Below are 72,089 nucleotides of genomic sequence, written 5' to 3'. Positions count from 1 at the left end.
GATCACCACATTTGTAGACAGGGGTTACTCTTGCTTTTTTTAGAATGTCAGGAAAGGTTTGGAGTTCAAGTGACTTGTTGAAGAGCAATGCAATAGCAGGGGCTAGAGATCTGGAGGCTTTTTTGTAAATTAAAGTTGGTATCTCCTCGAGGGCACTAGACTTAGTTTTAAGGGAAAGGATTATTTCATTGACATCAGTGGAACTAGTAGGCTTTAGGTACAGAGACTGTGGATAGTTACCTGTAAGATAGTCCTTAACATCAGTACAGGAAGATGGAATATCATTTGCAAGGGATGACCCAATGGAAGAGAAGAACCTATTGAACTCAATAGCAGAATCAGAGGCTGAAAGCTGACCAACGTTATTGGAAAGGAGTGTTGGTTTGTTATTTAAAATCTTCTTTGATCCCAATATTTGTGAAATTGTGCTCCAAGTTTTTTTAATGTTGCTCTTTATTTGGGTAAATTTATCTTCATAGTATTTAGTTTTGGCTCGTCTAATTATTTTAGATAGCAATAACGAGTAATTCTTTGAGAATTCTTTGGAGACTGTTCCTAGCCTATACTTCTTCTCAAGGTCGTGTTTTTTGTTAATGGATTTAAGTATTCCCTTTGTAAGCCAAGGATTGTTAAGTCTTTTGCTTGTGACTTGTTTTGTAAGCATAGGACAGTGGGTGTTATAAAGGCTAAGAGTTGTTTGTAGAAAAGATTTCACTGTTAGGTTGATGTCCCCTATGTTACCTAACTCGGACTCCCAGTTGACATTATCAGCAGCAGTTATAAAATTGTTTATAGCAGTTTCATTGTGCAGCCTAAAGCTTAACTCCCTTGTCTCTAGAGGTGGTTTGCTAATGTTAGTTAAGAGAAATGTGGGGTAATGGTCTGTAGTGCTATCGGTGATTATACCTGAAGTAAGCGGAGAGGTTATGTTGGTCCAGATGTGATCTAGAGTCGTAGCAGTACTATCAGTGATTCTAGTTGGTCTAGTGATTAAGGGTATGAGGAAGCAGGAATTCATACAGTTGAGGAAGCTAACAGCAGTAGGGTGTTCAGGCTCGCAGAGGTCAATATTAAAGTCCCCTGCGATAATTAGATGGTTTTTGTTCAATCTGTTATCTAGTATTAGATTTCTAAGGTTTGAGTTGAATTCAGACACATCAGTGTTAGGAATTCTATAGACTGCACCCACAGACAGGACAGACTCGGCACCCTTGACTCTGAAACTGGCGAAGATATACTCCCCACAGCAGTCTCTAGTTCTAATTATTTTTAAGCATGTTAGTTCTTGGTGGTAGTAAAGAGCAGTACCACCACCTCTCTGCATTTGACGACAGTTGTGAATTGCCGAGTAGTTAGGCATGTTAAAGAGTTGAGTATTATCCTCTTTCAACCATGTTTCAGTAAGTATAATAAAAGAGAATTTGTTGTCAATAGTTTCAATCAAGGCACTAACATCATCGAAGTGTTTACCTAGGGATCTAACGTTCAAGTTGATTACAGAGATATTGAGATTATCTGTTAATACATTGTTTACATCATGTGCTGTAAAATATCTGCAATTTTGATCATTGAAGTGATGATTGTCATAGATAGTGGATAAGAGGTTTAGTTCTGGGTCTATACTTGTCTGCATAGAAAGGTTGTTTGCAGGAAAACAAGGTAAGAATGGCAAATTACAAAATAGAAAACAAAGAAAAAAGTAGATTAAAAATTCTAAAGTAAAATAAACTTAATGGTAATTTTAAGTAAAAAGAAAAAAAACTTAATGGGAACTAGGAATGTAAAAAATTAACTAGAATAATTAATAACAATAGATGACCAAAAAAGTAAAAAAAACAATTATGAAATCTATAAGATAATAAGCTTGCTTACTATACTATTATAAGTACACTATAATTGAATACTAAAGTTACACTAAAACAAACTGAGGTAGTTTAAATAGAGATACACTCAGGAACATTGGATAATGAAGTTAATACTAGAGGACACAGGCAAAGCCAGTGTACTATGGAACATGGGAGTAAGAAGAAAAAAAGACAATAATAAAGATGACAATATTATTCTTTTTTTTTTTTTTTTTTTTTTAACTAAAGTTAAAACCTTTTGAAGGGAAAGGCAGAGCTAGAGTACACAAAGGTAGTTATATGAGATTATAATCTGAATTCAGGCTATACAGCAGCTATCCCACAGTCACTGAGGAAAGAATTAAGGTGAGCTTCTGTGGTTATTGAATAGGTTTTTCCAGTGTCAGTCCTCCTAGCTATAATTTTACCATCTCGCACAAAACAGTGTTTAATTGTAGGGGAATTTTTGCAGAAGCCACGCAGTTTAAAAAAGATATTTTGCCTGCACCTGGTCAGACATTCATTCACATAAACAGTGGATTTACTAGCAACTGCAGATGAGATAAGATCAGTCTTGCGGGAGCAGCTATCTAATTTTAAACGAATTCGCCTATTATTAGTACCAGATGATTTGGTACCCACTCTATAAGCTGCTTTGATGTCATTTTTTTGGATCGAATAATTTAACTTATCCTGCAATACTTTGATCACAATGGCAGCACAGTCTTCACCATCAGTTTCTTGGGGAAAATCACGTGAAGAGATAATTACAGACTCAAGTAGTTTATGTTGGTCTGTCTCGTCTTGGGTAACAGTGTGTTGTTGTTGTTGTAGGTTGTTCAGATGGTTCTCAAAATGTTGCAATATTTCTTCCTGTTTTTTAGTGGTTGCATCTGGATTAAAGTTTGTAACTGTGTTCTTGAGAATGCTTAATTCTTGTTCGAGGTTGACGACTTTGGTAGATAGATCTTGATTGTTCTTGTGTAAGTCTACAACTTCATTCTGCATAAGGAGTGTAAATTATGTAGTATGCCGTACGCCCACACCTTAGAACATTATGTATTAGAGTGTCACCTTATTGAAAAATATAGAAATAAGGAAATAAATAGTGTACCACATCAAATTGTTTGGATGTGTGATAATGGTATAATAGACAGTATACTTAGGAGCTACAAGAATTTTGCCCCAAGAATGTAACAATTATATGCTGTACTTGCTGTATGCAATGTTAAATGGGATTCTTGTACTGTTATATGTCTATTTGTACTCACTGAATTTGTGCGCCCCTTGAGGGACTTGAAGTAGAGGGGGGTAGAAATAGCCTAAGCTACTCTATCCCTTTGAGATGTATTTATTGCTTATCTCAATAAACATACTTGAACTTGAACTTGAATTATGAAAGATATTACAGAATTAGGAGGAATTATCAATCATGGTTAAGCACTTATGTTAAAATTAACGTCAATTGAGAACAGAGAATAAGTCTTGTATGTTACCTAAGAAGCATTTGACTTCAGTAAGATTTGAATATATGAAAAAGTATTTCGTCATTGGAAAATAAATACCCAGTCTAGTTTCCTAAATCATGTAATTAGTGAAATACAAGTGCTACTGAATATTGTAATTAATCTGGCTCTTGTATCTAGATAAATCCCAATTGTTTTGGAATAATAAAGTCACCTTCTGTGACAAATACTGGATTTTAGTTAATAATCATTTTCAAAGATTAATCTGGCAACGAGCCTGGGTCAGCCTGTGAGAGGTCAGTGTGGAGAGGTTAGTTAGTGTGTGTTGGAGGCTTCCTGGAGGTCAACATCTCTCAGAGAGTAAGGCTGAACAACTGGCCTGGGTCAGCCTGTGAGAGGTTAGTTAGTGTGTGTTGAAGGCTTCCTGGGGGTCAACATCTCTCAGAGAGTAAGGCTAAACAACTAGCCTGGGTCAGCCTGTGAGAGGTCAGTGTGGAGAGGTTAGTTAGTGTGTGTTGGAGGCTACCTGGGGGTCAACATCTCTCAGAGAGTAAGGCTGAACAACTGGCCTGTCTGTGGTGTTTAAGGTATCTGTCTCTGAAGTTTTAGTACAGTGTAGAGTCCACATCATTTTTGTATTCAGTATTTAGTTTAGGAAGTGTTCAGATAGAACGTTTGAAACTTACCATTATTTTCAGTGTTAATCTTTGCTGTAATAAATCTGTTATAGAATTTGTGGTGTTTTCACCGGTAGTTGTACACCAGACGTCACGTCCTTCACTCACCAGACCACTCCACAAGTGATCATTTGATATTTCATCATGGAATTCCAATTGACTTATAATCGATCCAGCAATGCTGCTCAGAGTAGGAAAAGACCATCGATAATGGATACCAGTTCCGAAAGTGACGGCGAGTGGCATCACGTGAATAAGGCTAACAGGACAAGCCACTCCATGACGACCCATCGCCCATTAATCTCTCCAGCTTCTCCAGCTCTCCCAGCGCCTCAGACTAGATCTACGTTTCCGGTCTTCAAAGTGCAGCACACGGAAGGTAAGTCTTCCTACGCTACTGTAGTGGACCTGGAAAAAGAGTACCCCCAGCTCCAGGTCAGGGCAAAACCTAATCTCAAAGGAGAATACATTCTGAGGCCAAAAGACGAGTCGGCCGCTACGATTCTAAAAAATTACGCAAAATGTGAGGAACTGAAACCAGAGGATAAAATAAGTAAAGTCATTGTCCTCCACTATCCCTTGCATATGGCCCTTGGCCATCTCGAAAAGCTGAACTATGTGGTGTCAGCAGAGAGATGCCAAGTACGAACAAAACAAGAAACTCGACAAGTCCTTCTCACAGTAAGAGGACGGATCCCGGAAAAACTTGACCTTGGAATCTGGGGGGTGTTCCAACACAGGCCTTACACCCCAGAACCCCTAAGATGCTTTAGATGTCAGAGATTTGGGCATCACAAAGATGGCTGCCAACGCCCAGTGAGGTGCGGAGTCTGCAGCCAGTCCCATGATACAAAAACATGTATTGATAAATTCAAGGCAAACCACCCTGTTCAGGCAAAATGCCCAAATTGTTCCAAGGCACATCATGCCTGGAACTTGAAATGCCCTGAAAGGCTCAAAAGGCTTCAAACGAACCCCACCACGCCAACAGCGGAGCCGAAACCCCCACCAAAACGAATACCAGCTCCCATGCCCACTAAAACCGCGTGGGGTCTACCCATTCAGGAAGAGGGGGCACACGGCCCTTCACCATCGGCCATGGTGAAGGGTGAGAAGACAGTACAGGACAAAAAGAAAGATGGAGGACACAAGACTCATGTTCAAAGCAGTCGGCCTCCCATTTCATCCAGCAAGCACACTGGGGCCAATAGGAGTAGCAATTCCAGTGCCAAAGTTACCACCGAGAAGGGTCTAAAAGCCACTAGGCCCTCAACCTGCACAACATTAAATAGTGCTCCCACTGAACTGAACGCTCTCTGGCCAATGCTCAAAACTTTGGTCACTGAGTTAATCGAAAGTCTGCTGTCTTCACATGGAATCAAGCAAATCACAGAGACTCGGAAGACAATTGAGCACAAGCTCAAAAAATTCGAAGATGTAATATCCATACCGTCAAGACAGCAGGGCAAGAGGCACCCCCATAAAAAGCAGATAGAGTCCAGGTCGTCGGAAAGCGACATTGATGAGGCAATTTCAGGACCACTAAGAACCTATACCCCAATTGCAACTTCCATGGCGTGTTCATCAGACTCCATGGATACCACGGAATTATCAGCACATTCCAAGAACCTAGAATTCTAAAGATCCTGCAATGGAATGCGCAAGGACTGCGCACTAAATTGCAACACTTGCAATGCATAGCAGCAACCAAAGGCATAGACATCCTGATACTACAGGAGAGCTTGCTTCGAGCCGGATTAGAACCTAAAATCTCAGGCTATCGAGGCTTCTTCCTTCCATGGATCAATGGGCAATCCAGGGGATGTGCAATCTATGTAAAAAGTGACCTGATCTCCAAATCCATAACCAGCCCACCCAATTGTGGAGCAGGGACAGAGGTAATGGGAGTCACCATTGAGCTAAGACACGACAAACTTGAAGTGTTCAATGTGTACAGGTCTCCACAAGCCGAAATGGATCTCTCTGTGTTATTTGGACACGCGACAACAACAAACACAATCATTTGTGGAGATTTTAATGCCCATCATCGATTGGCACTGGGCTCGAACAAAACAAATGAAGCATAAGAACATAAGAACATAAGAACAAAGGTAACTGCAGAAGGCCTATTGGCCCATACGAGGCAGCTCCTATTCTATAACCACCCAATCCCACTCATATACTTGTCCAACCCGTGCTTGAAACAATCGAGGGACCCCACCTCCACAATGTTACGCGGCAATTGGTTCCACAAATCAACAACCCTGTTACTGAACCAGTATTTACCCAAGTCTTTCCTAAATCTAAACTTATCCAATTTATATCCATTGTTTCGTGTTCTGTCCTGTGTTGATACTTTTAATACCCTATTAATATCCCCCCGGTTATGTCCATTCATCCACTTGTAAACCTCTATCATGTCACCCCTAACTCTTCGCCTTTCCAGTGAATGCAACTTAAGCTTTGTTAATCTTTCTTCATATGAAAGATTTCTAATTTGGGGAATTAACTTAGTCATCCTACGCTGGACACGTTCAAGTGAATTTATATCCATTCTATAATATGGCGACCAAAACTGAACTGCATAATCTAAATGGGGCCTAACTAGAGCAAGATATAGCTTGAGAACCACACCAGGTGTCTTGTTACTAACGCTGCGATTAATAAATCCAAGTGTCCGATTTGCCTTATTACGAACATTTATGCATTGATCCTTTTGTTTTAAATTCTTACTAATCATAACTCCCAGATCCCTTTCGCAATCCGACTTCGCAATCACAACACCATCTAGCTCGTATCTTGTAACTCTATCATCATTACCTAACCTCAGAACTTTACATTTATCAGCATTAAACTGCATCTGCCAATCCTTTGACCATTTCAAAACCCTATCTAGATCAACTTGAAGTGATAGTGAGTCCTCCTCCGAATTAATTTCCCTACCGATTTTCGTATCATCGGCAAATTTGCAAATGTTGCTACTCAAACCTGAATCTAAATCATTTATATATATTATAAACAACAGAGGTCCCAGGACAGAGCCTTGAGGCACTCCACTTACAACATTTTCCCACTCTGACTTGATTCCATTTATACTAACTCTCTGTTTCCTTTGGTATAGCCATGCCCTAATCCAACTTAATATAGCACCCCCAATACCATGAGACTCTATTTTTTTAATCAGTCTTTCATGTGGCACTGTATCAAAAGCTTTGCTAAAGTCAAGGTATACAACATCGCAATCCTTACCACTATCAACTGCCTCAACAATGCTAGAATAAAAAGATAACAAATTTGTTAAACATGAACGGCCATTTATAAAACCATGTTGCGACTCAATTATTAATTTATGTTTTTCAAGATGAAGACGAATTTTATTTGCTATTATAGATTCGAGTAACTTTCCCACAATAGACGTTAGGCTAATTGGTCGATAGTTAGACGCAAGTGATCTATCTCCTTTCTTAAAAACTGGTATCACATTAGCAACTTTCCAAAACTCTGGCACTCTGCCTGACTCTATTGATTTATTAAATATGGTTGACAGTGGGTCACAAAGCTCCTCTTTGCATTCTTTAAGCACCCTAGCAAACACTTCATCCGGCCCTGGGGATTTGTTTGGTTTGAGTTTTACTATTTGTTTAAGAACATCCTCCCTGGTAACTGCTAAACTCGTCAACCTGTCCTCGTCCCCACCCACATAGACTTGTTCGGCTGAAGGCATATTGTTAAGTTCCTCTTTAGTAAATACAGATACAAAATATTTATTAAAAATACTACTCATCACTTCATCACTATCTGTTATTTGACCTGTCTCAGTTTTTAATGGACCTATCCTTTCCCTAGTCTTAGTACGATATAACTGAAAAAACCCTTTAGGATTTGTCTTTGCTTGCCCTGCTATGCGAACTTCATAGTTTCTTTTTGCTTTCCTTATCTCTTTTTTAACATTTCTAACCAGTTGTACGAATTCCTGTTCTAAAGTGACCTCCCCATTTTTAATCCTTTTGTACCAAGCTCTCTTTTTACCTATAAGGTTCTTCAAATTCTTTGTTATCCACTTTGGGTCATTAGTATACGATCTATTCAATTTGTATGGTATACTACGTTCCTGTGCTTTGTTTAGAATATTCTTAAATAAGTTATATATTGAATCCACATCGAAATCCCCATTTAAGTCACCTATCGCTGGGTTCATGTCTCGCTCCAAGACCGGCCCACACCCCATACCCAAGCCTTTCCAATCAATTTGACCCAAAAAATTTCTTAGGCTATTAAAATCAGCTTTTCGAAAATCTGGCACTTTAACAGAATTTTCTCCTACTGGTCTATTCCATTCTATGCTAAATCTGATTTCTTTGTGATCACTGCTCCCTAGCTCACTCCCTATTTCGATGTCATTAATTTGCGTTTCCCTGTTAGTTAACACTAAATCTAAAATATTATTTTCCCGTGTTGGTTCCTTAATGTGTTGCGTAAGAAAGCAATCGTCAATTAATTCTAGAAAATCTTCTGCTTCACTATTCCCTGTTTTGTTCAACCAGTTTATTCCGCTAAAATTAAAGTCACCCATGACATAAATACTGTTAGATCTAGATGCTCTAGATATTTCATCCCATAGATGCTTAGCTTCCATTCTGTCTAAATTTGGTGGCCTATATATTACTCCTATTATAATATTATTAGCTTTTTCGTTTAATTCAATCCAAATAGTTTCTGTGTGTGGCTCTGTTTTGATTCCCTCTTTGAGACTACATTTCAAATTGTCCCTAACATATATGGCTACTCCACCTCCTCGTCTAAAATATCTATCTGAGTGAAATAGTTTAAATCCATATATTTGATATTCAGCTAATAGTTCTCTATTTTCTACATTCATCCACGTTTCGGTAAGTGCAATAATATCTATTTTTTCTGTGCAGACAAGAGCATTTAATTCGTTAATTTTATTTCTTAGACTTCTACTGTTAGTGTAATATACCCTAAGTGAATTGTTATTTTGCGGACCTTCTCTTTCCCTGATCGTTTTGCCAATTCCTTTCTCCCACAAACACATACTTTTATTACCTCCTTCCTCCAAATCAATTCCCATACCTCTATCTACTAACAGTTTAAACCCAAACAAACACCTCTAACCACTTCTTCTAGCGAGTTCGCAACAGCAACAACCCCAGCTCTCGATAGATGCACCCCATCACGAGCATACATTTCATTTCTTCCATAGAAGTGTTCCCAGTTGTCTATGAAAGATATTGCATTTGATTTGCAATATCTTTCCAGCCGGCAATTGACACCAAGTGCCCTCGATATCCATTCATTTCCCACTCCCTTTCTTGGAAGAATGCCACATATGATCGGGATTCCTCCCTTGCTCCTAACTAACTCTATGGCTGTTTTATACCTCTGAATCAGTTCCTCACTCCTGACTCGACCAACATCATTTCCTCCCACGCTAATGCAAATAATGGGATTGTTCCCATTACCAGCCATAATATCATTCATGTTATTTATAATATCACCAATGCCAGCTCCGGGCATACACATTACACATCTACTGGACCAGCTTCCAGAAATACAAATCCTAAACAAGAATGAACCTACCCACATCCAAGGAGGCAGATTAGACCTAACCTTCGTTTCAGCCTCCCTAAGAGATGCAGCAACATGGTCAGTTGAGCCCACACTCACAAGCGACCACTATGGGGTCCAAATTGATCTTCAGTTAGACCTACCCACCCCACCTCCGCCTCCATCTGAAGCCTGGAACTTTGCTTTAGCAAACTGGGACCGATTTCAAAACCTCATTTCAGAGTGGCAAAGAAACTATGATCTTCCCGAAGACATTAATCAGGCAGAACAAGAATTTGTCAAAGCGATTCAAAGTGCAGCCAACCACTCAATCCCACTGAAAAAACAGTCCACCGGACACCATAAAGATCATTGGTACTACTGCGAACGTGTCAAAGAACTCAACCATAGACTCAATAGAACAAGAACGCTCGAACGCTCATCCGCTCCTGACGACCCTGCTCCCCCTCCAACTTTATCAGCTGCTCCTTGAGCCCACAACATCCCTAACATGATGTAACAACCCCAGAAGGCAGCTAAGTACCCAGTGACCTAAATGTGACCGAAATATACAGGCATATGCGTACAGGCATATTGGAGACTGGGAGGACTAGTATCATCAACCCAAACTGAGCTGTTTGCCATACAACAGGCATTCGCATATGTGATTGCACAAAACACTCAAAATACAATCATACACACAGACTCAAAAGCTGCACTTCAAATACTAGGACAAAAACAGTGGAAAGATAATGTGGAAATAATTACCACCATTTTGTATCTTGGAGCAGTCGCTAAAGGCAAAGGACTCAACATAACTTTAAACTGGATCCCATCCCATATTGGAATCCCATTAAATGAAAAAGCTGATGAAATTGCTAAATTGGCAACTCGTCATCCAGTGATACATAAAACAATTCAACCCAGCCTAGAGAACATAAAAAACATCATCACCAAAAAACTCTCACATCTCAACAAAGCCGACCTACACCAGAGAATAGCTGAGGGTTCGTCATCTGCAACATGGTATCTTCAGGCAACCAAATTAGAAAGGTTAAATATCCCAAAAGGAATCCACAGGGAAATAGCAGTTAGGTTATATAGACTACGTCTAGGTTACAGATGCAACTGGGAGATTGGTGAACCCCGACAGAGAGAGTGCATCTTCTGCCAAACTGTCACAGAAAAGCCATTACTTCACTATCTTCTGGAATGTGAACATAAGAACATAAGAACAAAGGTAACTGCAGAAGGCCTATTGGCCCATACGAGGCAGCTCCTATTCTATAACCACCCAATCCCACTCATATACTTGTCCAACCCGTGCTTGAAACAATCGAGGGACCCCACCTCCACAATGTTACGCGGCAATTGGTTCCACAAATCAACAACCCTGTTACTGAACCAGTATTTACCCAAGTCTTTCCTAAATCTAAACTTATCCAATTTATATCCATTGTTTCGAGTTCTGTCCTGTGTTGATACTTTTAATACCCTATTAATATCCCCCCGGTTATGTCCATTCATCCACTTGTAAACCTCTATCATGTCACCCCTAACTCTTCGCCTTTCCAGTGAAGCAACCAATGACCTTAGAAGAGCTTTAAGAGTTCCTGAATCATGCAGTGGCCACCCTGAAGCCATCAACACAGCCACTCTCCTGGTCAACAAAGGTGTCCAGCAGCTGGACACCCTCATAAAGACTGTGAAGCAGTATCTTCCTCCGCGATAACAGCTTGATGGTTAAATGCAACCTCAGAATACTGAGAAAAAAAAAATACCACTTACGGGCTATTCATGCCCGTGCCACCTCTTGGGTGGCTTAATCTTTATCAATCAATCAACTTCACTCCTAACTCGACCAACATCATTTCCTCCCACAAGGAACGTGGTGGAGGTGGGATCCCTCGATTGTTTCAAGCGAGGGTTGGACATGTATATGAGTGGGATTTGGTGGTTATAAATAGGAGCTGCCTCGTATGGGCCAATAGGCCTTCTGCAGTTACCTTTGTTCTTATGTTCTTATGTATTGGGGGAGCTATATTAAGCTGGATTAGGGCATGGCTATACCAAAGGAAACAGAGAGTTAGTATAAATGGAGTCAAGTCAGAGTGGGAAAATGTTGTTAGTGGATCGAGTACCTCAGGGCTCTGTCCTGGGACCTCTGTTGTTTATAATATATATAAATAAGAAATAAATAAATAAATGTTTATTTAGGTAAGGTACATAAAAGAGATTTTACAAAGAATGATGGATTTATAGATAGGGCTAGTACATACAATGCCTAAAGCCACTATTACGCAAAGCGTTTCGTGCATGAAAAACTTAAATGACTAAAGCTTAATACTAATTGAGCATAAAGAATAAAATGAGTTGAGAACAAATAAAAAAAAAAGGGGGGGGGGGAACATGGCTGAAAAAGCAGCACAAATACAATTAGGTCGACAAACAACGTCGTTAAAAAAAAAAACAGACATGGGTTGACAATAGAGGGGGTAAGGTAGGTTACAGGGAAATTATTAGGTATAGCTTCGTTTTTATCTTAAACTGGTTGAGAGATGTACAGTCTTTAACATGGTTGGGAAGGTCATTCCACATTCTTGGTCCCTTGATTTGTAGAGCATTTCTAGTTTGATTAAATCGTACTCTTGGAATATCAAAACTGTATTTATTTCTGGTGTGATGCTCATGGGTTCTGTTACAACCTTCTATGAAGCTTTTGAGGTCAGGATTGGCATTACAGTTCAGCGTTTTATATATGTATAATACACATGAGAGAATGTGCAGTGACTTAATTTCTAACATATTCAGAGATTTGAGTAGGGGTACCGAGTGATGTCTGGGGCCAGAGTTGGATATTGTCCTAATAGCAGCTTTGTGTTGATTTAACATAAGAAGAACATAAGAACAAAGGTAACTGCAGAAGGCCTATTGGCCCATACGAGGCAGCTCCTATCTATAACCGCCCAATCCCACTCATATACTTGTCCAACCCGCACTTGAAACAATCGAGGGACCCAACCTCCACCACTTTACGCGGCAATTGGTTTCACAAATCAACAACCCTGTTACTGAACCAGTATTTACCCAAGTCTTTCCTAAATCTAAACTTATCCAATTTATACCCATTGTTTCGTGTTCTGTCTTGTGTTAAGTTGCATTCACTGGAAAGGCGAAGAGTTAGGGGTGACATGATAGAGGTTTACAAGTGGGTGAATGGACATAACAAAGGGGATATTAATAGGGTATTAAAAGTATCAACACAAGACAGAACACGAAACAATGGGTATAAATTGGATAAGTTTAGATTTAGGAAAGACTTGGGTAAATACTGGTTCAGTAACAGGGTTGTTGATTTGTGGAACCAATTGCCGCGTAACGTGGTGGAGGTGGTGTCCCTCGATTGTTTCAAGCGCGGGTTGGACATGTATATGAGTGGGATTGGGTGGTTATAAATAGGAGCTGCCTCGTATGGGCCAATAGGCCTTCTGCATTTGCCTTTGTTCTTATGTATAAGTGGTAATAGTAATGTTATAAGTGGTAATAGTATTGTTATAAGTGGTAATAGTATTGTTATAAGTGGTAATAGTAGTGTTATAAGTGGTAATAGTAGTGTTAAAAGTAGTAATAGTAGTGTTAAAAGTGGTAATTAAGTAATTAAACTATTAGCTGAATATCAAATATATGGATTTAAACTATTTCACACAGATAGATATATTAGACGAGGAGGTGGAGTAGCCATATATGTTAGGGACAATTTGAAATGTAGTCTCAAAGAGGGAATCAAAACAGAGCCACACACAGAAATTATTTGGATTGAATTAAACGAAAAAGCTAATAATATTATAATAGGAGTAATATATAGGCCACCAAATTTAGACAGAATGGAAGCAAAGCACCTATGGGATGAAATATCTAGAGCATCTAGATCTAACAGTATTTATGTCATGGGTGACTTTAATTTTAGCGGAATAAACTGGTTGAACAAAACAGGGAATAGTGAAGCAGAAGATTTTCTAGAATTAATTGACGATTGCTTTCTTACGCAACACATTAAGGAACCAACACGGGAAAATAATATTTTAGATTTAGTGTTAACTAACAGGGAAACGCAAATTAATGACATCGAAATAGGGAGTGAGCTAGGGAGCAGTGATCACAAAGAAATCAGATTTAGCATAGAATGGAATAGACCAGTAGGAGAAAATTCTGTTAAAGTGCAAGATCTTCGAAAAGCTGATTTTAATAGCCTAAGAAATTTTTTGGGTCAAATTGATTGGAAAGGCTTGGGTATGGGGTGTGGGCCGGTCTTGGAGCGAGACATGAACCCAGCGATAGGTGACTTAAATGGGGATTTCGATGTGGATTCAATATATAACTTATTTAAGAATATTCTAAACAAAGCACAGGAACGTAGTATACCATACAAATTGAATAGATCGTATACTAATGACCCAAAGTGGATAACAAAGAATTTGAAGAACCTTATAGGTAAAAAGAAAGCTTGGTACAAAAGGATTAAAAATGGGGAGGTCACTTTAGAACAGGAATTCGTACAACTAGTTAGAAATGTTAAAAAAGAGATAAGGAAAGCAAAAAGAAACTATGAAGTTCGCATAGCAGGGCAAGCAAAGACAAATCCTAAAGGGTTTTTTCAGTTATATCGTACTAAGACTAGGGAAAGGATAGGTCCATTAAAAACTGAGACAGGTCAAATAACAGATAGTGATGAAGAGATGAGTAGTATTTTTAATAAATGTTTTTTATCTGTATTTACTAAAGAGGAACTTAACAATATGCCTTCAGCCGAACAAGTCTATGTGGGTGGGGACGAGGACAGGTTGACGAGTTTAGCAGTTACCAGGGAGGATGTTCTTAAACAAATAGTAAAACTCAAACCAAACAAATCCCCAGGGCCGGATGAAGTGTTTGCTAGGGTGCTTAAAGAATGCAAAGAGGAGCTTTGTGACCCACTGTCAACCATATTTAATAAATCAATAGAGTCAGGCAGAGTGCCAGAGTTTTGGAAAGTTGCTAATGTGATACCAGTTTTTAAGAAAGGAGATAGATCACTTGCGTCAAACTATCGACCAATTAGCCTAACGTCTATTGTGGGAAAGTTACTCGAATCTATAATAGCAAATAAAATTCGTCTTCATCTTGAAAAACATAAATTAATAATTGAGTCGCAACATGGTTTTATAAATGGCCGTTCATGTTTAACAAATTTGTTATCTTTTTATTCTAGCATTGTTGAGGCAGTTGATAGTGGTAAGGATTGCGATGTTGTATACCTAGACTTTAGCAAAGCTTTTGATACAGTGCCACATGAAAGACTGATTAAAAAAATAGAGTCTCATGGTATTGGGGGTGCTATATTAAGCTGGATTAGGGCATGGCTATACCAAAGGAAACAGAGAGTTAGTATAAATGGAATCAAGTCAGAGTGGGAAAATGTTGTAAGTGGAGTGCCTCAAGGCTCTGTCCTGGGACCTCTGTTGTTTATAATATATATAAATGATTTAGATTCAGGTTTGAGTAGCAACATTTGCAAATTTGCCGATGATACGAAAATCGGTAGGGAAATTAATTCGGAGGAGGACTCACTATCACTTCAAGTTGATCTAGATAGGGTTTTGAAATGGTCAAAGGATTGGCAGATGCAGTTTAATGCTGATAAATGTAAAGTTCTGAGGTTAGGTAATGATGATAGAGTTACAAGATACGAGCTAGATGGTGTTGTGATTGCGAAGTCGGATTGCGAAAGGGATCTGGGAGTTATGATTAGTAAGAATTTAAAACAAAAGGATCAATGCATAAATGTTCGTAATAAGGCAAATCGGACACTTGGATTTATTAATCGCAGCGTTAGTAACAAGTCACCTGGTGTGGTTCTCAAGCTATATCTTGCTCTAGTTAGGCCCCATTTAGATTATGCAGTTCAGTTTTGGTCGCCATATTATAGAATGGATATAAATTCACTTGAACGTGTCCAGCGTAGGATGACTAAGTTAATTCCCCAAATTAGAAATCTTTCATATGAAGAAAGATTAACAAAGCTTAAGTTGCATTCACTGGAAAGGCGAAGAGTTAGGGGTGACATGATAGAGGTTTACAAGTGGATGAATGGACATAACCGGGGGGATATTAATAGGGTATTAAAAGTATCAACACAGGACAGAACACGAAACAATGGATATAAATTGGATAAGTTTAGATTTAGGAAAGACTTGGGTAAATACTGGTTCAGTAACAGGGTTGTTGATTTGTGGAACCAATTGCCGCGTAACATTGTGGAGGTGGGGTCCCTCGATTGTTTCAAGCACGGGTTGGACAAGTATATGAGTGGGATTGGGTGGTTATAGAATAGGAGCTGCCTCGTATGGGCCAATAGGCCTTCTGCAGTTACCTTTGTTCTTATATCTTGCTCTGGTTAGGCCCCATTTAGATTATGCAGTTCAGTTTTGGTCGCCATACTATAGAATGGATATAAATTCACTTGAACGTGTCCAGCGTAGGATGACTAAGTTAATTCCCCAAATTAGAAATCTTTCATATGAAGAAAGATTAACAAAGCTTAAATTGCATTCACTGGAAAGGCGAAGAGTTAGGGGTGACATGATAGAGGTTTACAAGTGGATGAATGGACATAACAAATGAGATATTAATAGGGTATTAAAAGTATCAACACAAGACAGAACACGAAACAATGGGTATAAATTGGATAAGTTTAGATTTAGGAAAGACTTGGGTAAATACTGGTTTGGTAACAGGGTTGTTGATTTGTGAAACCAATTACCGCGTATACTGGTTTTTGCTCAGAAAGGTGGGGTCCCTCGATTGTTTCAGCGCCGGTTGGACAAGTAGTGGACAATGAGTGGGATTTGGTGGTTATAGATAGGAGCTGCCTCGTATGGGCCAATAGGCCTTCTGTAGTTACCTTTGTTCTTATGTGTTGATATTTATAATACCCTATTAATATCCCCCCTGTTACGTCCATTCATCCACTTGTAAACCTCTATCACGTCACCCTTAACTCTTCGCCTTTCCAGTGAATGCAACTTAAGCTTTGTTAACCTTTCTTCATATGAAAGATTTCTAATTTGGGGAATTAACTTAGTCATCCTACGTTGGACACGTTCAAGTGAATTTACATCCATTCTATAATAAGGCGACCAAAACTGAACTGCATAATCTAAATGGGGCCTAACCAGAGCAAGATATAGCTTAAGAACCACACCAGGTGTCTTGTTACTAACAAAGCTTAAATTGCATTACCTTGAGGTTACCTTGAGGTGCTTCCGAGGCTTAGCGTCCCCGCGGCCCGGTCGTCGACCAGGCCTCCTGGTTGCTGGACTGATCAACCAGCTAGGCTGTTGGACGCGGCTGCTCGCAGCCTGACGTATGAGTCACAGCCTGGTTGATCAGGTATCCTTTGGAGGTGCATTCACTGGAAAGGCGAAGAGTTAGGGGTGACATGATACAGGTTTACAAGTGGATGAATGGACATAAGGGGGATATAAATGTGTCAACACAAGACAGAACACGAAACAATGGGTATAAATTGGATAAGTTTAGATTTAGGAAAGACTTAGGTAAATACTGGTTCGGTAACAGGGTTGTTGATTTGTGGAACCAATTACCGCGTAACGTGGTGGAGGTGGGGTCCCTCCATTGTTTCAAGCGTGGGTTGGACATCCCAGCAAACATTTTCATGTTTTTAAAACATCCTAAAAACGACATTTCATTGTTTTCAGCACGTTTATAATTACGTTTAGAAAAGGTTTTTTGAGAACTTTTATATACAACCTTAGAACGTAAATAATTAACATTTCTAAAAACTTTTTTATGATCTTTTAATTACCTACATTAAAGCGTTTAGGGTAAATTAGGGTATAATAATTTTTTAATTCATATCTGAAATAGAAAGGGAGAGAAAGAAAGAAGACATATCTGAGATAGAAATGGACATCCTATATATGTATGTGCAAATTACAAATAAATAGGGTACAAAAAGAGAATTAAAATATTATATTTATTTAATTAAGAATGAGTAATACAACAAAATATATGTAATAGCTCGAAATATATAGACTATATCTATAACAGAATATAAAAGTAAAAATTTAAAAATCTATATATGCAATATGTGAACACAATAGATTTTGTGATCAAGCAGCCTGTGATTCATGTCATGCTGAGATCAGTCTGACGTTATAAGCAGTTATTGTTACTTAAAACTAAAACAAGTAAAATTTTCCGAGTATACATATAACACTATAGTTTTTCTATGACTAATAATAAAAATCTATTAATCAAAAGTTTAGGACTAATTAACTAAAAATAAAAATCTACAAGTGAATGTAAACACAGTCAAGTATAATATTCATGTAGAAAGAGAAAGAAAAAGAGAGAGAAGGAAAGAAAGAGAAAGAAAGAAAGGGAGAAAGAGAAAGAAAAGAAAAAACAGTCATGTATAATATTCATATTAGCACCATGCAATATAACTTAGATTAAGTAAAAAATCTCAGACATTTTTAAATCAAATGAAATATGAGAGCCAGAGAGACCCAGAGCCAGAGAGAGAGAGCGTGAGCCAGAGAGAGAGAGAGAGAGCCAGAGAGAGAGAGAGCCAGAGAGAGAGAGAGAGCCAGAGAGAGAGAGAGAGAGCCAGAGAGAGAGAGAGCCAGAGAGAGAGAGAGAGCCAGAGAGAGAGAGAGAGAGAGCCAGAGAGAGAGAGAGCCAGAGAGAGCCAGAGAGAGAGAGACAGAGCCAGAGAGAGAGAGAGAGAGCCAGAGAGAGAGAGACAGAGCCAGAGAGAGAGAGAGAGAGCCAGAGAGAGAGAGAGAGAGCCAGAGAGAGAGAGAGAGAGCCAGAGAGAGAGAGAGAGAGCCAGAGAGAGAGAGAGAGAGCCAGAGAGAGAGAGAGAGAGCCAGAGAGAGAGAGAGAGAGCCAGAGAGAGAGAGAGAGAGCCAGAGAGAGAGAGAGAGAGCCAGAGAGAGAGAGAGAGAGAGAGAGAGAGAGAGCCAGAGAGAGAGAGAGCCAGAGAGAGCCAGAGAGAGAGAGAGCCAGAGAGAGAGAGAGAGAGAGAGAGAGAGAGAGAGAGAGAGAGAGAGAGAGCCAGAGAGAGAGAGAGAGAGAGAGCCAGAGAGAGAGAGAGAGCCAGAGAGAGAGAGAGAGAGAGCCAGAGAGAGAGAGAGAGAGAGCCAGAGAGAGAGAGCCAGAGAGAGAGAGAGAGAGAGAGAGAGAGCCAGAGAGAGAGAGAGAGAGAGCCAGAGAGAGAGAGAGAGAGAGAGAGAGAGAGAGAGAGAGAGAGCCAGAGAGAGAGAGAGAGAGAGAGAGAGAGAGAGAGAGAGAGAGAGAGCCAGAGAGAGAGAGAGAGAGCCAGAGCGAGAGAGAGAGAGAGAGCCAGAGAGAGAGAGAGAGAGCAAGAGAGCCAGAGAGAGAGAGAGAGACAGACAGAGACAGAAAGACACACACACAACAAAAGAGGAGACAGAACAAAATTAAGGCAAGGAGAGAGAAGACAGAACAGAAACAACAGAGAGAGGAGAGAAATGAGAAATCATTGAAGAGAAGGGGAAGAGAAACACAAGATAAGAAAAAGATACAAGAAAAATATACAAGATAAAAATGACATAAATGAATACCACAAATATAAAAAGTAAAGGAAGAGAGAAGCTAGAAGAGACAGGAAACGAGAGGTGTTAGAAGAGAGGAGGAAAGGAGAGATTAAAAGACAAGAAAAACAGGAGAGAAACGTAAAAGAAATAAAAAAAGGGACATTTGTGAGGAGAGAAAATAAAGAGACCAGAGAAGACCATATATCAAGAGTGTGAGGATAAAGACTTATATATTTTCTTAGTAGACATCCTCTGGCTCTTGTTGCCCCTCTTGTATACGAATTGTACTTGCAAGTTTTCCCTGAAAAGATATTAACAAAATTAATATTTAATTATTTATTTATATAAATTACACACACACAAACTTATATATATATATATATATATATATATATATATATATATATATATATATAATATATATAGACCAGAGACCAATTATATATATATATATATATAATTTCGTAAACCTCACCCTGTAAACATTCATGTTTCTACATGTTAAACAAGCTACGAGGATGAGGGAAGGGGATGTTCCCTCCATGCTGGATATTATATTTACCAGGAAAGAGAAAGATATATTTATCATTCAGTACCTCCCTCCTTTGGTACCTCCCTCCTTTTACCCAAGTGACATGGTCACTTGGGTAAAAGTGACCATGTCTTTTTTGGAATAAAGTATGCAATGCATTATAATCTGGAAGAAAATGAGCTTGAAGCAGTTGAAAAACCTGACTTGTGGAGAGGTCATTATGGGGAACTCAGATATTTCCTTAAGGAATTTGACAAACACTTGCTGTTAGGACATGAAGTAAATGAGATGTATGTCAAGTTTTGTGAAATATATGATAATGGCACAACAAAATTTATACTAAAGCAGAGATGCAGAACTAGGAAAAGGGGAAAAATTGCCCAAACATACAAGCAATACACAGATGCGAGAAACAACAATAGCAGTAAGGAGAGGGGCAGAAAGACTGACTTTCGGTCATATTCAACAACACAAATATACATACACACACACACATTATTGGAAAAAATTGGAATTGGAATATTGGAAAAAATAATTAAAACTAAATGGGTAGAACACCTGGAGAGAAATGATATAATTTCAGACAGACAGTATGGTTTTCGATTTGGAAGATCCTGTGTATCGAATTTACTCAGTTTCTATGATCGAGCAACAGATATATTACAGGAAAGAGATGGTTGGGTTGACTGCATCTATTTGGACCTAAAAAAGGCATTCGACAGTTCCACATAGAGAGGTTGTTCTGGAAACTGGAAAATATTGGAGGGGTGACAGGTAAGCTTCTAATATGGATGAAAAATTTTCTGACATAGAAAAATGAGGGCAGTAATCAGAGGCAATGTATCGGACTGGAGAAATGTCACAAGTGGAGTACCACAGGGTTCAGTTCTTGCACCAGTGATGTTTATTGTCTACATAAATGATCTACCAGTTGGTATACAGAATTACATGAACATGTTTGCTGATGATGCTAAGATAATAGGAAGGATAAGAAATTTAGATGATTGTCATGCCCTTCAAGAAAACCTGGATAAAATAAGTATATGGAGCACCACTTGGCAAATGGAATTTAATGTTAATAAATGCCATGTTATGGAATGTGGAACAGGAGAACATAGACCCCACACAACCTATACATTATGTGAGAAATCTTTAAAGAATTCTGATAAAGAAAGAGATCTAGGGGTGGTTCTAGATAGAAAACTATCACCTGAGGACCACATAAAGAATATTGTGCGAGGAGCCTATGCTACGCTTTCTAACTTTAGAATTGCGTTTAAATACATGGATGGTGATATACTAAAGAAATTGTTCATGACTTTTGTTACGCCAAAGCTAGAATATGCAGCTGTTGTGTGGTGCCCAACAACAGAAGTTGGCCCATATCTTAAGAAGCACATCAACAAACTGGAAAAGGTGCAAAGACATGCTACTAAGTGGCTCCCAGAACTGAAGGGCAAGAGCTACGAGGAGACGTTAGAGGCATTAAATATGCCAAAACTAAAAGACAGAAGAGGTGATATGATCACTACATACAAAATAGTAACAGGAATTGATAAAATCGACAGGGAAGATTTCCTGAGACCTGGAACTTCAAGAACAGGAGGTCATAGATTGAAACTAGCTTAACACAGATGCTAAAGAAATATAAGAAAATTCACTTTCGCAAATAGAGTGGTAGACGGTTGGAACAAGTTAGGTGAGAAGGTGGTGGAGGCCAAGACTGTCAGTAGTTTCAAAGCGTTATATGACAAAGAGTGCTGGGAAGACGGTCTCATCCTTTAACTACACTTAGGTAATTACACACACACACACACATACATATTATATATATATATATATATATATATATATATATATATATATATATATATATATATGTCGTACCTAGTCGCCAGAACGCACTTTTCAGCCTACTATGCAAGGCCCGATTTGCCTAATAAGCCAAGTTTTCATGAATTAATATATTTTCTCTATTTTTTTTCTTATGAAATGATAAAGCTATCCATTTCATTATGTATGAGGTCAATTCTTTTTTTATTGGAGTTAAAATTAATAGAGATATATGACCGAACCTAACCTATCTTTATAGGTTAGGTTAGGTAGCTGAAAATGTTAGGTTAGGTAGTCGAAAAAACATTAATTCAAGAAAACTTGGCTTATTAGGCAAATCGGGCCTTGCATAGTAGGCTGAGATGTGCGTTCTGGCTACTAGGTACGACACATTATATATATATTTATATATATATATATATATATTTATATATATATATATATATATATCGGACAATTAGTAAAAAAAAAAAAAAAAAATTAAATTATTTTACCTTGTACCTAGATCCACCAGGCCTGTTTGGTGCCTGTTTCAGTACTTGAGAAATTTGGAAGGTCACATCCTCCTCCTCAACTTGTGGATGTGCGTCGATAGATGATTCTGTAAAATTAAGTTATTTATATAATAATAAATTCAGTATAACAATAATATTCTGTAAAATTAAAAGTAATTTATACATCAATCAGATAAAACTCTCCAGAGATGGTGATACACAACATATAAAGGACAAGTTTCAGAACAAAATATGCATTTAGGAATAAGGTTTTGTACATGTAGGTAGCACATGAGAAAATAAGTGGAAGGTGATCAAGTTTATATTAACATGTTAATGACTTTGTTAAGGCTTTGCAAGAATGAAAAAATATTAATAATATAATATCACCTACCAATTAATTGTACATCATTTATAAGTCAATTATTTGCATTATTATTATTCAATACTAATGATATAAAAATGCATTTTGTAATCTACTATTTATGCAAGTATTAAGCACAGGATCATGAAATAAACTGCAAAATACTGTAATGGATAAACCAATTAATTTTACATTTTCCTATAGCTAAGTCAGTCAGTTCTATTAGCAGCAGAGAACAATTATGCCCAACCTCTATTAAATGAAACAATCTTAAGAGCAAGTGATAGAAATATAATCATTTATGCTTGGGATTATGGAATGGTTCCAAATATGAAAAATATCAAGTTTTTTGGTTAAAATTTTTTAACTTAAAATTTACATTTTTAAGTGAATTTTAAACTTTAAAAAAATTATTTAATTTTTTGGTTACTTACTTAAAATAACATTATATAGTTCTTGTTTTTGTAGAAATGCCAATTTCTTCTTTTGCCCTTCCAGACTGTATAGTGACCACAGGCCGTTTGTTCATATCTTCATTATTCTTCGAACTGTGGTTGCGCAATCAGACCCACATACACTGGTTAAAAGCATCACCTAAAAGCAACAACAAAAATGTAGTACACTGACGAATTTTGAATATATATATATATATATATATATATATATATTAGTTGATTTTATACCCGCATTAGGTCAGGTGATAATACAATGAAGGTGAAAACATGGGGGGATACATAAGGGATAAACATAGGGGCTGCAGAAGGCTTATTGGCCCATACGAGGCATCTCCTATCTAAACACAAAGATTAATCCAGTGTAATTGGCCTGTTATGTTGTAACATATTATATATATATATATATATATATATATATATATATATATATATATATATATATATATATATATATATATATATATATATATATGTATGTATGTATGCCATATACATATATATGCTATGTTGTATGCTACAACTTGGCTGATAATAAAGCCATTCACAACTGCAGGCCTAATAAAAAAAGGAGGTGGCATAGCAATATCTTACAAAGATACCTTCATCTGCAATAGTCTCATTAGTAATAGAGACGACTATTGTGAATATACCTTTGCCAAGTTCTCCAGTAAATCCCTTAAATCCTCCTTGACTATAAGTGCCATCTATAGATTTCCCAATACCGACATAGCTTCATTCTCAGATAACGTAAGGAATCTTATCATAAATAACAATCTCAACAAAAATCAAACCAACTTAGTGGTTTGTAATGGTGAACAAAACATGCAGATACTTATATATAACCTGTGAATAGAGTGTAATAACACCAAAACTATTTGTTTATTGTTTTATGACCATAATAATTGAATCACTAATATGATTCACTAATATATAATCCTAATAATAATCACTAATATATAATCCATTGAGCATGCTGCATCTCTTTCAGTCTCTTTGCAATTTGAACAAGAGGGTTTTTAATTGATCGAACCATATTCTTAAAGTAAAGTAAATGAGATGTATTCCATATTTTGCAAAATATACGATGAAGGCACACAAACATTCATACCAAAACTGAAGGGCAGGATTTATGAGGAGACATTAGAGGCATTAAATATTCCAAACTAGAAGACAGAAGGAAAAGAGGAGATATGATCACTACGTACAAAACAGTAACAGGAATTGATAAACTTGATAGGGAAGATTTCCCGAGACCTGGAATTTCAAGAACAAGAGGTTATAGATTTAAACGAACTAAACAAAGATGCCGAAGAAATGTAAGACAATTCACTTTTGCAAACAGAATGGTAAACGGTTGGAACATGTTAGGTGAGAAGGTGGTGGAGGCCAAATCCGTCAAAAGTTTCAAAGCATTATATGACAAAGAGTGCTGGGAAAATGGGACACCACGAGTGTAGCTCTCCATCCATCTGATTGATAACCCAAATGAATTTTTCATGGATATGATACCAACATCAAATCATAAATCAGATGTGATCCTATCCCCACTGGATTTTGAAGAAGCCATAGACAGTATGCCTATGCACTCTGCACCAGGCCCTGACTCTTGGAACTCTATATTCATCAAGAACTGTAAAAAACGTTATCGCAGGCCCTTCACATTCTTTGGAGACAAAGCCAAGATACTGGCATTGTCCCTGACATACTAAAAACAGCAGAGATAGCACCGCCCCATAAAGGAGGAAATAAGGCAGAGGCAAAAAACTACAGACCGATAGCACTAACATCGCACATCATAAAAATCTTTGAGAGAATGCTAAGAAGTAAGATCACAAAATACATGGAATCACAGCATCTCCATAACCCCAGACAACATGGTTTCAGAACAGGGCGCTCTTGCCTATCACAGTTGCTGGACCACTCTGACATGGCACTAGATGCCATGGAAGACAAACAAAACGCTTTGACAAAAAAAAGCCTTTGACAAATGTGACCATTGTGTTATTGCACATAAAATGCGTTCAAAAGGAATTACCGGAAAAATAGGCAGATGGATATACAACTTCCTGACTAATAGAACCCAATGTGTAGTAGTCAACAAAATAAAATCTGGACCATCAACCGTAAAGAGCTCAGTCCCCAAGCGTACTGTGCTTGCTCCAATACTTTTTCTCATCCTCATATCGGACATAGACAAGGACACAACCTATAGTACTTGATCATCCTTTGCAGATGACACTAGAATCTTCACGAGAGTAGGCAACATAGAGGACACGGCAAACCTCCAATCAGATGTAAATCAGGTCTTTCTATGGGCTACAGAAAATAACATGGTGATTAACGAACATAAGTTTCAGCTCATGCGCTACGGAAAAAATAAAAAATATAAAAACGGAAACCACTTACAAAACTCAGTCAAATCATAACATTGAACGGAAAAGCAACGTAAAGGATTTGGGTGTACTGATGTCAGAAGGCCTTACATTTAAAGAACACAATAAAGTAGCCGTCACAACTGCAAGAAAAATGACAGGATAGATAACAAGAACTTTTCACACTAGAGATGCTATACCGATGATGATAGTTTTCAAGACGCTAGTGCTCTCTAGAGTGGAATACTGCTGCATAATGAAAGCCCCTTTCAAAGCTGGAGAAATTACTGACCTATACTTATGCATTTATCTTCGGTTTAACACAACAGGCACCAGACACACGCTAGGCATCATACACACTAGGATAAAACAAACATTAGGCCAGAAGTCAGAAAAGAATTCAAAGAATTTTACTGGAAAGGCTTGCTGTTAGGAAAGGAAGTAATTGAGATGAATTAATGCACAGTATGTCAATTTTGTGAAATATATGATAAAGGAACAAAAACATTTATACCAAAACAAAGATGCAGAACTAGGAAACAGGATTTGTTCAACTGAAATTTCAAGACGGACAGAGACCAAGACACAAAAATGGAATCAATATACGAAGAGGCCAAACCCCCAAACATACCAGTAATACAAAGAGAAACAACTACACGGCAGTGAGGAGAGAGGCAGAAAGAAATTTTGAAAAAAAGGAACAAACAAATGTAAAGTAGAACAAATCATATTCTATAAATACAGCAACAACCAATTGCAGGTAAAGGATAATATTCAGAGCTTTTAAATGCATGGATGGCGAAATACTCAAGAAATTGTTCACGACTTTTGTTAGACCAAAGTTGGAATATGCAGCGGTTGTATGGTGCCCATATCTTAAGAAGCACATAAACTGGAAAAGGTGCAAAGACATGCTACTAAGTGGCTCCCAGAACTGAAGGACAAGAACTATGAGGAGAGGTTAGAGGCATTAAATATACCAAATATACTACACAAATATATATACTACACATGCACAATAAACTACCCTACACAGGCTGAGTATGGTGTGTACAATAAATTATTAGCTAAAAGATAAGACTGAGTTTGTATAAATGGGGGTTAAGTCAGAGTGGGAAAATGTAAGTGGAGTGCCTAAAAAACCCTGTCCTGGGACCTCTGTAATTCATAATATATACAAATAATTTAGACTCAGGTTTGATCAGCAATATTTGAAAATTTCCAGACGATACAAAAGGGATTTTTTTCTGGATTCAGGATTATTTTTTTATTGCTGAAAACAGGTTTTCAGCAATAAAAGAAATACAGTATTGCTGGAACAACCGTCGACATCTTCAAGAGAAAACCTGAACATCTTCAAGAAGTGAAGATGACCTTGAGAAGAAGTATAGGTTGGGAGAAGTATAGGTTAGGAATTGTCTCCAAAGAATTCTCGAAGAATTACTCGTTATTGCTATCCAAGATAATTAGACGAGCCAAAGCTAAATACTACGAAGATAAATTTACCCAAATAAAGAGTACCTTACCTAAAAATATGTATGTACCTTACGTAAATAAACATTTGATTTTGAAGTGCCGGACAAACAAGGCTGTGGTGGATATGTGGGCCTGAGGGGCCTGTCCAAGCAACAGCCTGTTGGACCAAGCTCTCACATGTCAAGCCTGGCCTTGGAAGGGCTTGGTGAGTAGAACAACTACCAGAACCCTATAATGCATGTATCAAGGTGTCCAGGCAGTGAGCACCACATAATGCAGTGCAGTCCTGTAAGAATAAGCACAGTAAGTATGGGCATGGAGAGGGTGCAGCAGTGGCTTGTGAAGGGCTGGAGAGTAAATGGACATGCCCAGGGGTAAAAAGCATTAGGGTAACAGAACATAGCCCATAAAAATAGTAATGACAATGAATGAATAATTATATGAATGCAATAATACTTCATATCTCAATAGGAATACTAAGCAGGATGCAAGACAAGGTACTGGTGGTGATAGTGGTTGGTACAAGTCCTCACATCCCCACAGACACCAGTAACAGCCCTCACCTCCCAACACAGTACCCTTGTAGCGAGTTAATCTTATACTCGCTTCATTATCTTATAGCATAACTAATTAACACTAATTACAGAAGCTACACAGGTGATACTTTGGTGTGAGTTGAGCGCACTGAGCGTCGGTATCGCTACACCCTTGTTCCTTAACAACCCTTTGGACCTTTATTACAGAAAAATAGAATCAATTAATTTAATAAAATATAAAATATAAGTGCTTACTTACGATAATACTATCGGTGGAACACAAAATCTTCTTCTTCTTGATAGTAGGTGCAGTTTGCATGAAGGGTTAGTCCTCGCCATGACTGAACTGACGACAAAATGGCCGATGTGTTGATATGGCGTCAGGTGACGCTGTGACGTCACAGGTGAGGGACGCTTTGCGCATTACTCCCTCGTACTTAAAAAGTACTACAGGTACTTTTTGGTTTTATTTTTGAATATGGCAGAAGTTGGACAGCTTTTCAAATCATTATAAGGGAGTGAGTTCCATAGACTAGGTCCCTTTATTTACATAGAGTGTTTACATAGATTAAGTTTGACTCTGGGGATATCAAAGAGATATTTATGTCTGGTGGGGACGTGGCCATGTGTTCTATTACATCTGTCCAGGAAGAGTTTCAGAACAGGGTTTGCAGTTAGAAAAAGGGCTTTATAAACGTAATTTACACAGGAGAATGTATGGAGTGAATTTGTTTAGCATGTTTAAGGATTTGAACAAGGGAGCTGTGTGTTGTCTGAAGGTAGAGTTATTTATTGTCCTGATAGCAGATTTTTACTGGATGATGATGGGCTTGAGGTAGTTTGCAGAGGTTGAACCCCAAGCACAAACGCCATAAGAATGATAGGGATAGATAAGTGCATAATAGAGTGAGAGGAGAGCAGAGTAGGGTACATAATATCTGATCTTAAACAGTATACCAACTGTTTTAGAAACCTTTTTAGTTATGTGTTGTATATGGGTGCGGAAGTTGAGTCTCTTGTCTAAGTATAGGCTAAGAAACTTTCCATCATTTTTATTGCTAATGTTTACATTATCTATCTGAAGCTGAATTGCATTTGTTGATTTGTTTCCAAATAAGATATAGTAGGTCTTTTCTATGTTTTGTGTGAGGTTTGTTGGTTGACATCCACAAGTAGACTTTTTTTAATTAATTGTTTACAACATTATTTAACAGGAGTGGGTTGGGGTCAGAGTAGATGAGTAGTATCATCAGCCAACAATATAGGTTTAAGTATGTTAGAGACATTAGGGAGATCATTGATGTATATAAGAAACAGGAGGGTCCTAGGATGCTGCTCTGTGGCACCTTTACGGTAAGTGGTAGAGTGGGAGAGGTTATATCATTGATGGCTTCATATTGGTGTCTGTTACTAAGATAGGATCGGATATAGTTTAGGGCAAGGCCACGGATTCCATAATGGTGGAATTTAAGTAAGAGGTAGTTATGGTTAACAGTATCAAAGGCCTTTCTCAGGCCGATGAAGAGTTCAATTGGAAACTCACTTTTGTCAAGGGCTGAGAAGATTAAGTCAAGCAGACTAACAATAGCATCATTGGTACTCTTTTGGGAGCGGAAGCCAAACTGACAGGGACTTAGTATATTGAATTTTACAAGATTGGAGTAGAGCTGTTTGTAAAAAAAAAAAAAATAATTTTGATAATATAGGTAGATTCGATATGGGTCTGTAATTATTTATGTCTGCCGTGTTACCTCCTTTATGAACTGGCGTTACTCTTGCTTTTTTAAGGATATCAGGGAAGGTATGACACTCTAGGGATTTGTTGAACAGCAGTGCTATGGATGGTGCAAGGGCATGGGAGGCACGCCTGTGTACCATCGATGGTATTTCACTAATGTTCCCAGCTTTGGTTTTTAGCGAGTGAATGATGGACACAACATCTGTAGGGCTGACCGGAGAGAGGAGAAGAGAGTTTGGATAGCTGCGTGAAAGATATGTGGTAACATATGTCTGAGTCTCTGGGATTTTTCGGGCAAGGTGAGCACCAAACGATGAAAAGAAGCTATTAAATTCAGTTGCTGTTTCAAGATCTGTTGCAGGTGTATAACCATCCTTGGAGATTTTTATCTTATTATGTGAATGTTGTTTAGCTCCTAGGATGGTAGAGATGGCTCTCCATGTGCTTTTTATGTTGCCTTTTGCTTCTTTGAATCTATTCTCGTAATAGGAACGCTTTGCTCTTATTATACTGGTAAGCACTGATGAATACCTCTTAACTACTTCTTTTCCAACTAGGCCAATCCTAAGTTTTTTTTTCATATTCATGTTTCTTGTCGATTACTTTAAGTATGCCATTAGTGAGCCAGGGATTATTTAACCTTTTTGCCAGTTACTTGCTTGGTGAGGAGAGGACAATAAGTATTGTAAAGGCTTTAAATTTTGGAAAGAGGCTAGTTAACGAATTATTATCCTGTGTATTGATAAATTTAGATTCCCAGTTTACATTGTGGAGGGCATTTGTGAGATTGCCTATTGCCGCTTCACATTGTAACCTAAAGGTAATTTTCTTGTTACCTGGTGGTGTTATGGCCATGTTCGCTACAAGGAAGGTAGGATAGTGGTCAGTTGTTCTGTCAGTGATTATACTTGATGTAAGAGGAGCTGTTATGTTGGTCCATCAGTGATCCAGGGTAGTCGCAGATGTTTGAGTGACTCGGGTGGGCCTGGTGATTGCGGGGATGAGCATACAGGAATTCATGCTGTTGAGGAAACAGTCTACTTGAGGGTTATTTTGTAGCCCTAGGTCAATATTGAAATCACCTCTGAGAACTATGTGATTTTTGTTGAGATTATTGTTTATGATAAGGTTCCTCAAGTTGTTATTGTATTTGTGTCTAGCTTCAGACACAAGCATGTTACAGTTATGTCTTAAAGAGTTGAGAGCAATTAAGGATGATAAAGAGTCACTTACAACTAATGTATCAAGTTTGGATACTTGTACACATTTCAGTGCAAGGAGCAAGGCAAATAGTTCAGTCTGAAGGATAGAGGCCCAGTTGTTTATACGGACTCCCCACTCAAAATATAAGTCATATCCTATTGCCAGGACAACTGCACTTCCAGCTGCACCCGTTGGGCGCTGTAGGAAACCTTCAGTGTATATGATTTGAGAGAGAGAATGCTCTGTGGACAGAGCATCAATATGGCTTAAGACGTTGAGCTTTGCCTCAAGACAAAGCTGGGACTGATCTCTAATTTGCTCCTTTGATGGAAAGGGAGGGATTAAAATTGAAAAGGGTGTAATTTCCTACAGTGCAGGAAAGTGCTATTGTTGTCTCTCTTGGTACAAATTATAAATCTGATACTTTCTGAGTTCAGTTCCAATTTTATTTATCTATTTGAAACAATGTTTACATTCAATAAAGAAATTCTGGAGGGCTTCTGTGCAAGGGTTAGGATGAGCTAGCCTAAGCATTTTTATACCAATTTGACAGTTATTTTCAGTAACACGATAAACAACGCTCGGAATATTAAGTTCCTTTCTCATATTAAGTATCTTTGTGGTACGAAGGCACCCAAGGATTATCCTCAAGGCTTCGTTCTGCAATTTTTCAAGCCCTCCAAGCTTTCTTTCAGGATGCCTTAAAGTTAGTTTAGTTCATTTATTATGCACCCCATACCCATCTTGTGGGCGGTAGTGGAAAGGGTTGCAGAGGCACATAATGGGCTCAGGGACTGAACCCAACAATTCATTTAGCTAAGCAAGTTACAATCTTGATGAGCTAGTTACAAAATTCAGTATAAGTCGTCACATCAACAATAGGTTCGAGATCGATCACAAGTACAGTTTCTAAATTAAGCAACTGACATATGTGGAGAGCTAGTGTCACAATTGATATGTTTGTCCTGCACACCGCTCCCCATCCAGTGGGCAGCGGTGGATAGGTTACAATCACTTAGTTACTACTTACAGTTAGCAAACTGGGGATATTTGGCTAAAATTTCTGGTACCAGATCATTTTGAATGAAATATTGACACATCGTTGGTACATTGGTTATAGAATTGTCTCTGAATTCACTATCACATAGTGACGAAGGGGTGTGCGAATAATTTTGTTGACAGTTAACATTTGGTCAGGTCTACATCGGCAGATAATGGGAATTCCCAGAAATACTTGTAACCGAGTCTAAGCCGAGCAGTAGTAACATCTAGAAGTCTGCTGATTTTATTGGATGAACCATAGATGTGTGGCTCCTTTTGCATAATAGTATTGAACGAAAGTTAATCTCCCCAAACACTTTCGCGTTTTGGGCAAGTTACCCCTCCACTCTCTCCATTTTTGTTTGGACATTCCCTGGTAGTGCGCGGAAATACTGAAAAGTGTATACTCTTTTCAACTTTGTCACCTTAATTCTCGTCCTATGTCTTTCATTTTGGTATCAATGCGTTCGCAATAGAATTCCCAACAGAACTATGTGCATATAATGTCAAAGACAGCAGCGCGCTCCACCCGCCGACAAGATGAATGTAGGCCAAGGGTACCAGAAAAAGAAAGCTGAGCCACCCTCAGGCAACTCTCATTACATTAGAGAGCGTGATAATACTGAAAAGTGTATACCCTTTTCAACTTTGTTACCTCAATTCTCATCCTAGTTTTTTCAATTTGGCATCAATGTGTTCGCAATAGAATTCTCTACAGGACTAAAGGCATATAAACTCCAAAAGCCCGGCTTACCATCCGCAACAAACAGAGTAAGCGAGAGTGTGTTACCAGGGAGCGCACAAGAGCGATAAAATGTATACACTCTTTTCATTTTGGTCACCCCAATTGTCATCCTAGGTCTTTCATTTTGGTATCAATGTGTTAGCAATAGAATTATCTACAGGTTTAAATGCATATAAACTCCAAAAGCAAGGTGTACCATCCGCACAAAACAGAGAAAGTGAGAGAAAGTAACCCGGGAGCACTCTAGTGCAATGTAATGTGAACACTCTTTTCACTTTGGTTACCTCAATTCTCGTCATATGTCTTTCATTTTGGTATCAATGTGTTCGCAATTGTATCTGCTGGCATTTTACCCTTTGCTTGGATCTGAAGGGTTTTAGGCTCACCACGATGCAATCTGATAGTACCACAGGTGTATATACCTATCTTCAAGCAGCAATTCACTCATTCAAACCGACTTATAATAGTTATCCATATATAAATGGTAATCTTTGTTCTACCTGTTAACCTGTCATATGAAGAAAGATTGTCAAAGCTTATATTACATTCTCTAGAAAAGCAAAGAATTAGGAGTGACATATGGTAGAGGTGCACAATGGGATGAATGGACATAACAAAGGGGACATTAATGGGGTATTAAAAGTAGCAACACAAGACAGAACTCGAAACAAAGTGTAAAAATTGGAAAAATTTAGATTTAGGAAAGAACTGCATGAGTAAATACACTGGGTTTGTACCTTAAGGTTCATGTATGCAATATTACAGAGTTCCAGTTAACTCCCATGCATGCAATTAATTTATGTTATGTTTATGTTTTTTATGTTAAAATGTTTTTGTTGATTTGTTTGTATATTTTCATAAGTAAAGCATGCTTACCGTCTTATTCCAAGTTTTATGATAACTTTACAAGGTTTAAAACATAAAGTTCAATATATATTCTGGTTTTCACACAGGAATTATACGTTAATATAACATCATAATAACGTAATGATGTCGTGTAAATAACGTTATACTGACGTCATATAAATGTTATATTTATGTTATAAGAACGTAAATTGGATAGCTTTACAGAAAGTAAACAAAAAAAACTAAATGTTGACTGAAAATTATTTATTCTTAAATATAAAGCATGAAAACATTATAATACCATAGCATTCACTATTATTTTTAAATTTTTACATAAATCTTAAAAAACTGTGTCTCAAGAATATATGTTTTTAGTTATATCCTTTGGTTTTAAGAACATCAGATATACGTATTTTTGTCAAAAGTTACAGTATTACCTTTGTGGAACCATTTAAAAACGTCCACAAACGTTCTGTGTTTGCTGGGATGTTTATGAGTGGGATTGGGTGGTTATAGATAGGAGCTGCCTCGTATGGGCCAATAGGCCTACTGCAGTTACCTTGTTCTTATGTTCTTAACTTCAGACCTACAAGATCTTGTTGAAGTTCTCGGTGTACTGCTGCTTTTGCTCAGGGAGAGGAATTGTTGTTTAACGAGGGGGATGCACTTTCACTAATCCAATGTACCTTCTTATAAATAAATAAATAAATAAATAAATAAATAAATAAAATAAAAGTGAAAATGAAACTCACACTTGTCAGCTCTATGCCCAGTAGTGCATCCACTATGGGAGAGCTGTTTCCTTTTAAAAGTATAATCGTGTGGCATTATGTTTAAAGAAACAATTCCAAGTACATTCTTTGATTGAAAAACATGAGGATAAATACAAGTTAATTGTAAATTACTAGTTATAAACAAAAATAAGAAACAGGAAAAATGAAATGTGGACCCAGACAAAAACATTGGAACGCTTAGGTGAAGAGGGGTGCGCGACCGCCTCCATATAAGCAGCACCAGCCGGTGATATCCAGCAGTCACGCAGGGTGCAGTCGCACCTCCACAGATCTCCAGTATCATCTATTGATACTGGTAATTGCTCAGAAAGGTCTCCACTTACGGGCTATTCATTCCCGTGCCACCTTTTAGGTGGCTTAAATCTTCGTCATTCATTAATCTTCGTCGATATCCAGCACGAGCATTAAGGGAAAACCTTGACACAAACTGCACCTATCATAAAGAAGAAGCACCACCATTGACCGCCAAGTGCTCACATCAAGTCTAACTCTAAGAAACAACACTCAAGCCTTGACGCTTCTCCCAACATCCGGGGGAGAAAACCTTCACACAAACTGCACCTGTCATAAAGAAGATGAAGACTCGCCAATGTCCACAGTGTCCGAAGGTATTCACCTGTCCTGCACATGTGAAGCGCCACATGTTAGTGCATTCAGGTGAGAAACATCACGAGTGTCCAGAGTGTGGGAAGAGATTCAGTGAGCGTGGAAATATGAAGATTCACATGATGGTGCATGCGGATGAGAGACCTTTTCAATGTGCCGAGTGTGGCAAAAAATTTAGAGGACGTGGAACTATAATAAGGCACATGTTAGTGCATTCAGGTGACAAACCTCATGAATGTCCAGAGTGTGGGAAGAGATTCAGTCAAGGTGGAAATATGAAGACTCACATGTTAGTGCATTCAGGTGAGAAACCTCATGAATGTCCAGAGTGTGGGAAGAAATTCAGTCAGCATGTACATATGAAGACTCACATGTTAGTGCATTCAGGTGACAAGCCTTACGAGTGTCCAGAGTGTGGGAAGAGATTCAGTCAAGGTGGAAGTATGAAGACTCACATGTTAGTGCATTCAGGTGAGAAGCCTCACGAGTGTCCAGTGTGTGGGAAGAGATTCAGTCATCTTGGTAATATGAAGACGCACAAAATGATACATGCAGATAATAGGCTAAACACTTAGAGTGTGGAAGGTAATTAAGAGAATGTTGAAGGATAATGAGGCACATAATGGTATATTAACTTAACTTTAATCTAACAGTGTGCTATCACAATGTCAGTTGGATGTTCTTCAAAGGTAATTCTATTTTGTTTGAGAAATACACTTCACCATGAGAGGTAAAGATCAAGATATTTTATTATATTGTTCTTTTATGAAAGTTAGATGACCAAGCAAGAACTAGAGAAGCTGTCACTATTGGAAAATTCAAAATTGCCTATAAGTATAGAAATATCTCTTTAGTTTAGCAAAGATAAATCAAAGCTGTAAATGTTTTTCTTCATATTTATGTAAATAATAATGTGCTTTCTGTTTTTGTTCTCTGTGAAAATATATTTAACATGTAATATACTCTGTAGCTAAGTTATGGACATTATTGTTGTAATATTATTTAGCATTGGTGCTGGTGAAGAAGACAGTCTGAGACGTACTTAAGATGAGACCATTTGATTGATAGGGAAATGTAGGTTAATCAAGGAATTTTCTCATCAGATTCATATGCAAACTGATGTCTATTTTATATTTTTTGTTTAGGCATATTTATGAATAATACTCTCGATTATAAATATTTCACCGAAGAGTTTATTGAAGGCAGATTGACATTTATAACTGTCAGTCATGTTGATATGAAATTTAAATTTATATTAAATCTCAAAATAAACAATACCCAAATTTGTAACAAATTAGATGGCAAATTCCTTGGCGTTCTCATCGACCACAAGCTGAATTTCCAGGGTCACATTCTAAATATATCAAAAAAAGTTTCAAAAACTGTTGGCATTCTTTCTAAGATCAGATATTATGTACCCCGCCCTGCCCTGGTTACTCTCTATTACTCCCTCATCTATCCATACCTCAACTATGGTATTTGTGCTTGGGGTTCTACTACCCAAAATCATTTACGTCCTCTCATTACCCAACACAAAGCTGCTATTAGGACAATATCCAACTCTGGCCCCAGACAGCACTCGGTACCCTTACTCAAATCTCTGAATATGTTAGATATTAAGTCACTGCACATTCTCTCTTGTGTATTATACATATATAAAACGCTGAACTGTAATGCCAATCCTGACCTCAAAAGCTTCATTGAAGGTTGTAACAGAACCCATGAGCACCACACCAGGAATAAATACAGTTTTGATATTCCTAGAGTACGACTTAATCAAACTAGAAATGCTCTACAAATCAAGGGACCCAGAATGTGGAATGACCTTCCCAACCATGTTAAAGACTGTACCTCTCTCAACCAGTTTAAGATAAAAACTAAACACTACCTAATAAATTCCCTGTAACCCACCTCACTCCTTTATTGTCAACCCATGTCTGTTATTTTATTATTATTATTTTTTTTTTTAATCAACACTGTTTGTCAACCTATTGTATTTATGCTGCTTTTTCAGTAATGTTCCCCCTTTTTTTTATCTTTATTTGTATTTGTTTTCAACACTTTTTATTCTTTATGCTCAATTAGTATTAAGTTCTAGATATTAATGTTTTTCTTGCCCGAAACGCATTGCGTAATAGTGGCTTTAGGCATTGTATGTACTAGCTCTATCTTTATATCAATCCATTAATGTAACATCACTTGTATGTATGTACCTTACCTGAATAAACATATTTATTTATTTTATTTATTTTATTACTCTAGAAATTTACATCACTCTAAATTTACCAGAAATTTATATTACTCTAGCCTAACTTTATCAGTTACGCTGTAATTGTCTTGGAATAATATTTTACCCGATTTACCTGAGGGCTACTAACCCTAGTGGCCTCGATAAAAACGGGAAGCTAGCAGCTTGTTGAAGGTTCCCTTCCCCCCCCCCCCCATTTTGCTTGATTTTTTCCAGGTATATTTTGAAATTCAGCACATTTTGGCAGTTATGGCGTTGGTGGGTAGTCAGTTCCATCGATCAATAACCCAGTGGGTGAAAAAGCCTGATTCAAAGTTATATTAGCTTGATTAGCAAAAATATTATCCTGATTCGTATAATCCTCTGTCAATTATATTATCCAAACTGGCAATTATATTAAGATGATTGTGAATTACATAAACCTTACTGGCAATTATATTAGCATGACTGTCAATTTATATCAAACAGATATTTATTTATGTTGTGCTCGTGGGTTCTATTACATCTATCAATGGAGAGTTTCAGATCAGGATTAGCATTTAGGAACAAGGTTTTGTACATGTAAATAGCACAAGAGAATGTGTAGAGTGAGTGTATATTTAGCGTGTTCAGGGATTTAAACAGAGAGTGTGTTGTTTGAAGACAATTTTATTGTTCTGATAGCAGATTTTTATTGGGTGGTGATGAGCATCAGGTAATTTGCAGTGGATGAATGAACCCCATGCACAGATACCATATGTTCACATACCAACCCTAATTTTCAAAGAAACCTCTAGATTTTTAGCTCCAGCCATTTCATTGCTCTACAACAAATCATTTGAACTCCAAACCTTTCCTGATATACTTAGGGGAAAAAAAAGCAAGAGTAACCTTAGTCCATTAAAGTGTCAATCTCACTGAAGTCAACAATTATAGACCAATATGAACTCTGCAGATTTTGTCTAAAATATTTTAAAGAGTTAATCTACAAGCAGCCTTAATCCTATTTAGCAAAACAAAATTTACTTACTTCTTGCCATAATGGTTTCAGGCCCAAAAAAGGACCAATCATGCACCGATTAGTATGATTAACTTTATATGTGCAGCTCTTGGAAGAAATGAGTACCCTTGTTCATTTATTTGTTGACCTACATTAAGACTTTTACACTGTTAACACATTAACTTTCCTAAATTACAACATTACGGAGTAAGAGGTCACTCCGTCCAATACCTACAGTCTTACCTTAGTGACAGGCTCCAGTATGTCTCTGTGAATGATTCCAATTCACCCACTCTACCTATTAACACTGGTGTTACACTGGGCAGCATTCTTCACCCTCTCGTCTTTCTCATTCCCCCCTCCCTTTCCAGCCCGTTGCCATCATGAGGGGGCTTGGTTGGCGGATTCTAGAGTGTGATGCTCCATGGGACAGTGTCCTCTGTCCTTTTGAAGCCTAATGCTCTTGCTGCCATCTTCGCTAATTGTGCTGAATGCTTTTTCCTATTAAGTTTAATTTTTCCTTCCCAATTCTCCTGTTTAATTGCTATTTCCTTGTGACGTTTTACAACTCTTGATTATTCTTTCAGATGTTTTCTGAAAGACAAAAAACCCGGTGTTTAGACACCGGGTTTTTGGGGAGGCACACCCTCTCCCCCGTAAAACTGACTGTGGTACTCGTCATTGTCGAGCAAGAGGACACCTTTATTGTCAATCTTTTCCTTCATTGCTGAGCCCAATTATATCGTGCTGTGCTTCCATTATAACTTGACGGACTGATGATTCCTATGGTTGCGATTGTAGGGCGTATATCTACAGTGCACCCCTGGGGGGGGGGGGGCACTGTAGATATACGCCCTACACTGTAGATATACTGTAGATATGTAGTCTTGTTGGGTGTCCTATCCTCTAATTGTGGCTCCATGGTGGGTATGGGGCCTTGTTTGTTGATGAAATGTTTACTCATTCATTTACATGCTGATATCTGACCCTCTTTTTAACTTCTAAGACGTGAGGGGTGGGAGACTAGGCCCCAAGTCGAACTGTGATGGAAAGCTGGGCTTTGTAGCCCACACTACATTGGTCCCAGATCAGGCAGCTCCTGACTCTCCCTGTTTGATGAGGTTCTGGGAGCTCTTCTACCCAGCAAACATAGAACGTTTGTGAACGTTTTTAAATGGTGCCACAAAGGTAATACATTTGACATAAATACGTATTTCTGACGTTCTTAAAACCAAAGGATATAACTAAAAACATGTATTCTTGAGACACAGTTTTTTAAGATTTATGTAAAAATTTAAAAATAGTAGTGAATGCTATGGAATTATAATGTTTTCATGCTTTATATATAAAAATAAACAATTTTCAGTCAACATTTCTTTTTTTTTTTTACTTTATGTAAACCTATTCAATTTACGTTCTTATAACATAAATATAACATTTATATGTCGTCAATATAACGTTATTTACACGACATCGTTACGTTATTATAATGTTATATCAATGTTTAATTCCTGTATAAAAAAACTGAAATATATTGAGCTTTATATTTTAAACCTTGTAAAATTGTCGTAAAACTTGGAATAAGACACTAAGCATGCTTTATTTATGAAAATATAGAAACAAATCAACAAAAACATAAACCACATGTCACCTAGCTATAATTCTGTCTTTCTAGAGAATGTAATTTAAGCTTTGACAATCTTTCTTCATATGACAGGTTTCTATTTTGGGGTATTAACTTTGTTATCCTCCGCTGGACGCATTCTAGTAAATTTATATCCATGATGTGGATATGCTATGACCAAAAGTGAAGTGCATATATATCTAAATGGAGCCTACCCAGAGCAAGATATATCTGAAGAACAATGAACCGATATCTTAATTATTACTAGTGTTTCAATACATGAATCCCAGTGTTCTGTTTGCCTTATTACGAACATTTATTCATTGATTTTTGTTTGTTTTAAATTCTTACTAATCATAACTCCCAGATCTCTTTCATAATTCGACTTCATAATCTCAGCACCATGCATGCATCTAGCTTATATCTTGTAACTCGATCTATCGTCATTACCTATCCTTTAAACCTTACATTTGTCAGTATTAAACGGCATCCGCCAATCTTTTGACCATATTTCAGTACCCAATTTAGATCGTTCGATCGATCAATTTAGACCTTGTATCATGTATCATAATACATGATAATATAATACACACTACTGGGTATGCTGATGATATAATGATACACACTACTTGTTATGCTAACATGCAGAACACTCTTAACTCTGTATTAGTCTCATGTCAGGACTTAGGTTTAATCATATCTCAGCAGAGGAAACAAAGATACTAAACGGGTGTTCACCCAGGGAGGGAGGAGCTGTTCACAAGATGCAACTGTATGATGGCTCCCAGCTTGACTATGTTAACAGATTCAAATACCTTAAAATTTGCCTTGTATTGTCCTTTTGTATTCAAACTCTGTCGTCAGTATAAAGAGAGGCTCCATAAGCCCTCTTGGAGATGTTGCAGGTTATCACTCAGGCTATGGTGCCAATGTCACAATTGTCAAAATGATGTACCTTGCATACATCAGATCTTTAGTGGATTATGCTGCACCTCTGCTTGCCTTGATGACTGAAAGAAAGCTTAAAGGGCTTGAAAACTTGCAGAACGATGCCTTGAAGATAATCTTTGGATGCCCCTCGTACCACAAAGATACTTAACATGAGGAAGGAACTTAATATTCCGAGCGTTGTTTATCGTGTTACTGAAATTAACTGTCAAATTGGTATAAAAATGCTTAGGCTAACTCATCCTAGTTCTTGCACAGAAGCCCTCCAGAATTTCTTTATTGAAGATCAGCATTGTTGCAAATGGATAACAAAAACTGGAACTCAACTCAGAATGTATCAGGTTCATGATTTGTACCAAGAGAAGCAACAACGGCAGTTTCCTGCACCGTGGGAGGTTACACCCTTTCCAGTTTTAATCCCTCCCTTTCCACCCAAGAAGCAAATTAGAGATCAGCCCAAGCTTCGTCTTGAGGCAAAGCTCAACGCCTTAAGCCATATTGATGCTCTGTTCACAGAGCATTCTCTCTCTCAAATCATATACACTGATGGTTCCCTACACCGCACCACGGGTGCAGCTGGAAGTGCAGTTGTCCTGACAATGGGCGATGGCTTGTACTTTGAGTGGGGAGTCCATATAAACAATTGGGCCTCTACCCTTCAGACCGAACTATTTGCCTATTCGTAGCCCAGCTGTGGGAGCGTCCTCCGCGGCCTCGTAGCCCAGCTGTGGGAGCGTCCTCCGCGGCCTCGTAGCCCAGCTGTGGGAGCGTCCTCCGCGGCCTCGTAGCCCAGCTGTGGGAGCGTCCTCCACGGCCTCGTAGCCCAGCTGTGGGAGCGTCCTCCGCGGCCTCGTAGTCCAGCTGTGGGAGCGTCCTCCGCGGCCTCGTAGCCCAGCTGTGGGAGCGTCCTCCGCGGCCTCGTAGCCCAGCTGTGGGAGCGTCCTCCACGGCCTCGTAGCCCAGCTGTGGGAGCGTCCTCCGCGGCCTCGTAGCCCAGCTGTGGGAGCGTCCTCCGCGGCCTCGTAGCCCAGCTGTGGGAGCGCCCTCCACGGCCTCGTAGCCCAGCTGTGGGAGCGTCCTCCGCGGCCTCGTAGCCCAGCTGTGGGAGCGTCCTCCGCGGCCTCGTAGCCCAGCTGTGGGAGCGTCCTCCTCGGCCTCGTAGCCCAACTGTGGGAGCGTCCTCCGCGGCCTCGTAGCCCAGCTGTGGGAGCGTCCTCTGCGGCCTCGTAGCCCAGCTGTGGGAGCGTCCTCCGCGGCCTCGTAGCCCAGCTGTGGGAGCGTCCTCCGCGGCCTCGTAGCCCAGCTGTGGGAGCGTCCTCCGCGGCCTCGTAGCCCAGCTGTGGGAGCGTCCTCCGCGGCCTCGTAGCCCAGCTGTGGGAGCGTCCTCCGCGGCCTCGTAGCCCAGCTGTGGGAGCGTCCTCCGCGGCCTCGTAGCCCAGCTGTGGGAGCGTCCTCCACGGCCTCGTAGCCCAGCTGTGGGAGCGTCCTCCGCGGCCTCGTAGTCCAGCTGTGGGAGCGTCCTCCGCGGCCTCGTAGCCCAGCTGTGGGAGCGTCCTCCGCGGCCTCGTAGCCCAGCTGTGGGAGCGTCCTCCACGGCCTCGTAGCCCAGCTGTGGGAGCGTCCTCCGCGGCCTCGTAGCCCAGCTGTGGGAGCGTCCTCCGCGGCCTCGTAGCCCAGCTGTGGGAGCGCCCTCCACGGCCTCGTAGCCCAGCTGTGGGAGCGTCCTCCGCGGCCTCGTAGCCCAGCTGTGGGAGCGCCCTCCACGGCCTCGTAGCCCAGCTGTGGGAGCGTCCTCCACGGCCTCGTAGCCCAGCTGTGGGACCGTCCTCCGCGGCCTCACAGTCCAGAGTTCCATATTTGACTAAGATTTCTGGTAGCAGATAATTTTGATTTAAATATTTACACATCTCTGGAACATTTGTTATAGAATTGTCTCTCTTTTCATGTATCTTTTCGCACTCCATCACATAGTGACGGAGCGTGTGCGATATAATTTTGTTGACACAGTTTACGTTTGGTCAGGTCTACATCAGCAGATAATGAGAATTCCCAGAGATACTTGTAACCGAGTCTAAGCTGAGCAGTAGTAACATCTAGAAGTCTGCTGATTTTATTAGGTGAACCATAGATGTGTGACTCCTCATGCATGATAGTATGATGATAGATGGTATTACTGGTGTCAATTTCACTTTGCCTCAGATCTACAAGATCTTGTTGAAACTTTTGGTGTACTATTGCTCTCAGACTGCTTATTGACCATTTCAAGGTTTACTGAATTTCTCCTTTAAAGGCAGATTCTTTGGTTAGCTAATTAGCTCTGTCATTCATTAGGAGTCCAACATGAAATGGACTCCGTTACCATCATTATAAATTTTGTTGTATTTGTGTCAAGCTTCAGACACGAGCATGTTACATTTGTCTTAAATAGTTGTGAGCAATTAAGGATGATAAAGAGTCACTTACAATTAATGTATCAAATCTGGAGACTTGTGCACATTTCAGTGCAAGAAGCAAGGCAAATAGTTCGGTCTGAAGGCTAGAGACCCAGTTGTTTATACTGACTCACCACTTAAAATCTAAGCTATTGCCCATTATCAGGACAACTGCACTTCCAGCTGCACCCGTGGTGCGGTGTAGGGAATCATCAGTGTATATGATTTGAGAGAGAGAATGTTCTATGGACAGAGCATCAATATGGCTTAAGGTGTTGAGCTTTGCCTCAAGACGAAGCTTGGGCTGATCTCTAATTTGTTTCTTGGGAGGAAAGGGAGGGAATAAAACTGGAAAGGGTCTAATCTCCCACGGTGCAGGAAAGTGCCGTTGTTGTCTCTCATGGTACAAATGATAAATCTGATACATTCTGAGTTCAGTTCCAGTTTTAGTTATCCATTTGGAACAATGTTGACCTTCAATAAAGAAATTCTGGAGGGCTTCTGTGCAAGGGTAAGGGTGAGCTAGCCTAAGCATGTTTATGCCAATTTAACAGTTAATTTCAGCAACACGATCAACGACGCTTGGAATATTAAGTTCCATTCTCATGTTAGGTATCTTTGTGTTACGCGGGCACCCAAGGATTAGGAACATTTATTACTGTTACGCACACCACACACTAGAAATTGAAGAGACGACGACGTTTTGATCCGTCCTGGACCATTATCAAGTCGTTTGTGATGAGGCGAGGGAGGCAAAGGCATTAAGTAAGGCAAGAGAGAGGCGAGGAGATGGAAATCTTAGAGGAAGGTTAGAGCAAGGCAAAAGGTACTCGCCTAATTGTTCTCACCTAATTGTGCTTGCGGGGGTTGAGCTTTGGCTCTTTGGTCCCGCCTCTCAACTGTCAATCAACTGGTGTACAGATTCCTGAGCCTTCTGGGCTCTATCATATCTACATTTGAAACTGTGCATGGAGTCAGCCTCCACTACATCACTTCCTAGTGCATTCCATTTATTAACTACTCTGACACTGAAAAAATTCTTTCTAACGTCTCTGTGACTCATCTGGGTACTATGTTTCCACCTGTGTTCCCTTGTTCGTGTCCCACCCGTGCTGAAGAGTTTGTCTTTGTCCACCCTGTCAATTCCCCTGAGAATTTTGTAGGTGGTTATCATGTCTCCCCTTACTCTTCTGTTTTCCAGGGATGTGAGGTTCAGTTCCTTTAGCCTTTCCTCGTAGCTGTGATGGAGTGATGAGTGGAGGAGTGGTGTACCATAGGAGTGATGTACCATGGGAGAGTGTGCCTGTAAGACACAAGGTGGTGATATACCATGGGAGAGTGTGCCTGTAAGATACATAGTGGTTATGTACCATGGGAGAGTGTGCCTGTAAGACACATGGTGGTGATGTACCATGGGAGAGTGTGCCTGTAAGACACATGGTGGTGATATACCATGGGAGAGTGTGCCTGTAAGATACATAGTGGTTATGTACCATGGGAGAGTGTGCCTGTAAGACACATGGTGGTGATGTACCATGGGAGAGTGTGCCTGTAAGACACATGGTGGTGATGTACCATGGGAGTGTGTGCCTGTAAGACACATGGTGGTGATGTACCATGGGAGAGTGTGCCTGTAAGACACATGGTGGTGATGTACCATGGGAGAGTGTGCCTGTAAGACACATGGTAGTGATGTACCATGGGAGAGTGTGCCTGTAAGATACATTGTGGTAATGTACCATGGGAGAGTGTGCCTGTAAGACACATGGTGGTGATGTACCATGGGAGAGTGTGCCTGTAAGACATGGTGGTGATGTACCATGGGAGAGTGTGCCTGTAAGACACATGGTGGTGATGTACCATGGGAGAGTGTGCCTGTAAGACACATGGTGGTGATGTACCATGGGAGTGTGTGCCTGTAAGACACATGGTAGTGATGTACCATGGGAGAGTGTGCCTGTAAGATACATTGTGGTGATGTACCATGGGAGAGTGTGCCTGTAAGACACATGGTGGTGATGTACCATGGGAGAGTGTGCCTGTAAGACACATGGTGGTGATGTACCATGGGAGAGTGTACCTGTAAGACACATATGGTGATGATGTACCATGGGAGAGTGCGCCTGTAAGACATATTGTGGTGATGTACCATGGGAGAGTGGGCCTGTAAGATACATGGTGGGTGATGTACCATGGGAGAGTGTGCCTGTAAGACACTTGGTGGTGATTTACCATGGGTGAGTGGGCCTGTAAGATACATGGTGGTGATGTACCATGGGAGTGTGTGCCTGTAAGACACTTGGTGGTGATTTACCATGGGTGAGTGGGCCTGTAAGATACATGGTGGTGTTGTGCCATGGGAGAGTGTGCCTGTATAACACCTGGTGATGATGTACCATGGGAGAGTTTGCCTGTAAGATACATGGTGGTGATGTACCATGGGAGAGTTTGCCTGTAAGATACTTGGTGGTGATTTACCACGGGAGAGTTTGCCTGTAAGATACATGGTGGTGATTTACCATGGGAGAGTGTGCCTGTATAACACCTGGTGATGATGTACCATGGGAGAGTGTGCCTGTAAGACACATGGTGGTGATGTACCATGGGAGAGTGTGCCTGTAAGACACTTGGTGGTGATTTACCATGGGAGAGTGTGCCTGTAAGACACTTGGTGGTGATTTACCATGGGAGAGTGTGCCTGTAAGATACATGGTGGTGATGTACCATGGGAGAGTGTGCCTGTAAGTCACATAGTGGTGATGTACCATGGGAGAGTGTGCCTGTAAGACACATGGTGGTGATGTACCATGGGAGAGTGTGCCTGTAAGACACATGGTGGTGATGTACCATGGGAGAGTGTGCCTGTAAGACATGGTGGTGATGTACCATGGGAGAGTGTGCCTGTAAGACACATGGTGGTGATGTACCATGGGAGAGTGTGCCTGTAAGACACATGGTGGTGATGTACCATGGGAGTGTGTGCCTGTAAGACACATGGTAGTGATGTACCATGGGAGAGTGTGCCTGTAAGATACATTGTGGTGATGTACCATGGGAGAGTGTGCCTGTAAGACACATGGTGGTGATGTACCATGGGAGAGTGTGCCTGTAAGACACATGGTGGTGATGTACCATGGGAGAGTGTACCTGTAAGACACATATGGTGATGATGTACCATGGGAGAGTGCGCCTGTAAGATACATGGTGGTGATGTACCATGGGAGAGTGTGCCTGTAAGACACTTGGTGGTGATTTACCATGGGTGAGTGGGCCTGTAAGATACATGGTGGTGATGTACCATGGGAGAGTGTGCCTGTAAGACACTTGGTGGTGATTTACCATGGGTGAGTGGGCCTGTAAGATACATGGTGGTGTTGTGCCATGGGAGAGTGTGCCTGTATAACACCTGGTGATGATGTACCATGGGAGAGTTTGCCTGTAAGATACATGGTGGTGATGTACCATGGGAGAGTTTGCCTGTAAGATACTTGGTGGTGATTTACCACGGGAGAGTTTGCCTGTAAGATACATGGTGGTGATTTACCATGGGAGAGTGTGCCTGTATAACACCTGGTGATGATGTACCATGGGAGAGTGTGCCTGTAAGACACATGGTGGTGATGTACCATGGGAGAGTGTGCCTGTAAGACACTTGGTGGTGATTTACCATGGGAGAGTGTGCCTGTAAGATACATGGTGGTGATGTACCATGGGAGAGTGTGCCTGTAAGTCACATAGTGGTGATGTACCATGGGAGAGTGTGCCTGTAAGACACATGGTGGTGATGTACCATGGGAGAGTGTGCCTGTAAGACACATGGTGGTGATTTACCATGGTAGAGTTTGCCTGTAAGATACATGGTGGTGATGTACCATGGGAGAGTTTGCCTGTAAGATACATGGTGGTGATGTACCATGGGAGAGTGTGCCTGTAAGACACTTGGTGGTGATGTACCATGGGAGAGTGTGCCTGTAAGACACATGGTGGTGATGTACCATTGAAGAATGTGCCTGTAAGACACTTGGTGGTGATGTACCATGGGAGAGTGAGCCTGTATGATACATGGTCGCTATGTACCACGGGAGAGTGTGCCTGTAAGACACATGGAGGGATGTATCATGGGAGTGTGTGCCTGTACAACACATTGTGGTGATGTACCATGGGAGAGGGTGCATGTATGACACATGGTGGTGATGTACCATGGGAGAGTGTGCCTGTAAGACACATGGTGGTGATGTACTATGGGAGAGTGTGCCTGTAAGACACATGGTGGTGATGTACCATGGGAGAGTGTGCCTGTAAGACACATGGTGGTGATGTACCATAGGAGAGTGTGCCTGTAAGACACGTGGTGGTGATGTACCATGGGAGAGTGTGCCTGTAAGACACATGGTGGTGATGTACCATGGGAGAGTGTGCCTGTAAGACACATGGTGGTGATGTACCATGGGAGAGTGTGCCTGTAAGACACATGGTGGTGATGTACCATGGGAGAGTGTGCCTGTAAGACACATGGTGGTGATGTACTATGGGAGAGTGTCTGTAAGACACATTCTTGTGATGTACCATGGGAGAGTGTACCTGTAAGACACATGGTGGTGATGTACCATGGGAGAGTGTGCCTGTAAATAAATATATAAATAATAAATAAATAAATAAATAAATAGGTTTATTCAGGTAAGGTACATACATACAAGTGATTTTACATAAATTGGTCGATTTATAGATAGAGCTAGTACATACAATGCCTAAAGCCACTATTACGCAATGCGTTTCGGGCAGGAGAAACCTTAATATCTAAAACTAAATACTAATTAAGTATAAAGAATAAAATGTGTTTAGAACAAATACAAATAAAGATAAAAAAAGGGGGAACATGGCTGAACAATCAGCACAAATACAATAGGTCGACAAACAACGTTGATTAAAAAAAAAAAACAGACATGGGTTGACAATAGAGGGGTATGGTAAGTTACACGGAATTTATTAGGTAGAGTTTCGTTTTTATCTTAAACTGGTTGAGAGAGGTACAGTCTTTAACATGGTTGGGAAGGTCATTCCACATTCTGGGTCCCTTGATTTGTAGAGAATTTCTAGTTTGATTAAGTCGTACTCTAGGAATATCAAAACTGTATTTATTTCTGGTGTGGTGCTCATGGGTTCTGTTACAACCTGCAATGAAGCTTTTGAGGTCAGGATTGGCATTACAGTTTAGCTTTTTATATATGTATAATACACATGAGAGAATGTTCAGTGACTTAATGTCTAACATATTCAGAGATTTGAGTAGGGGTACCGAGTGATGTCTGGGGCCAGAGTTGGATATTGTCCTAATAGCAGCTTTGTGTTGAGTAATTAGAAGACGTAAATGATTTTCGGCAGTAGAACCCCAAGCACCCCAAGAACCCCAAGATGGTTTTTGTTCAGTCTTTTTTCTAGTATTAGATTTCTAAGGTTTGAGTTGAATTCGGACACATCAGTGTTTGGAATGCTATAGACTGCATCCACAGACAGGACAGACTCGGCACCCTTGACTCTGAAACTGGCGAAGATGTACTCCCCACAGCTGTCTCTAGTTCTAATTACTTTTAAGCATGTTAGTTCTTGGTGGTAGTAAAGAGCAGTACCACCACCTCTCTGAATATGACGACAGTTGTGAATTGCCGAGTAGTTAGGCATGTTAAAGAGTTGAGTAGTATCCTCTTTCAACTATGTTTCAGTAAGTATAATAAAAGAGAATTTGTTGTTAATAGTTACAATCAAAGCACTAACATCATCGAAGTGTTTACCTAAGGATCTAACGCTCAAGTTGATTACAGAGATATTGTGATTATGTGTTAATACATTGTTTACATCATGTGCTGTAAAATATCTGCAATTTTGATCATTAAAGTGATGATTGTCATAGATAGTGGATAAGAGGCTAAGTTCTGGGTCTATAATTGTCTGCATGAAAAGACTGGTTGCAGGAAAACAAGGCAAGAATGGCAAATTACTAAATAGAATTTTGATATAAAAGGGGGAAAAATATATAAACAAGACTATACAAAACAAACACAAAATGAACAAAAAAAGAAAAAATGAGGTAGCTTACAAAGGGGCTAGACACAGGCAAAGCCAGGGGGTACAATGGAGTAAGGGAGTATGGCGAGGCTAGGCAACCTAGGTAGTAAATGAAATCCAAGAAAAAGTTGAATAATAAACATAGGCAAATTTAAGTTAAAGATTATTAACTACAAGTAGTTTAGTTATGATCGTATAATTAATAAGACCTAAATAAATATTAAAGCACTCAGTTAATTAAGTCCAATAAATGAATAGTAAAAAGTAAATTAAAAATCAATTTAAAAAGTGAAACAAAGAGACATTAGGATACCTAGCCCGCACTAGGTGACAAGTGGGTTAATTATGTCGACTCATTGGGAGTGATAATAAGGTGAGACAGACCACATTAGTTGGGGAAAGTGTTGAGGTTATTCTCATTAGCAATTGTAAACATTTTACCTCCTGAGGTCTTTCTGACTTTAATCAAGCCATCTCTAACGAAGCACTGATGAATCGCATCTGGGTTTTGATTACGGATTTGACGCAGGCGGTGGCGGAGTTGCTGTCTTTTTCTAGTCAAGCACTCGTTGATGTAGATTCCCTTTCGTTGGGATGCAGCTGTCCGGACAGATGCGATTTCGTGGACTGGGAGGCCAATTTCAGGCGAATTTTCCGCTGGTTTTGTCTTGATGGGTTCTTTTTGCCTATTCTATAGGCAGCAATAATGTCTGTTTTGTTTAGAGAGACCTGCAATTCTTTTTTTAAGAGACCCTGAACAATTTCAATACACTTTTCACCTTCGCTTTCCACTGGAATATCTTGGGACGACACAACTACAGAGTCAAGCAGCTTTTGCTGATCTTGTTCATCCTGGGTGACAGAACGTTGGACAGATAAAGTATTGATACATGCAGTCATTTTGCTGAGAGCTTCCTCTTGTTTTTTTACGGCTTCATCAGATTTCAGACGAATGTTTTCCTCACGGAGATCATTCAAGTCATGCTGGAGTTGATCTCGGCTAGCCCGTAAGTTTCTATTATCCTCGTGGAGGAGGGTTATTTCTTGTTGTTGTTGATGGAGGTTCGAGCAGTTTGCTTGATATTCGGATTAAAGACTCAAGATGATCGTATTTTGAGCCTCAAGGACTGAGCACAACTTTTTGAACCACTGATTATCAGCCCAGTTCGGGAAATCCGGTGAGGGACCAGAAGTTCGCTTGAATCTCGTAAACAGTGATGTAAGAGTGATAATAGGAGAGGCTTGAGAGGACAACCCTCCCTGGCTCAATGGGGTGGAGGGGAGGGTAGCACCGCCGCCACGGGCCCCAGAACTTCCAGAGGGCAACCCGTTCTCGCAAATTCGTAAAGTCAATATTGACTTATTAACTACGTGCATAGGTGATATACTAAACATAATAGATACCCTTAAAAAGATTCATAGAAAACACCGACCTTACCTAACCTTGTTAGTATCTTAAGATAAGCCTCTTATTGCTTTGTAATTACAATTATTACTTAACCTATACCTATTATAGGTTAGGCAATAATTGTAATTACGAAGCAATAAAATGCTTATCTTAACATACTAAGTAGGTTAGGTAAGGTCGGTGTTTTCTATGAATCTTTTTTAGGGTATCTATTATGTTAAGTATGTCACCTATGCACATATTTAATAAGTCAATATTGACTTATTAAATTTGCGAGAACGGGTTGCAGAGGGAGAAACACGATATATTTGTATCAGTATTTGTCGGGATGGCTTTGTTGCTCTTATTTACCTGCACAGTCTTGTTCCTGGGAGACATGATAGGTCGAGGATGACTGGAGTATATGTGGTGGAAACGTCAGGCAGCGCGGTGGTGGGCAGAGGCGGCCAGCAGCACTGGTACTCACAGCCGTAGAGTATTGTTTTGAATTTAGTTTGCGTCGGAATGAGTCGATTTGGGTTGGTTACTTTGATTGTGCTATGACATGCTTGGACTCCATGTACTTAGCTGCCTGTGGGTGGCGGTCTACATCATCTGGCGGTAGTTTAAGGGCTGAAATACAGCGTAGAGTGAGGAGCGTGGGTAGCGTGCACTCAACAGCGTCGGCTGTCTGCCGGAAAAGGAATGGGGCTCCCTCTGCTTCTTTCCATAGGTTATGCCAAAAGGTCTTGGGCACTCCTGCAACTTTCCGTAGGGTTTTCCAAAAGGTCTGGGGCACTCTGCATCTTTCCATAGGTTATGCCAAATGGTCTGGAGCACCCTGCAACTTTCCATAGGGTTTTCCAAAAGATCTGGGACACCCCTGCATCTTTCTGTAGGTTATGCCAAAAGGTAGATCTATTTTGAAATTCCCTAACATGATTATTCCAACCAGGCATACTACTTCTTTAATTGATTATAAGATAAATACTCTCTTCCCCTGCCCTATCTTGCACTGAAACGACAGATGTGAAAAAGTCCTTGAGATTATTCTGATGCAAATTGCACTGAATAATATTGCAAGCAATTGCATCACTTGTGATTTGAGTATTGGTTAAGCAGGCATTTAAACTTATCCAGGTCAGCAAGAGTGGCCTTCCTACGTTTAGGTGTGTTCTAGGGAGGTTTATGTTTTCTTTGGCAGCAGCAACTTGTGAGTGAGGTATATTGGAGGTGGCCATGGCAGGATGATACCAGGACAGGTTGTCATCACTGACAGCCTTATACTTAAAGGTGTGACCAGTTATATCATCAATAAGAAAATGATCAATATGAGACCTTCCATTCCTATCTCATGACATAAAGCTATAGTAATAGTAAATAAATCATTAATAGCAGGATTATGTCAATTTTCAGCATCCATGAATTCATTAAACAAATTTAAGTATACATCTTAGCGGGTAAAATCAGTGTTAAAAATCACCTACCACCCCATGAGTTCAGCATTATGATACAAATTACTCAACTGATATATTTCTGATCATATATTTCCATACTCATCTGCACAGTTGATATTGCTTGTGGAAACCATGCATATACACACACACATAATCAAATACTGCTGAGCTCCTTTCAAGCCCCTGAGCAAAGGGGCCTGACATCTGAGTGGACAGCACATCGGATTCGTAGTCCTGAGGTTCCGGGTTCGATCCTTGGTGGAGACGGAAGTAAGTAAGTAATTATCAAAAGAAGGCACCAAACCGGGAAGGCTATGTAGCACCATCAAATACGCAAAATAATCAGAGGGCGCTAAATATCACCAAGGATGCCAATACGAGAACAAAAACGCATAAGGCGAACGATATCAAAAGTATCCGAGTCACCAAGAATTCTATCGAGGGACAGGTGACCGCGAGGGGCGGTCGGAAAGCAAGACACACGCTCGTCCTGGAAGTCAGGACATTCAAGAAGGACATGCACGACCGTAAGAGGGACAATGCAACTAGGACAATAAGGAGCAGGGCGGCGCTCCATCAAGTGACCATGGGTTAAGCGAGTATGGCCAATACGCAACCTCGCTAGAGCTGTTTCCCACCGCCGGTTACGGTGGAAGGAGGACGGCCACGAGGAAACACAACATTTAAGAGTACGTAGCTTGTTACCAGTAACAGACAACCAAGAAGCCTGCCAACGGGTAAGGACTGAGGAATGGATAACCGGGTAAAAGTCGGAATACGGAATGCCTTTACGAGAGATGGGACAAGAGCGGACAGCTTCCTTAGCGGCAGCATCCGCACGCTCATTTAAAGACACGCCAATATGGCTGGGAACCCAACAAAACTCAACCGACTTAAATTTACTGTGAACGAGAAACAGCCAATGCTGGATCTCGACAACTACCGGATGAACTGGATTAAAGCACCCGAGAGCCATGAGGGCACTACGAGAGTCAACAACAACCACAAAGGAAGACTGACAACGAGAAAGCAGGAGACGAAGAGCATAGAGAATAGCATAAAGTTCCGCTGTAAAGATGCTAGTCTCCGGAGGCAAGCGACACATATAAGTGAGATCAGGAAAAACAACAGAGTAGCCAACACCGTCCGCTGACTTAGACCCATCGGTGAAGACAGAAACGGAGTGGGAGTGAGAAGAAAAGTGCTCGAGGAAAAGGCGTTTTAGAACTGTAGGAGGGGTAAAAGCTTTAGTGATACGAGTCAAGGATGTACAAAACCGCGGAAGAGGGACCCTCCACGGGGGCAAAGAAGGAACAACACGAGGAGAAACATCAGAAATACGAACGGAGAGAGAATCCTGCAGGCGAGATAACCGGACAGAAAGAGGAAGGTGGTGAAGAGGAACAGGAACCGCAGGAGGGGTAAAAGTTAAAGCACGACAGAGACGAGAGGAAGGATGTTGCAAGGACCGCGCAAGATAGCGAAGACAGTAGCGATCACGGCGGTCCTGGAGAGACAGGAAGCCAGTGTCAACATACAAGCTAAGGACGGGAGTCGAACGAAAGGCACCAGAACTGAGGCGCAACCCAGTATGGTGCAAAGCATCAAGACGGCGAAGAGTAGAAGGAGAAGCAGACGAGTAAGCAGGGCAACCATAATCGAGCTTAGACAGGACGAGAGAGGAATGTAAAGCAAGGAGAGTGCGCCTATCTGCCCCCCAAGAAGTATGGGACAAGACCCGAAGGAGGGTAAGGGCCTTAGAGCACTCAACACGGAGGTAAGAGATATGGGAAGACCAAGACAAACGAGTGTCAAGGAATAACCCCAAAAGCTTCGCGGAATCTTTGTATTCAAGGGGATGACCATAAAGTGACAAAGAGGGACGAAGAACAACCCGTTTCCGCGTAAAAGTCATGGCACAAGTCTTAGAAGTAGAGAACTTGAAGCCATGACCTGTGGCCCAAGACGACACGGCATCAATTGTAAGTTGAAGCCGGCGTTGAAGGAGAGGCGAATCATCACCCTGACAACAAAGGGTAAGATCATCGACATAGAGAGCGGAGAAGACACCAGAAGGAAGAGAGGAAAGAAGACCATTGAGGGCAACCAGAAAAAGAGTAGTGCTCAGAACACTACCCTGGGGCACACCTTCGTATTGCTGAAAAGGGGGAGAGAGAGCGGTACCAAGGCGCACCCGAAAGGAACGACGAGAGAGGAAGCTGCGGAGAAAGAGAGGGAGATGACCACGAAGGCCAAAAGAATGAAGTTGAGATAGGATATGATAACGCCAAGTGGTGTCGTAAGCCTTTTCTAGGTCAAAAAGGACGGCAACAACGGAGGTCTTCGCAGCAAAAGCAGTACGTATATAGACCTCCAAGTTCACCAGGACATCTGTCGTGCTGCGGCACTTGCGGAAACCAAATTGAGAAGGGGAGAGGAGGTGATGGTGTTCCAGGAACCACATCAGACGAACGTTAACCATACGTTCAAAGAGTTTGCAGACACAACTTGTGAGAGCAATAGGGCGAAAGTCCTTAGGGGAAGTACCCAGAGACCCTGGTTTGCGAACAGGGAGGACAACGGCATCGAGCCAGTCCTCAGGGACTGACGACGACTCCCAGATCCGATTATACAGACTCAGTAAATACTGAGACGTGCTCGGAGGGAGATGGCGAAGCATCTCATAATGAATACCATCGGAGCCCGCCGCCGTAGAACCGCAGAGGGCCAGGGCAGAACGAAGTTCAGAGAGAGAGAAGGGATCATTATAGGGAAGCTGAAGATGAGTGCAGAAATCTAAAGGACGAGACTCAAGGACAGGTTTATGAAGAAGGAAAGATTGGGGAAGATGAAGACCAGAGCTAACAGAAGAAAAGTGGGAACCCAGTTCGGAAGCGACCTGCAACGGGTCCGCCACAAGAGTATCATGGAGGTGAAGGACCGGTGAAACATCGGGAACGAACTTACCCGCTATCTTGCGGATACGCTTCCAGATCTGGGCCAGAGGGGTTTCGGACGTAATTGTCGAGACATAAGATGCCCAACATTCACGTTTAGCCGTACGGATGGCCCTACGGGCCACCGCACTCGCTTTCCGAAAGAAAAGAAAAGAATCGGTCGTCTGCCTACGGCGGTGCTTCTTCCAGGCTGCACGCTTACAGCGGACAGCCCGAGCACAGTCCGCATTCCACCAGGGAACGCACTTCCGTGGACCCCGAGAGGAAGAGCGAGGAATAGAGCGGAGGGCAGCGTCGAAGACAGTGTCATGAAAAAGGAGGAGAGCGCGAGAGAGGGGCAGAAGGGAGAGGTCAGAGAGAGTAGCACTGAGGGAAAACAGGGTCCAGTCCGCCTTAGCAAACTGCCACCTAGGGAAAGAGAGGGAAGGGCGAAAAGAGAAAAAGGAAACAAGGATGGGGAAATGATCACTTCCATGGAGGTCATCAAGAACCTGCCATGTGAAATCTAAGTAAAGAGAAGAAGAGCAGAGAGAAAGATCAAGACAAGAAAGGGTGCGAGTTCGAGAGTCCAAATGAGTGGGCTCACCAGAATTCAGAAGAGACAGGGAAGAAGAGAGGAGAAACGGCTCAAGGAGGCGACCCCGGGTATTCGTCAGAACGTCACCCCAAAGAGAATGACGACAATTGAAGTCACCCAGCAGGAGCACAGGCTCCGGCAAGGAGTCTAGGAGGTGTTTCAAATCAGGAAGAGAGAGCGGGACACTCGGGGGGAGATAAATGGAACAAACTGTGTACCATTTCCCCACAAAGATACGAGCAGCAGAACAATGGAGAGGCGAAGGAAAAAGTAAAGGAACAAAGGGAACATCAGCCCGAATCAAGAGAGCAGAAGAATTAGAAGCCCCAGCAATGGCTGGGGGGGGGGGAGAGAAAGGAATAGCCACGAAAACGACCAGGACGAGCACCAAGCATCGGCTCCTGGAGACAGACACAAAGGGGCGAAAACCGCGAAACCAGAAGTTGGAGTTCGAGGAAATTGGCGTAATAACCTCGAACGTTCCATCGAAGAATGGACAACGACGAGAAGAGAAAGGACAAAAACAGAGAACAAGGAAGAAACAAAGGCGAAAGACCAACAGAGCACGTTAAAGAATATCAGGGTCGGGATCAGGGTCAGCAAAGTCAGGGTTAGGGGGCATGGGTAAACTGAGCAAAGACGGAGGGAAGGAAACGGGAGAACAGATCAGAGGTGGGCGGGCAGGGTCCGGAGGAGGAGTAGGAGGAGGAGGAGGAGGAGACAACGGAGAGGAGCAGTCAAGGACAGCAGCAGGAAGAGGGGGAGTAGAAAGAGAGGAGCGCACCCCAGCAAGAGCAGCAACCGAAAGGGAAGCAGGGGCCAAAGAAACCTCCATAGCAGGAACAGGGGGCGCAAGCACTGAAACGGGAGTGGAAGGAGCAACAGAGCCAGAAGGAGGAGCTGAGGAAGAAAGCAAAGCCTTCTTACCCGCCGGGGAAGAGGAAGGAGAGGAGCCAGGCTTACGCTTCTGACTTAAAGAGACCGGTGTCCCAGCAACTACGTACCGGGCAACGGATTCCAGTGTCTCAACAGGAGAAGCCGAACGAGAGCACACACGACGGCCGTTAGGAGAGCGATGGACATCCGCCCGCACCGACAGGCGGCGGGGAGAGCCGATAGATGGAGGAAGAGGATGGGAAGGAGGATCGGAGGGGGACGAGGAAGGAGACACAGAAGACACGACAGACCGGGTAGAAGGAAGGGGAACCCCAGACAGAGGACCAGGAGGAGGATCCTTCGGGAGAGAACCCAAAGGGACAGAGGAGGGGGCAGTGGGCGCATCAGGGTCCAAGGCCTGGAAACGGTTGTGAGTCTGAGGAAGGCGGGAAGGACGAGGAGAGGAAGAGCGCAACACGCGAGCATAAGAGATATTAGCATAAGGCGGGAGCCGGCGAACCTGGCGCCTCGCCTCAGGAAAAGATAAACGCTCCCGGTGCTTCAAGTTGAGGACGGCTGCCTCAAGCTTGTAATGGACACACGCACGGGAGAAGGTAGGATGGGCCTCACCGCAGTTGAGGCAACGAGCCTGGGGAGAAGCGCACTCCGACTTAGAGTGACCTTCGCCACCACACAAAGGACAGAGAGAGACAGTCCCGGAGCAGCGGAGGGCACCATGCCCAAACCTCCAGCACTTGTTGCAGAGCCGAGGAGAAGGAATGTACTCCTGGACAGAGCACCTGGCACCAGCAAGAATGACAGAGGGTGGAAGGGTCCTACCATCAAAGGTAATCTTCACAACCCGGAGGGGTTGACGGCGACTACCACGAGGGGGACGAGTAAACGTGTCCACCTGGAGAATAGAATGGCCCTGGGCAGCGAGGATATGTCGAATATCGTCGTGGCAGTCGCGTAGGTCCCGAACACCGGTCGCAACATGGGGCGGGAGCAAAATAGTGCCAACACTGGCATTCAACTGGACGTTCTTCGAGACCCGAACGGGGGTCTCGCCAAGGCAGGATAAGGCAGCCAAGCGGGAAGCAGCATCCTGAGAAGGAGCAGCAACGACACGCGTACCGAGACGAGTGGGGTTAAAAGTAATGGAGGCATCCACGGAATCAATGAGATGTCGATGAAGGGAGAAATCGTCAGGAGGCGCAGAATCAAGAGGGAGGAGATCAAAATATTTGGCCCACGAAGCGGGACCAAACAAGGCTTGATAGGTAGCAGAACTGGAAGGAATCGAGCGAGGGCGGCCGTGACGAGAACGGCGGTGAGAACCCCCAGAGAGAGAGGGGTTAAAAGGCGCAGTAGTAACAACTAGAGAAGGAGCCGCGCCAGGGGACGAGGTAGTCACCACTGGGGGCTTGGGGCTCGACCCAACCACAGAGGAGGGAGGGGAGCCAGGGGAAGGAGTCAGAGAGGCCAAAGGAGGAGCAAGGTCGGGGCCCAATGCAGCGGAGGCTACAGAGCCCGGTCTTCCAATACGGACCGACTCGGGGGCTTGGTCGCCCACCCCACGAGCCTGAAAAGGTAAGCCAGAAGCAGCCGAAACAGGGGTTATCATCTTGACGAAATTACGAATTCACTCACGAATGTGCCCCCACACCCACCATGGAGCCACAATTAGAGGCAGGACACCCAACAAGAAGCTATCGCCGATCTTGTCGGGGCCTCCTAGGGGTGCGTCGTGAGTATACGCCCCACAAACGCCACCTTAAGAAACCGACAGTCCGTCGAGATCGGGTTCAGTGACGAAGTGGGGATTGACAATAAAAGGTTCCCCTCGCTCTCGACGTCGGGTACTGCAGTTCTACGGGTGCAAGAGTATGCCTCCTCAAGCACCCGGGCGTCAAAGTAGAAGAAGTCCAAGGGAAGAACCAGAACGAGCAAAAGGTCGGCAGGAAACGGCAAGCAGATAGGAGAAGAGGGGGGAGAAAAACGAAACAGAAGGAAAAGGAAAAGATGCCCAGCAGAATTGGAGAGGACTGCAGCAGGAGCACAAGGCTAGAAAAGGACAGAGGACTGTCCCAAGGAGCATCACACTCCGGCAGCCGCCCACTAAGCCCCCAGACGGCGACAACGAGCTGAGCGGGGAGGGGGGGTGGAGACGGAAACAAATGGGCAGAGTTTCTTTCATCCTGATGAGTCTGTTCACCTAGCAGTAAATATGTACCTGAGAGATAGACAGCTGCTACAGGCTGCTTCCTTGGGATTGTGTAACAAAAAGGAGGCCTGATCGAGGACCGGGCCGTGGGGAATGATAAGCCCCGAAATCATCTCCAGATAATTATAGGACACAAGTATAGCAGGAGTGAGCCCTGATACAATATTGACAACCTCAACTTTACATTGCATATTGTTATGCCCAGGATAGCAGCAGCACCATAGGGTCTTCCAGGACCTGACCAGTCAATAGACATGTCAATACTGGCAGTGGAAAAAGAACTATCAATAAATTTGAAGTAGTTTTGATATTCATAAGATGTAAGCCAGTGTTCTTGCAAAACAAGAATATTTTGCACATACCAAAATGCTTTTAACGTTCATATATTCAGGGTTTGTTATTTCTCTAATTACCTTAATAACCGGGAATTATAACTTTACAAATACTGAAGCATTGTCATGGGGGTAAATAAACCATATTACGTGAAGATCATTTATGTGCTAATTAAAACAACACTTATAGTAAGAGGACAGTAAATTGGAATGTTGAGACAATTGTCAAGTAATAATAATATAATAATTAACATGTTTTAAGAGCCATCTATTGCACATTATTCTATCTATAAATAATCTGAACTAATAATAGAGCCTAAATAAATAATAATTAAACATCATTCACATCCATCAAGACAAGAAATTAAACGCCCAATCAAAACCATATAGGTTACTCCTACACCTCATAATACAGGCCAATAATGATCATAAATATACTTATCAATTAAACAATATTCAAACTAAGGACTTTACATCAAATTTTTTAAATCACTAATTTAAAAGCAGACATTCTTTTATATTAATAAATTGTCAGATTAAGGCATTTGTAAACAAATGAAATAAATATTAGTAATTAAGCCTTCGATGAAATACTCCGCATTATAATACAAATTCTGGAGTCACTCATATATATGCAAAGTTTTGGTTTATAAAATACCAGATATAAGATAATACAAATATCAGAATCAGGCTAATATTATTGCCAGATTCATATACAGTACTGTGTATATATATATATATATATATATATATATATATATGTATACATATATATATATATATATATATATATATATATATATATATATATATATATATATATATATGTATACATACATATATATATATATATATATATATATATATATATATATATATATATATATATATATATATATATATATATACTGAAGCAGAATATACTAATATATACTAATATATATATACTATACATTATATATATATATATATAATATATATATATATATATATATATATATATATATATATATATATATATATATATATATATATATATATATATATATATATATATATATATATACAGAGCACCACTTGGTTTCCGAACCCCTTGGGGACGAGACCCGTCGGTTAACATGTAAGTTCGTATACGAGAAATAGAGGGGAAAAAATAAACTAGAAATGTAAAAATAAATTTTTCCGAAAAATTTATGAAAAAAACTCTAGGGAAAAAAATCGTCAGGTTCATGGCGTAAATGCGACCTTGTTTTGTTTGTACTCATCAATAAGTGAAGTCCTGATCCGCTTTATAAAAGTCCTTAATTGTTCCTAACTGATTATTAAGACGTCTGGCAAACATCCTCTGGATGTTTCCTGCCAGCCTGCAGGAACATCCTGCCTAAAATATACGATGATGTACTGTACATATAAGAAACAAATCTGGGTCACAGGTCTGTGGAGTGTGGTTAGGCTTACGGAGTCAGCCGGTCCCTCCCCCACCACCGACACACCTCCCCCTCTCCCCCCACCACCGAAACACCTCCCCCTCTCCCCCCACCACCGACACACCTCCCCCTCTCCCCCCACCACCGACACACCTCCCCCTCTCCCCCCACCACCGACACACCTCCTCCTCTCCCCCCACCACCGACACACCACCCCCACCCCCCACCCCAAACCCATACACATACACACACACACACACACACACTCTCAAAGGTCACGTGGTTCACGGTTCACTTCAACACCCATATATCGCTTCCTGCCTGCCTGCCTGCCTGCCTGCCTGCCTGCCTGCCTCCTTCCCAGCCTGCCTCCTTCCCAGCCTGCTTCCTTCCCAGCCTGCCTCCTTCCCAGCCTGCCAGCCTGCCTCCTTCCCTGCCTGCCAGCCTGCCTCCTTCCCAGCCTGCCAGCCTGCCTCCTTCCCAGCCTGCCTGCCTGCCTCCTTCCCAGCCTGCCTGCCTGCCTGCCTCCTTCCCAGCCTGCCTGCCTGCCTGCCTCCTTCCCAGCCTGCCAGCCTGCTTCCTTCCCAGCCTGCCTCCTTCCCAGCCTGCCTGCCTGCCTCCTTCCCAGCCTGCCAGCCTGCTTCCTTCCCAGCCTGCCTCCTTCCCAGCCTGCCAGCCTGCTTCCTTCCCAGCCTGCCTCCTTCCCAGCCTGCCTCCTTCCCAGCCTGCCAGCCTGCTTCCTTCCCAGCCTGCCAGCCTGCTTCCTTCCCAGCCTGCCTGCCTGCCTCCTTCCCAGCCTGCCAGCCTGCTTCCTTCAGCCTGCCTCCTTCCCAGCCTGCCAGCCTGCCTCCTTCCCTGCCTGCCAGCCTGCCTCCTTCCCAGCCTGCCAGCCTGCCTCCTTCCCAGCCTGCCAGCCTGCCTCCTTCCCAGCCTGCCAGCCTGCTTCCTTCCCAGCCTGCCAGCCTGCCTCCTTCCCTGCCTGCCAGTCTGCCTCCTTTCCAGCCTGCCTGCCTGCCTCCTTCCCAGCCTGCCTGCCTCCTTCCCAGCCTGCCAGCCTGCTTCCTTTCCAGCCAGCCTGCCTCCCTCCCTGCCATCATGCTAACGGGTAGTGTGTGTTAGGCTTATCTTCGGGAATGAGCCGGTCTCACCCCCACCACCAACAAACCACCCGCCCCCTACATCCCATCTCTCAAGGTCACGCGGTTCAACCGCGTGACTACCACTCACTCCCTGCCTGCAAGCTAGCCTGCCTGCCTGCCTGCCTGCCTGTCTGCCTGCCTGTGCCTGCCTGCCTGTGCCTGCCAGCCTGCCTTTCCCTCCCTAATTCTCACTACTTCCATCCCTTCCTTCCTACCTCCTAGCATCTCTCCCTACCTCCCCCTCCCTCTTAGCATCTCTCCCTACCTCCTAACATCTCTCCCTACCTCCCCCCCTCTCTCACTGATTCTCCCCCCCCCCTCATTCATACTGCCTCCCACCTAAGCTCCATCGTCCATCCACCCACCACTGACGCAATGCGTGCATTTGGAGCCAACATGGTGCACAGATGTTTCTTGATTGTGCAGATATGTAAAACAAAAGCACAGAATGAACATTCCAGCCTTATGGCAATTCAAAATAATAGGAATAATAGGCCGTGAATCTGTGAAGTCACAGTGGGCAAACTGGACCATCTCCCACCCACCACCACAAGCCGGCGTGACGCTTGGCGGACCACTTCCTAGTTCGGGTAGCATGACTCCCCAACCCCAATCGGGAAACTGGAAGTTTCGGATAACTAAAGTTCGGAAACCAAGTGGTGCTCTGTATATATATATATATGTCGTACCTAGTAGCCAGAACGCACTTTTTGGCCTACTATTCATGGCCCGATTTGCCTAATAAGCCAAGTTTTCCTGAATTAATATATTTTCTCTAATTTTTTTCTTATGAAATGATAAATCTACCCTTTTCATTATGTATGAGGTCAATTTTTCTTTATTGGAGTTAAAATTAACGTAGATATATGACCGAACCTAACCAACCCTACCTAACCTAACCTAACCTATCTTTATAGGTTAGGTTAGGTTAGGTAGCCGAAAAAGTTAGGTTAGGTTAGGTTAGGTAGGTTAGGTAGTCGAAAAACAATTAATTCATGAAAACTTGGCTTATTAGGCAAATCGGGCCTTGCATAGTAGGCTGAGAAGTGCGTTCTGGCTACTAGGTACGACATATTATATATATATATATATATATATATATATATATATATATATATATATATATATATATATATATATATATATATATATATATAATTGCTTGCTACTTATATATATATATATATATATATATATATATATATATATATATATATATATATATATATATAATTGCCAGATTCATTTATACATATATCGAATTGCTAGATCCATATAAATATAAAACTGCCCGATTCTAGATAATGTAATTAACATATTTATGCTATATATATATATATATATATATATATATATATATATATATATATATATATATATATATATATATATATACTTTATATGAGTTTTATAATTGCCAGTCTTAGGATAATATAACTGCCAGATTCAGGTTAATATAATTGACAGTCAGGCTTTGATACTGTAAGCCATACCTACCTTTTACTTAAACTTAATCATTACAGAATCTGAGGCCTTCCTGATAACTATATTCTATCATATCTTAATGATAGACACCAATATGTAGCCATTAATGACATAACCCCCCCCCCACATCTCTACTATTAACCGTAGGAGTGCCACAGGGCAGCATCTTAGAACCTCTCCTATTGCTTATATACATCAATGATTTACCAAATGTCTCTAACATCCTTAAACCAATATTATTTGCTGGCGATACTGCCTTCATCTATTCAAACTCTAATGCATCACACAATAAGTAATATTGTAAACAACAAATTGAAACACTCTGGATGTGGTTGGATGTCAACCAACAAACTAAATATAGAGAATACCTATTACATTGTATTTGGAAGTAAATTATCAAATGAAATTCACCTTCAAATAGATAATGTCAACATTACCATTAAAAAGATGAAAAAGTTCCTTGGCCTATACATAAACAAGAGACTAAATTTGAACACTCACATACAGTACACAGGCAAAGTCTCAAACTGTTGGTATATTCTCAAAAATCACATATTATATTCCCCACTCTTCTGTCCTTTCACTATACTATTCCCTAAGCTATTCCTGTTTAACATAATGATAATGCTAAAGATGATAATGTTTTATGAGAAATGTACATAGAAAATGGGTTACAAGCACAATATTGGATGTCTAGATAAAGCAAGAATATACTATGCCTAAAGCCACTAATATGCACAGTGTTTCAGACATGCTGTGGATAAACACTTAAAATTAATTGCTAAAAATAATTGAGATGAAAAGCAAAAGTTGAACAAAAGTAGAAAAAATAAAAAGAATGACAATAATTACATGTTGAACGGAACAGCAAAACTGCAACAGAACAGCCGATGGTAATTTTAACTAAATAAACATGGTAACTTTTTTTGTTTACTTGGCATATAGCAGTATTACAAGTTCAGTCATTATTCATTATTGTTTAATAATAGCAAGACATAGGTTGACAATCAGTAGGTAAGGTAGGTTACATGGCATTTATTAGGTAGTACTTAGTTTCTCTCTTAAACTGGTTGAGAGAGGGACAGTCTTTGATGTTATTGGGAAGAACATTTTACATTTTGGGGCTCTTGATTTGTGGAATATTTCCACTTTGGCTAAGTCGCACTCTTGGAATATCAAATAAATATTTGTTTCTAGTGTGGATTTCAAAGATTCTGTTACAGCCCCCTACCATGTATTTAAATACAGGTTTAGCATTGTAGTTCAGTGTTTCATATTATATATATATATATATATATATATATATATATATATATATATATATATATATATATATATATATATATATATATATATATATATATATATATATTATTAAATATGACCGAAAAAGTAAGATTAATAATTCTAACACGAATTTTCTCAATCTTTCGTACATTACGCTTCACTGTTGGAGGTAAATCAAAAATCAATTCTCCAAAATTCATTTTTATTTCTAGTCTGACGCGACACGGGCGCGTTTCGTAAAACTTATTACATTTTCAAAGACTTTAGTTCACAAATACACAACTGAATAGAACTTACGTATCTCCGTTTTTATATCTACATTTGAGTGAGGTGGAAGGGGTGATGTGGCATTAACACAAGACAGAACAAAATGTGGTATTAATAGGGTATTAATTTCATCAACACAAGACAGAACAAGAGTATTAATAGGGTATTAATTTCATCAACACAAGACAGAACAAGAGTATTAATAGGGTATTAATTTCATCAACACAAGACAGAACACGAAACAATGGATATTGAATAGAAGTGTTTGTAGAAAGCCTATTGCTCCATATTTCTTAATGCTTCTATATTGGAGCGGAGTCTTGAGGTGGGTAGAATATAGTTGTGCAATAATTGGCTGTTGATTGCTGGTGTTGACTTCTTGATGTGTAGTGCCTCGCAAACGTCAAGCCGCCTGCTATCGCTGTATCTATCGATGATTTCTGTGTTGTTTACTAGGATTTCTCTGGCGATTGTTTGGTTGTGGGAAGAGATTATATGTTCCTTAATGGAGCCCTGTTGCTTATGCATCGTTAAACGCCTAGAAAGAGATGTTGTTGTCTTGCCTATATACTGGGTTTTTTGGAGCTTACAGTCCCCAAGTGGGCATTTGAAGGCATAGACGACGTTAGTCTCTTTTAAAGCGTTCTGTTTTGTGTCTGGAGAGTTTCTCATGAGTAGGCTGGCCGTTTTTCTGGTTTTATAGTAAATCGTCAGTTGTATCCTCTGATTTTTGTCTGTAGGGATAACGTTTCTATTAACAATATCTTTCAGGACCCTTTCCTCCGTTTTATGAGCTGTGGAAAAGAAGTTCCTGTAAAATAGTCTAATAGGGGGTATAGGTGTTGTGTTAGTTGTCTCTTCAGAGGTTCAACCTCTTCAACCTCTGAAGAGACAACTAACACCTATACCCCCTATTAGACTATTTTACAGGAACTTCTTTTCCACAGCTCATAAAACGGAGGAAAGGGTCCTGAAAGATATTGTTAATAGAAACGTTATCCCTACAGACAAAAATCAGAGGATACAACCGACGATTTACTATAAAACCAGAAAAACGGCCAGCCTACTCATGAGAAACTCTCCAGACACAAAACAGAACGCTTTAAAAGAGACTAACGTCGTCTATGCCTTCAAATGCCCACTTGGGGACTGTAAGCTCCAAAAAACCCAGTATATAGGCAAGACAACAACATCTCTTTCTAGGCGTTTAACGATGCATAAGCAACAGGGCTCCATTAAGGAACATATAATCTCTTCCCACAACCAAACCATCGCCAGAGAAATCCTAGTAAACAACACAGAAATCATCGATAGATACAGCGATAGCAGGCGGCTTGACGTTTGCGAGGCACTACACATCAAGAAGTCAACACCAGCAATCAACAGCCAATTATTGCACAACTATATTCTACCCACCTCAAGACTCCGCTCCAATATAGAAGCATCAAGAAATATGGACCAATAGGCTTTTTAAAAACACTTCTATTCAATATCCATTGTTTCGTGTTCTGTCTTGTGTTGATGAAATTAATACCCTATTAATACTCTTGTTCTGTCTTGTGTTGATGAAATTAATACCCTATTAATACCACATTTTGTTCTGTCTTGTGTTAATGCCACATCACCCCTTCCACCTCACTCAAATGTAGATATAAAAACGGAGATACGTAAGTTCTATTCAGTTGTGTATTTGTGAACTAAAGTCTTTGAAAATGTAATAAGTTTTACGAAACGCGCCCGTGTCGCGTCAGACTAGAAATAAAAATGAATTTTGGAGAATTGATTTTTGATTTACCTCCAACAGTAAAGCGTAATGTACGAAAGATTGAGAAAATTCGTGTTAGAATTATTAATCTTACTTTTTCGGTCATATTTAATAATATATGTCTACAGGAAAGACTGCTACCAAAATATACTAATATATATATATATATATATATATATATATATATATATATATATATATATATATATATATATATATATATATATATATATATATATAGTGCACTTGACAGGGTGTGAAGTGACTTAGACTTAATATCTAAAATATTCAATGATTTAGATTTAAGAAAGGGTGGGGGGGGGGGGAGGGCAGAATGCTGTCTGTGGCTTCAGTTTGTTATTGTTCTAATTGATGATTTGTCTTGAGTAATTAGAGATCATAAATAATTTAGGGAGAACCCCAGGCAATGATTCCAAAATTGTGATAAGGACAGACGAGAGGCCAATAAAGCTTAACCAAGGTAGAGGGTGACGTACATAATATCTGATTTAGAAAAGAATGCCAAGTGATTTTAAAATATTTTTTAGCTATAATTTGTATGTGACATTGGAAATTCAGCTTTTTATCAATGAGAACATCATGGAATATACCATCTACTTTATTACCAATCTGGATATTGCCAATTCTTAGGATTGGAGAAAATGAGGGTTGTGTAAACAGCAAATAAAACTGGCTTGAGGTATTGAGAGGCATTCGGAATGTCATTAATGTGAATGAGAAAGAGTACGCAAGTAATTATCAAAAGAGGGCACCAAGCCCGGAAGGCTATGAAGCACCATCAACTGTGTGGGATATAAAAAAATGGTAAATATAACTAAGGATGCCAATTCGAGAACAAAAGGACATAAGGCAAACAATATCAAAGGTATCTGATTCCTCAAGGATTCTATCAAGGAACAAGTGACCACGAGGGACAGTCAGGAAACAAGACACACACACCTCCTGGAAGTCAGGACATACTATAAGGATATGCACGACCGTAAGAGGGACAATGCCGTTTGGAAAATAAAGAGCAGGACGGCACTCCATTAAGTGCCTATGAATTAAACATTTATAGCTAATACATAATCTTATCAGAGCCATTTCTATCCACCAATTATGGTGATGGGAGGAGGGCCATGGGGACACACTACCTTTAAGAGTATGCAGTTTGTCACGAGTAACAGAAGACCAACAATCCTGCCAATGGGTAAGGATAGAGGAATGAATAACTGGGTAGAAGTCAGAATAAGGAACACCTTTAAGGGAGATGGGGACAAGTGTAGATAGCCTCCTTAGTGACAGAGTCCACATGCTCATTTAAGGACACACAAATATTGTTGGGAAACTGGCAAAATTCCACTGTCTTAAATCTTTTGGAGATAAGAAACAGCCAATGTTGAATTTCGACTACAAGCGAATGAACTGGATTAAAGGGCTCCAGAGCCATGAGGGCACTGTGAGAGTCAACTACAACAGTAAAGGAAAATTGATAACAAGAAAGCTGTTGACAAAGAGCATACAAAATAGCACAAAGTTCTGCTGTGGAGATGCTAGTCTCTGGATGCAGGCGACACATAGGTGTGGTCAGGAAAAACAACAGAGTAGGCTACACCATCTGCAGACTTTGACCCCATCTGTGAAGATGGAAATGGAGCGGAAGTGTGAAGAAAAGTGTGCAAGGAAAAGTACGACATAAGCGAGAGTGAGGAGGGTGTTGTAAGGACTGTGCAATGTAGCAAAGACAGTAGCGATCCTGTAGATACAGTATGCCTGTTTCATCATACGGGCTTAGGGTAGGAGTCAAATGCAAGGCACCAGAACTGAGGTATAACCCATTATGATGCAGAGCATCAAGACAGCAAAGAGTAGAAGGAGAGGCAGACGAGTAAGCAAGACAACCATACTTGAGTTTAGACAGCACGAAGGTGGAGCGTGCTCGTATCAGCTCCCAAGGAAGTATAACTTACCTTAAGTAAATTAAGGACCTTAGAGCATCCAACTCAGAGGTTAGAGATATGGAGAGACCAAAACAAACGAGTTTCAAAGATTAACTCCATAAGTTTAGCAAAATCCTTGCACAAAAGGGGATTACCATAAAGCGACAAAGGGGGATGAAGAACGACCTACTTCCGAGTAAAAGTCATCGCAAAAGTTTTAGTTGTAGAGAACTTGATGCCATGATTGATGTCCTAGGATGACACGGCATCAATCGCAAGTTGAAGTCGCCGTTGAAGGAAAGGCAAGTCATCACCTTGACAGCAATGGGTAAGATTGTCAACATAGAGAGCTGATGAGATTCCAGAGGGAAGGGAGTAAAGAAGACCACTGAGGGCAACCTGGAAAATTAGTAAGTGCTCAGAACACTACTGTGGGGTACACCTTCATATTGCCGTAAAGAGGCAGAATGGTACAAACCATCACTAAAGGAACGATTAGAGCGGAAGCTTCGTAGGAAGAGGAAGAGATTACCACGAATGGAGTTGGGACAAAATATGGTATCTCCAGGTGGTGTCATATGCCTTTTCCAGGTCAAAAAAAGGACAGCAACAACAGAGGTCTTTGCAGCAAAAGCAGTACATATATAGACCATGTTCACCAAGACATCAGTCATGACACTTGTAAAAGCCAAATTGAGAAGGTAGGTGGTGGCGATAGTGTTCTAAGAACAACATCATAAGGACATTGAACATACGTTCAAAGAGTTTGCAGACACAACTCTTGAGGACAATGGGGCAGATGTCCTTAGCAGCTGTCCCTAGAGACCCTGGTTTCTGAATAGGAAAAACCACCACCTGAAGCCAGTTCTCAGGGACAAATGATGACTGCCAGATAAGGTTAAACAGATTCAGTATATACTGAAACCATGCATTGAGAGAGGTGACATTCATTGGGAGATGTTTCGCTTTCTGAGCCCGCTGCCATAGAACCGCAGAGAGTCAGGGCAGACTGGTGTTCAGAGAGAGATCATTATAGAGAAGCTGGAGATGCGTGTGAAAATCTATAGGACAAGATTCATGAAGGTGCTTATGAATAAGGAAAGATGAAGGAAGACTAGAACTGGAGCCACCAGTCAAAAAAGGGGAACACAGTTCGTTGGCGACTGACACAGGATCCGCCACAATAGAATCATGGAAGTGAAGGACTGGTGAAACATCTGGAACAAACTTACCCGCAATCTTACAGATTTTCCAGATCTGGGGCAGAGGAATATCAGACGTAATGGTGGAGACAAAAGATTTCCAACTCTCAAGTTTAACCGTACGGACCGCAGTCACCTTATAAAACAAAAGAAAACAGCCGTCTGTCTGCATCTGTCTTTCTTCCAGGCTGCACTCTTACAGAGGACAGTCGAAACACCCAGCATTCCACCTGGGAACGCACTTCCGCATGCCCCTGAAGGTAGAGCAAGGAATAGAGTGGACGGCAGCGTCTAATATGGTGTGATGAAAAAGAAGTAGGGCTCGACGGTGAGACAGATAGGAGAGGTCAGAAAGAGTAGCATGTAGAGTGAATAGATTCCAGTCAGCCTTGGCAAACTGCCACCTAGGGAAGGAAAGAGAAGGGTGAAAAGAGAAAAAGGTGACAAGGATGGGGAAATGGTCACTGTTATGGAGGTCATGAAGAATCCACCACGTAAAATCTAAATAAAGAGAAGACGAAAAAGAGGGAGGTGGTGATGAAGAAGAGGAACTACAGGAGGGGTAAAAGTCAAAGCATGACAAGAGGCGAGAGGAAGGATGTTGCAAGGACTGCACAAGATATCAAAGACAGTAGCGATCACGGCGATCCTGGAAAGATACAAAGGCAATATCAACATATAAGTTGAGGGTGGGAGTCGAACGAAAGGCACCAGAGCTGAGGCACAACCCAGTACGGTGCAAAGCATCACGACGACGAAGAGTAGGAGACGAGTAAGCAGGGCAACCATAATCGAGTTTAGACAGGACGAGAGACGAATGTAAAGAGAGGAGTGTGCGGCTATCAGCTCCCCAAGAAGTATGGGACAAAACCTTAAGGATGGTAAGGGTCTTGGAGCATTCAACTTGGAGGTAAGAGATATGAGGCGACCAAGACAAACGAGTGTCAAAGATTAACCCCAAAAGCTTAGTGGACTCCCTGAACACAAGGGGATGACCATAAAGCAAAAGAGGGACAAAGAATGACATGCTTCTGAGTAAAAGTCATAGCACAAGTCTTAGACATAGAGAACTTGAAGCCATGATCAGTGGCCCAAGATGACATGGCATCAATCACAAGTTGAAGCCACCATTGAAGGAGAGGCGAATCATCATCCCGACAGCAAAGGGCAAGATCGTTGACATAGAGAGCGAAAAAAACGCCAGAAGGGAGGAAAAAAGACCATTGAGGGCAACTAGAAAAAGAGTAGTGCTCAGAACACTACCTTGGGGTACACCCTCATATTGCCTAAAAGGGGCAGAGAGAGTGGCACTAAGCCTAACTCGAAAGAAACGAGAGATAAAGCTTTGGAGGAAGAGAGGGAGATTACCACGAAGGCAAGATGAATGAAGTTGTGACAGAACATGATATCTTCAGGTGGTGTCGTAAGCCTTTTCCAGGTCAAAGAAGACGGCAACAACAGAGGTCTTCGCAGCAAAAGCAGTACAAATATAGACCTCCTAGTTTGCCAGGACATCTGTTGTGCTGCGGCACTTGTGAAAACCAAATTAAGAAGGGGAGAGGTGGTGAGTATTCTAAAAACCACATCAGACAAACATTAACCATACGTTCAAAAGAGTTTGCAGACAACTCATGAGGGCAATAGGGTGGAAGTCCTTAGGGAATGTCCTGAGAGACCCTGGAAACATAACAGGGAGGACGGGTAGGACAACAGCATCGAGCCAGTCCTCAGGTACTGAAGATGACTCTCAGACCCGATTATACAGACTCAGTAAATACCGAGACATGCACAGAGGGAGATGGTGAAGCATCTCATAATGAATGCCATCGGAACCTACTGCCATAGAACCACAGAGGGACCGGGCAGACTTAAGTTCAGAAACAGAGAAGGGATCGTTATAGGGAAGGCTGAGATGAGTGCAGAAATCTAAAGGACGAGATTCAAGAACAGGCTTACGAAGAAGGAAAGATTAAGGAAGATGAGAACCAGAGCTAACAGACGAAAAGTGGGAACCCAGTTTGGTCGCAACATGCAACGGGTCCACCACAAGAGTATCACGGAGGTGGAGGACCGGCGAGACATCAGAAGCAAACTTACCCACTATCTTGCGGATACCCCTCCAGATCTGCGGCAGAGTATTTTCGGACGTAATGGTGGAAACATAAGACCTCCAACACTCACGTTTACCTGTACAGATGGTCCTACGGACCACTGAACTCGCCTTCTGAAACAAAAGACAAGAATCAGCCATCTGCCGGCGGCGGTGTCTCTTCCAGGCTGCACGCTTATAGCAGACAGCCCGAGCACAGTCCACATTCCACCAGGGAACGCACTTCTGTGTTTCCTGAGAGGTAGAGCGAGGAAAAGAGTGGAGGGCAGCATCGAAGACGGTGTCATGATAAAGGAGGAGGGCGCGAGGGAGAAGCAAAATGGAGAGGTCGGAGAGAGTAGCACAGAGGGTAAATTGATGCCAGTCAGCCTCGGCAAACCGCCACCTAGGGAAGGAGAGGGCAGGGTGAAAAGAAAAAAGGTAACAAGGATGGGGAAATGGTCACTGCCATGGAAGTCCTCAAGAACCTGCCATGTGAAATTCAAGTACAGAGACAACAAGCAAAGAAAAAATCAAGACAGGAAAGGGTGCAGTTCAAGAGTCCAAATGAGTGGGCTCATCAGAATTCAGAAGAGACAGGGAAGAAGAGAGGATGAACGGTTCGAGAAGGCGACCCCGGGTGTTTGTCAGAACATCACCCCAGAGGGTATGTCGACAACTGAAATCACCCAGCAGGAGCACAGACTCTGGCAAGGAGTCCACTAGGTGTTTAAGATCGGGAAGAGAAAGGGGCACATTTGGGGGGAGATAAATGGAACAAACTGTGTACCATTTACGCACAAAGACACGGGCAACAGAACATTGGAGAGGTGATGGAAAAAGTAAGGGGATGAAGGGAACATCAGAACGAATCAAAAGCAGAAAAGTTATTGGCCCCAGTAAAATCTGAAGGGGGGGGGGGGTCAGGGGGAGAGAAAGGAATAATCACGGAAGCGACCAGGATGAGCACCAAGCATCGGCTCCTGGAGACGGACACAAAGGAGCGAAAACTGTGAAATCAAAAGTTGGAATTCATGGAAATTGGCGTAATATCCATGAATATTCCATTGAAGAATAGACATCGACAAAAAGAGAAAGGACAGGAACAGAGAACAATGAAGAAACAAAGGTTAAAAAGGAACACATCATGTCAAAGAAATGCAGGATC

At 41.1% G+C, this 72,089-nt stretch overlaps 1 long non-coding RNA gene across 1 annotated transcript; it reads right to left on the bottom strand.

The window, feature by feature from the left end:
- Positions 1–18,869: 18,869 nt before the first annotated feature.
- Positions 18,870–27,624, bottom strand: LOC138372431 (uncharacterized). The gene is made up of 4 exons (XR_011230868.1): positions 27,500–27,624; positions 22,836–22,995; positions 22,038–22,144; positions 18,870–19,479 (listed from the first exon to the last, which is right to left on the bottom strand). It is a non-coding gene; the product is annotated as an uncharacterized lncRNA (long non-coding RNA).
- Positions 27,625–72,089: the final 44,465 nt, after the last annotated feature.

This window comes from Procambarus clarkii, chromosome 38, assembly GCF_040958095.1.
Source record: "Procambarus clarkii isolate CNS0578487 chromosome 38, FALCON_Pclarkii_2.0, whole genome shotgun sequence".
Classification (NCBI taxonomy): Eukaryota; Metazoa; Arthropoda; class Malacostraca; order Decapoda; family Cambaridae; genus Procambarus; species Procambarus clarkii.
Note: the sequence above shows the minus strand (reverse complement) of the source record. Positions and strands in the feature narration are given on the sequence as shown.